Raw genomic sequence first — 71,009 nt, forward strand, 5'->3', positions numbered from 1 at the left:
GTTTTGCGCCTTTTATATTGTTGAAAGTGGCTCAAAAAACAAACAAAACATGTCCAACGTTCAAAGCAAAACTCTGATGCATCCTCAAAAAGCGTGCAGAACAATTGCTCAAGAAAGTAAAGCAAAGCATTTTTTTTTAAATGAGGGGCTTTTGCACAGTACTGTAAGTGCATTAAAGTAGTGTGAAGTTATTCTGACGCTGTGGTTTTCAGGCTAAATGATCTGCGATGATAAAAATCTCATATTGAATGTGCTAATCCGCAGCCCGTTTATCATACTTGACATATAAACTCGTGCTTGGTACACAGCTTGATGAGAATGGCATTAATTTTGCAGATATATTTCAACTAAAATTGTGGTATGCTGGTGGTACAAAATTTCACAGCAATCAATCAGGTATTGCTCAAATTTCAAGTTTATGTCGGTCAAAGCACCAACCAATATGCAGACCATTTAGTTTCTTTTTCTCTGATTGCCCCCTTATTCAAAAACGGCTTAATTTGACTTACCTGAAGTCAAATAAAGAATCATATTTAAGCAAAGCGAACAAAGACAGCTCATGTGGAAATGTTAACGCAACAAAATGTGCTCCATTCATTGTAATTTTGGGGATTATAAACTCACCTGGGGAGCCGTACTCGTGGCGCGGTAGGCGGCAGATCTTGGGCATGACTTCTATCAGGGTTTTTACATACTGCAGTATGGTGCCCTGTAACTGTAAAGTGACAGAGAAGATGGATAGTTCACAGCAGGAGAGGGGAAGAGAGGGCACAAAAAGGAAGGAGAATAATAACTGTGAGGATCCAGCACACTGAGGGGGAGGACAGCATGCTTTTCAGGATGGAAAATGAAGATAAATACCAGGCTCTTGACAATCTTAAGCAGCTCCTCCATCACCACAGCGATGCCTTGGTAACCAAGGAGGTGGCAGATGGTCTTGAAGTGAGGCGGGCCAACAAAGTTTCTGTAGGAGCTGTATATGTGGGAGTATGCAATGTTGAGAGGCTGAGAGGGAAAGAAGAAACAGACACAATGTTATTCTGAAGCAAGAGGAAGTTTGCTTTACACAAAAAATTACAAGTCTTTACTATAATATCACAGATGGTACCGCACCTTAGACCCATACAGGTAGTAAGGCTGTACGTTGGCTGGCTTGTCTCTTTGAGGCTCCTGGGTGAAGGGAATAGCCGTCCGTACAAAGCTGAACAGAGGGAGGCGAAAAAAAGGTAAAGAAAAAACACAAAAGGTAAAAGCAAATAAAATATATTCCTGCAAAACAACAGCGTGAAACTGACCGGTTCGTGGACCCGTTGTAGCAGTAGTTGGGGAGGAAATCAAAGTTGAGTTCCCAGAAGACGTGGAGAGTGATTCGTCCATAGGGGGCGGAGACATTGTGGTTAGCCTCGCGGAACATGGCGTCAAAGCTGTCCAGCGTCATGTGCTTGGACAGGAGGCGGTGGGTTAGCCTGTTAACCTCCAGCAGCCATTCCAACTCCTGTCCAGACATGCAGTGTGAGAAGGATGATGCGCACAGGACACAAAAATAGATTGACGATTTTCACTAGTTTCCCTGATGTTTGAGCTCACCACTATAGAGGTAAGATCCTCGCTCTCAAAGCGGCTGATGGCGTGGTCCAGGGACTTGTACATTGCTGCAGAGATCCTCTGGGTAATCAGACGGTTCAGGTCAATCGAGCGACCCAACAGCTGCGTGAGACAACAGGGATTGATGAAAAATACAGTGTGAAAGTCAGACTGGTGGTTAAATAAATACAGATACAGCAGATGTGTTTTCATGTTTCTGCTACCTGCACGTGTCTCTGTTTGAGCAGCGTCTCGTAGCGGTTTGATGGAGGATACGGGATGATTACGCCGTAATTTTTACACTCAGCTCTGAAGCGCTTGTCTAGGAGGACACTGAAGAACACATGGCATATGAGTTTGTAAAGTCTGCAAAGAGCGCTTCAATATCTGCCAATAACTCTAAAATACTTTTTTTTTTTAAAGTCACATTTTCTTTTTTTACCTTCCAGCCATTGCTTTGTAGTAGGCAAATATCTGATCTGCTAGCTTGTAGACAAACTGATCAAAGCAGAGGTTTACCTGAGAACAAAGCAAAGAAAATGGTTATTAGATTCAATTCAAAGTATTTATTGTCATGTGTCACGAGAGAAAAAGGCATTTCTCTGTGCAATGAACACCCACAGATGCTGATAAATATATACGATAGAAATAGAACATATAAATACAAATAATACAAATAAATGAAGACAGAAAAGGAGACAGAATATGGAGATTTGAAACAGAGATGTGTGCAAAAGAGCTATAGCTTAATATGCTGGCTTAATATGCAAGATGGCCTGATGTGCAAAAAAATATATATATTATTACTGTTCAAAAATGGGTCAGCAGTTCAAGAGTCTGATGGCAGTGGGGAAGGAGTTGTTGAGTCTGGATGTTCTGGATTTCACATTTCTGAACCTCCGCCCAGAGGGCAGAAGTGTGAACAGTCCGTGTTGGGGGTGTGTGGGGTCTTTGAGGATTATTAGATTAGATTTATCCCTTTAAATTTCCATGGGAATACTCCTAATGGTGGCTATTAGAACTTACCTCAGCCTCGATTTCATCATAAAGGAACTGTTTCTTGAACTTGGTGAGAGCGTAGTAGCCACTGTCATTATACAAATCTAGAGGGTACAGCACATACCTGAGAAGAGATAGTGGGAGTTAAAATACTGCTCTTTTTTAAAGTCATAATCAATGAGTGTTTAACTGATCTACTTCTTACTCCATCATGGAAGGCTCCTTGGTCTCCAGGATGTGGTCAGTGAGGATCCACGGCATGGACATCTCAATGGGGAACTGGATTCTGCGGCCCATGGTGAGCTCCAGGAAGAATTCTCTGAACCAGAGCTGGGACAAGTCACAGCACTGCTGCAGGGCCTCTGTGTGACAGGACAGTGGCAGGAAGAAGGAAAGAAATGGCAGAAAAGATTGGCAAGCATTAGCAATGTTTGCTCTCATTGCTCTTCCGCTGCCTCACAAAGGAAGCAAGAGTAAAAGCTGTTAATAATGTTAGCTGATGCTGTGGAGTATTCATTCACTTCTCTTCTGGTTTTTCCTTTGACAACTTGGTCTGTTTGAACTTTCAGAATTCCAGCTTACCACTAAAGTTGAGCAAATGTGTGAAGAAGAAGGACTGCTTGTGGAAGTCTTCTATGGCTGTGACTATGGGTCCATCAAGGCTGCTCCGCAGAGTCTTCTTGGATCCACTCTTGTCTGCTATTAGGGATTCCAGCATGGTGCGTACCATGTACAGCTGTGGAGGAGAGAGACAAAGGTTAAAATATAAAAAAGTGGAAACCTCCTTTTTACCAAGCAGCAACCTGGGTGAAAAATGAAGCCAGTATAGAAGTGTAAAAAGGAGCCACTTCCACAGGCACTAATGTACAAACAGATGAAACAGAGATGCAGGCTTTAGAGCCGAGCGCTGATAACAAGCCAGATGGTGTCTCTCCTCTTTAGTCTGGAGGACGCGGTGTGCGTGTTTTCCAAAAAGAATTAAAAACTTCGATTAATCTGACCACAAAACCTTTATTCGGTGATTATGAATGACTTTTGGCCTAGAGAACATGTTTCTGGATCGTGCTCTTTTTTGCATGATTGCACTCTAACCTGCAGATAGCAGGTTGCAGATAGTAACTGTGCTCACAGACAGTCATTTCTGGAAGTGTTCCTGGGCCCATACGGTGATTTCCATGACAGAATCATTCCTGTTTTTAATGCAGTGCCACTCAGGGGCCCAAAGATCATGGGCACCCAAGAGCAGATGGTCTGCCATTTTTGAGACTGGTGATGGCATCACATTCAAAATATGCTAAATTTTTTTATGAAATAATAAAATGTTTCCATTTAAACAACTGATATGCTTAAACAGTAGTGTATATAACTTTTACACTCATTGCATCAGACGAATATGAGTGGACAAAAGCTCATGTGACAGACCATTATTACTCATTTGAAACCTTTATGAAACACGACTGTCAGCTGCAAGAGAATTCAATATTAATGAATCAATGGTACGGAAGTAGAGGAAGCAAGAAGAATGAGTTGAGTAAAGTTTGACTTATCTGACTGTCTTGTTTCACTTAATGCGCCTTATAATCCAAAAAATACAGTTACTTCTACCTTCCTTTAGCATGTCCAGAAGTATAACGTTTTGTGCGATGGTTAGCATCTTCCACTGCCTTTGACGTTGCAAAATGGTTTGTCAACATTTTTGCGTTTGTTGGGGATAAACTTACAAACATACAGTGCAGCACTTCAGAGTCACACTGCTAGCGATCAAAGATTTATGTAAATTTGACAAGCTGAACGCATTCTGTACTGTACAGGAGAGACGGCACGGAGGAGACTGATTGACAGTAGTCTAGAGCCAATCGGGAAACAGAACACAATGCACTGTTAAAAAAAAAAAAGCATGCAAAATTGCACAAAGAAATTCCCGAAACAGCAAGGCCGCGAAAGGTGAACCTCGTTATAGCGAGGGACCACTGTAACTTGAGAGAAAGCTTCATTTCTAATTTAAAGATAACACCTTTACTCAAACCCACACCCCAAATCTATGTATTTTAAAAAGTCATAACCTTCATGAAAATGTATCAGACTCCAAACAGTGTCAGTTTCTTTTAAATGGGAACACCGTGCAGCATAACTCACGCAACTCTCACACCACATGTACATTTTCAGGTTTTGCAACTGCTAATAGGAAGTTAAGCTACTTTAAAAATCTCAGTAGTTTCAAAGATAATACATGCAGATCTAAATGCTTTCACTACAGACTGAACACCATTCTTTAAGCACCCTGGTCCGTTTCACGTCTCACCTGTGTGCTGGAGGGTCCGACGGCTCTACGAGGCACCTTGATATCAAAACCGCCTTTCGGGTCCTTCTCACCCCTCAGACAGGGGTCATTTGGAGGTTCCCTGGCTCCTTCCCAGTCACAGACAGTTTTTCGAATGGCCTGGAGAACGCTGCAGAAAAATGTAAAAATACTTCGTCTGTTGTTTAGTCTGAAACAAAAGAAACGGATGCATTTGTGATTGCATCATTTTTGTACCTGATGAGAACGTTCTTCTTTTTGCGTACAGCCTGGCGCAGAGGTTCTCTAAGGGTCATTTGGGCAAAATCCTGCAGAGCTGCGTAGATGGTGTTCCTAATGGCCTGGTTAAACACAGACTCCATTCGGCCCATCAGAACCTTTGGGACACATAACATCGTTTATTGCATCACCTAATTTTAATGCCGCTTTAATGTCAATTGTGCAAGTTGCATTTTTGGAAATAAACTAGTGAAAACTATGCTTGTGTCAAACCATGCACTCAGCTGAAGTGCAAAAAAATATCCAGATAGTGAACATCAGTGAGAGTGCTACTCATATTTCAATAATCTTTTACCTGCAGCCCTTTGATCATGGCAATGACCTCCACCAGGGCAAACTTCTCTTCACTGGTGTAGTTGTAACGTGTGGCTCGCTCATACTCCTCCGCCGTGCCTGGACAGTCCTTATTACAGAATTTATCCGTGGGATGTACCAGTTTCCATGAGTACTGAAACAAAGGAGAGCTATAATTAGATCAAAGCCAGAACAATAAATAGCAAAAAAACAACCCACATCATACGTCCAAAACCCACTCATATTCACACTGACGGCCCCACAAAGCATTTTCCCTACCCACACAGGGATGCAATCAATCCCACGCTTTACTCACAACTTCCATGACATGCGTGCTCCACTTAGACAGCAGCTGCAGACCCCTCAGAGCCAGGTCGAACAGCTCCCTGTACTCCTCGTCTGACTTCTGGCTGTCCAGGCCCGAGCCGGTCACCACTTCGCTGTTGCTGTAGCGCGCTAGCTCGGAGATGAAACGGATGTGGTCATCCCTGATCTGCACCATCTGCTCGCACAGGTTGTACTGCGGAGAGATGCTGCTCTGAGTGCACGTCCACCTGGGCACAGATGGGAAAAGAGGGTTGGGAGGGAGTGTGTGGGAGTTTGGTCATCAAGGAATTTTACTTCGGCCTGTAGTTGTAGTGGTGGAAAAAAAAAGAAGAGTAACATCCAGATTTCTGTAAATTACACCGGTGGATGGGTTTGCTCACTTGGACTTGTTTTCTTCATAGTGTGCGCTCGTCTCAATGTAGCGTGACAACTCGATCTGCATGTCTCCAAACAGCGGCACCACTTGCAGCTGAGAAACAAGAGTGAATGCCTCACTTCGTGGGATAAACACAACAAAGCGTGTAATGGGAAAAAGAAAACGCTTAAAAGCCCTTACTTTGAAGAACTTGTCGATCTTGCTCAGGTTGATCCTCTTTTTGGCATCTAGTTTATAGATATTACTCACATTCCCATCCATCAGGTACAGACCAAAGCCCATAACCTGTCAAAAAGAAACGGAAGGGGAAAAGACAAATTGGCAAAAAGACGCCAGAAAGAGATAGTTTCGAAATGTTGCGAGCTGGCGTCAGATAACGATGTCAAACGCGCGCTTACCTTAAGCAGCATGTGTTTCTCGCTAGGCGTCAAATACATTTTGTTCTCATAATAGTCTACACAGATGTTGACAATGTCTGCCAAAAGCTCCTCGTAGCCGGGAATCACCTCCAACTGTTGATGCAGGCACTGCACGGAAAAAGCGCGACACAACAAGTCACCTTTAGATAAACAGTAATGCACTGACAACACAAGAAAGGAGGACTCACTGTACCCTGTGCGTACGTGGGATTAAGCATCAACAACAACACAAATAAAATAAGATCGAACACAATTCAAGAGGACCAAAAACCAGCAATACACTGAGCCGTAACTCCGGCAGCTGTTAAATCTTAATAAGCAGACTTTCAATGAGAAACTTCCTGTCGGGTCAGCGTTCAGCAAGTTAAAGGCTGATTTAGGTGAGAACAGCCACACTAATTACATAACAGCTCCTCTGCTCTGACTAACATTCAGGCAGCAGCTCTGTGACACCTTGAGTACAGCTGTGAGTCATTCATTCGCTCAAGTCATTATCCTGGAGCAATCCAAGTCACCTGCTGTACTATCACCAGGATATTTAATTGTATTTGCAATAAACCCCCAATTAAAATGTCTATTTTCACAAAGATGCACTAAAAAAAACAAAAGAAAGATGGAACCTAAGTCATAGTCTTTTATTAGCCACGCATAATCCCCGCACTGACCTGAGTGATCCTGTTGTGGTTCGCTAAAAACATGGAGAGATTCTGAGACTCCTGGATGGACTGGGGATCAGCCATCTTCCTCAAGAACTGAGCTGCCCTAGAGGTAGGAGAGGAGAGGAAAGTTAGTTTGGCTCTGCAGCGTGAGAAAAAAACAAAACAAAAAACGTACATTTGAATCTCTTTACTTAGGGTTCACTACCGTTTGTAGGCAGAGTGATCGTTTTTGACGCTACACTTCATATTCTTCAGTTCGTCCAGCACTGCGAACATGTTGATGAATTTGCCCAGAGTGAGCAGATAGGCCTCAGACACGAAGTCTTTCCTCCTCTCGGCGTGGCACAGACGCTTCACTTCGCTGCAGAAGCGTTCTATGGCTTTCCTCTGATAAAAAACAAACACAAAACCAACTGATTATCAACAGCTCTATTAATAATGAATACATATGCATAAAAAATGTTTAAAAACCCTCCTTTGTCTCTATAGACATAAACATACGTTGGTCTGTTTAGTGCTTTATCATAGAGTTTCATTGATCTAGTTTATGTAATCTTAAAGTAGGATCTTACCTGGAAGTACATGAACTTCATGAGCTTGGTCACTTCGGGCTCTAGCACTTCCACCGTTTTCTCGTAGATCTCCACTCGGTTGGGCTGCTCGTTGCATTTCACCTAGCAGACACAAGATGGTGCCATCACACAGCCTGATCTCACAGCAACAATGCACCACATATACTTTCCCCCAGGTAACATATTAGCTGCTCCGATCCCCCACGACCCCACCCCACTCCCATCTTTTTGCTCCGTTTTCCCAAAAATCGCGATTACTAAACATTTTCGTTTAAAACTGTAAACGTCAGTTTTGGGGAACTTTGTTACATGTAACAATAAAATCATTAAGGTCACACTGCAGACCTGCGGGGTGTACTAGGAAACAAGATTAGTGAGGTATGCTCAGTTTAAAGTTAGAGTTCTTTCTCTCTCTCTTTTTAACCCGTCTACATCGCCATGGCAACTAACACTGAACGCTGAGCAGGTCCAGCTTGCGTGGTCCTAATTTGCTGCTCAGTCCAGCAGCTGACAGGACAAAGATGAGTGAATCGATCGGCCAATTTGTAGACTTTTAATGCTTAAGAATATCCAATGTGTGAAATTGATTTCACTCTCATCTGGCCACAATTTCCACATCTTCAGAATACAGGACAGAGTAAGTCCCGACTGTAGCGAGAGCGACTTAGCCATAAACAGCATCAATGAGGGCACACTGAGTAGGACAATATGAACATACAAGTTCGCTACATTTGAATGATTTTTTACAGCATCCTCCCACCTTGATTTATTTGCAGTGTTTGAAGTTTGACTTTCTTTTAATAGTCTTTATATTTCCTTTTCTCACATGTTCCTCTGGGAGTTAAGTGGGCAGCACTTGAGGGTCAGTTTATGTGAGCGTGCACAGAGAAAGTCTGAACAAACAGAAAAAGCCGACAACCACCCGCTGCAATGCCTCTGACTGGGGTTTAAGGTTTCGTTGAGCCAGCTAATGTAAAAAAGCCTGACTGACTTTGTTAAGGCAAATGCTTTGCAGTCCAATTCGGTTTGAATTTTTTACGTAACAGGGTGGTTTCTGATCCCCCCCCCCTTTTTATTTATAGCTAAAAATACAGCTGTCAGTGAACCAGAAGCTCAGCTGCAGGCGGTGTTGTTTCTGCTCTGTAGAATCACCACCGCCTGCAGCTGAGCTTCTGGTTCAGTGGCTAAAAGGTGCAAAGTTAGGCAACCCAACTACCAACCCACAACTCAAGCCTGGCAACATCTGCATTTCATACGGCCTTTTTTGGGTAATTGTTCCTTACAGTGAAAAGACAGTGTGACAGCTTGAATAAAACTCTGTTATGATGGTTTAGCATTAGATCTAAAGGTTAAGATGTGAGGACATGAAGGAAGTGATCATTAACCTGGGGAATGGCTCTGGAACAGCTTCTCCATGTGTAAAGCATCACAGCATATTCATGTCCTTCCTCCAGCATCTCATTCTGTAGAAATAAACAGAACAAAGACATTTAATTCCTCATGCACAGCTGAAGTCACGCCAGAACTAGATACCTCAACAAGCTCAAGATTATATCTACATTGCTGTGAAAAAGTATTTCCCATCTTCTTTTTTGCACATGCCACATTTTTTTTGTTTCAGATGATCAAACTAATTATTTTATTAGACAAAAACCTGAGTAAATGCAAAATACATTTTTTTTAAATGATGATTTTATTCATTAAAACAGTAAAAATAAAAATGACCCAACCGTACCCGGCCCTCTGTGAAAACCTCCCCTCCCCCATTAACTGTTAACTCATTAATTAACTGTGAATTCAATTTCACATGCCACACCCAGGCCTGATTACTGCCAGCTCTTTCGAATCAACAAAACACTTAACTATAACCTCTCTAACAAACTGAAGCAGGCTACAAAAATCTCATCTAGCAACTCATCAAGCTTTGATCTCTAATAAAATGAAGAACAGATGTAAAACACTGAAGTCTGGACGGGTTACCACGTCATCTGTAAAGGTTTGGGACTCCAGTGAATCACAGTGAGAGCCATTATCCACAAATGGAGACAAAACTTTAAACCAGGCAACCAAAATTACTCCAAAAAAGCGCATCGATCACTCATCTAGGAGGTCACCAAAGAACCCAGAACAACACCTGAAGAACTGCAGGCCTCACTTGTCTTGGTTAAGGTCGGTGATCATGATTTAAAATTCAACAAGAGGAGACTGGGCAAGAATGTCACCTGTGAGAGAGTTCCAAGGTGAAAAGCACTGCTGACCACAAAGAACACAAAGGCTCGTCTTACATTTGCCAAAAAAAAGCCTGGAGCACTGTACCCAAAATCATTTCCCCTAGGGATCAATAATGTATTCTGATTCTGATTGATGATCTCCGAGACTTTCGAGGCGAAAATCTTTTGTGGGCTGGCAAGAAGAGAGCTGAACTTTGTGGAATCTTTGAGTGCCGTTACATCTGGTGTAAAATCAAAGAGAGAATTTCATATAAAGAACATCACACCACCAGTCAAACGCAGTGGTGGAGGTAGTGTGATGGACTGAGGCTGCTTTCTTCTTCAGGATCTGGATGACTTCAACCCATGAATTCTTCTCTCTACCAGAAAATCCTGGAGGAGAATGTCCAGCCATCAATCTGTGCACATTTGGGATACACAGCAGGACAATGATCCAAAACACGCCGTAAGAGCACCTCTGGGTGGCTCAAAAAAACCAAAAACCAAATAAAGGTGTTGGAGTGGCCTAATCACTTAAACCCAATTGAAATGCTCTGGCATGGCCTTAAACAGGCCGTTCATGCTTGAAAACCCTCTGATGTGCCTGATTTAAAACAGCTCTCTAAAATTCCTCCACATTGAGGTGAAAGATTCACTGCCAGTTATTGCATACACTTGATTGCAGTTCTTGCTGTGGCACAGTTAGGGGAAGTTTAGGAGAACTGCTTCTAACACAGGGTCAGGTAGGTTTAGATAGCTTCTTCTTCCCTAAAAAACTGCAGTTGGTATTGACTCAGGTTATCTTTGTCTAACATTAACATCTGTTTGAAGTGTGACAAATAAGCAAAAAAATAAAATAAAAGATATCTAAAAAGATATCTGGAAGGGGGTGAATACCTTTACACGGTACTATATCTTAGTAACAGACATTCTGCAAAGCTACTAAACACATCACACATCTCAGATTAAACCCACATTGCAGGACTTGATAAATATTTTAGCAGGGAAACATTTCATCCTCTCAGAAATAGGAAAGACAGATTCCTCCATCCCTGCGGCTAAAGGACGAGTGCCCCCAAATAGCCTGGCCTCAACCTGAATGTGACTTCCTCGTTGAACCGGTTAAATAAAGCTCTCACTTCCCCTCTTCGACAGTCACATCACATTCTCTGTTCATTCACAATCAGGGAAGGGATGTTTAGTGCTCGGCTGCCTCTCTGATTCACCAGCGTGTGAGTGGAATTTGTGTCTGCAAGAGTGTGCGTGCGTTATTTTTATGTGTGTCCCGCCACAGGCCGAGCCAAATGATAATCAATTCACATGAAACGAGGCTCTCTTTAAGGGCACGAGGCTGCTTCCCACAGTCTGCTTTGATTTTACTGAAAGAGGAACAAAAACTACTGAGTTGAGACCACAAAAGACTGAATTTCACTAGTTAGCTATTAAAGGAAAAAAAAAAAAAACAGTGGAATGGAGAGCAATCCCGTGATGTTTATTTTAGTAACCAGCGCCGCAGGTCTCACCATGCTGGAGTGGACTGTGGCTTGCTCGATGTAACGGGCGATGCCAGTCACAAAAGCATTCCTGTCTTCAAAGTTGGTGTCAAAATTTGCCTGCCGAAGGAGAGACAAAAAGGGGTCAAAAGACTGTACACTGAAAAGGACCAATCAGCTGGGGACGATGGTAGGTGGCAGCGGTGGCGGCACTGTGAACCAGTGCGTACCTGGTACATAATAGAGGAGGGAGGGGGTTCAATGCACGGCTGCTGGTCCGGGAGCGGCAGCTCCTCCAGCAGGTCCACGTTGGACAGAGCATCCTCCAGGGTCACGTGGGTCGTCATGGTAACGAGGTGTCACTCAAACAACGCCCCAGGCTGACATAGAAAGAGAAAACAGAAGGAAAGATAGGAGTTAAAGAGGCACTGCAAAAAGGAGGAAAAGTGCTTTTGTGATTCCCAAAACAGAAGGTCTCACACGAGTACTTCCTACTGCAGTTTTACACATATATGTCGGCAAACGGGTCAAAAAGTTACAGGTGAAAATGACTTGGTCAGTCACGACACAATACTTTTTGCAATCCGGTCGTTAAGTCTGACGTCACTAGCCGTGTCTGGGCCTAAACTCCGCTGCAGGTCCATATATCAAACGATCACTATGGCATTACTGAGAGTTGAAAAACTGTCTAAAGTCTTTCATCTTTAATAAAATGATCAGCGTTCTGCTCTACCAGGTGTAACAATTGAGTTTAACATCCAGGCATCCATGAAAACGGAATTTATGACATTTAACGGAGTTAGAAGTTAGCAGGAAGTTAGCTCGCTAGCTTCCATCTAAATACAATATAGCATGTCCTGACTGCGGGGTTTTGGAAACAAATTAAAACGTACAGCTCTGTTATCACTTCCAGCATAAATGAAGACAGAAAACTAAACAGCAGTGACGTTTGTAGGGTTACTGAAGTTTGGCTAGCTGGTATATAATGATGTGCTACGTGACAGCTAGTGACACAGCTATGTTAGCATAATATAAACAAGCTAACTTTTTTTCCACTCGATAAAAGTTAACGTGAGTGTTCTCGGTGGTCAGGAACAAATGTAATCGCATGGCAGGATGCTGTAAAAGGACCAAACTTCAGCCAGGAGAACAACTGAGATAATCCATCCACAATACGAGGTTAGTCATTCATATACTGCTGCATGGGCTGGGCTGTAGTTACATCCTAAGGTTTTAAAAACTGAGCTTAAATAAATGATTAGTGGTAATAAAAGCCGAGGGAGGTCAACAGTGATTACTGACTGTTTTAGGAGCTTTTTGAGATTAAATAGAAGAAAATACATAACATTAAACATGTTAACAACACAAAAGCCATATTAAACGCAGACTACTTTAGACCCGGAAGTAGGATTCGTCACGTCATCACTTAACAATCGGATAGGCTCTGTATTGCACTGACATGTACTGCAATTTGGGGTGGCTGTAGCTCTCATCTACTGATGGGAAGGTTGGTGGTTCGATCTCCGATCTTTGCTCCGCCAGTCTGCATGCCAAATATCCTTGGGCACGATACTAACCCCAAGTTGCTCTCTGGCGCATCAAAGCACTTACATAGAAAGAGCTTAGAAAAAAGTGCTTGTATAAATGGGTGAATGAGGCATGTTGTATAAAACACTTTAAGCTCTCAGTCCATTTATTACCTTTTTCAATTGTAAATTACATCCTTAAAGTTATATTTTGTGAGTAACCGTTTTTTAAACTGTGAGTAAAACCTGCCATAACACAGAATCAAGTCTGCTATCAGTCTACGGTTGCATGGGGTCAATTATACACTCTGTCAAGCTAAATGTGTCTTTTCTGTTTGGCCTGATTTATTGTAATTTTGCTAAGGTAATATTATATCAGGAGGTGAGCCCTCTTGTTAGTAGAGTAGTATCTCCAGAGTATTTTCATGTATGTGTTTCTTTTCAAATAATAATAATAAAATATCAATATTTGGTGTCCTCGATACAAAAAACCCAAACTGACACGTGATACTGTGCAGCAAAATGAACCTGGGGTGCTTGTCTCAATCGGACAGAAAAGTCAGGGGACAACTGATCAAGAAATTACTGAATAAACAGATAAAAATGAATAAGCAGGTTACACTCTAGCAATTCAAATGCATTCTATAGTCAGATACTGCAGGGTTAAAGGACACATACACCAGACACTGTCTTAGTATGTCTAGACAACTTCATTTCCTCCCATGAAACCCTGTTTTGGTGCAGAAAGTGTGTGCATTCACCCTGCACCTGTATCACTTGGGGGGAAGAAAGGGGAAGAGGCCCCTTGCAGTTTCCTTTTTGGCTTTTTGCTTGACTAGAAGAATATCTGAAGAGCATAATTCATGAAATGCCAAGACCTGGAAAATGCCATTGATCTGGCAAAAAGCAGAAAACGCTTCGAAAAACAGTGAAAGTTCGACAGCAAACACAAAAACGTGTTATCTTGTAAATGCGGCATTGGCAAAATCTGCTTTCCTGTTAAACTCTCAAATTGCTGGCAGCTTTGTACTTTTTTATCAATTCAAATAAATATCAGGTGGTATATATGAATGCATGATTACGATTTCACACTGCAGGATAACGTTAAAAACTACACAGTCACAGCCAGCACAAGCAGAGAGGAAAGTGTGAACACCAAAATACAAGAGAGGGGAAATTGAAAAATAAAATCCTCCAACAGTGGGAAATGGGAAGACGGGACAACTTTAAAGTAAATGCAGAATCTGCAAAACCGTCATTTTGTGACGAGAAGCCTACATAATGAGTTCGCCGGCTCTTGGTCATCGGTAATGGTCGCATATGCAGGCTTAACCAATTGGGTGGGGTTTCCTGTCATATCAGACTGTGACATTTTTTTCACATGGTAGGCCACCAGTCAAACAGCACCGAGTTCTCAGACCTCACCCAGCTTCCAAAATATATGCACACACAGTAAAGATACTTTATATGGGTGCTGCAGCTCTGTATACAGTTTACACTGCAACACAAAATAAAGAAGAAGAAGAAGAAAAAAAAAGAAAAGAATGTGGCACAAGTGGGTAAACGGCCACTTGGCCTCTTTAGTTAGCGCTTGTGGATCAGACCACACGGGCTTTCAAAACTCAACCTTTATTTTGATCTGAACTAAAGACCCATAAAGTTTCGTGAGTGTATGTTGTGGTGTTACAACACCACAAAAGGAAAAAAAAACAAAAAACAACAACTACCAACCTTCTGTCACTATTGCAGTACTTCCAGCTACAGCGGGTCTCATCAATATCAGATTTTACCATGATCAACACACGTAAACACGTACACAGATAAGTATAATGATTACTGGATGCTAAATGTAGGTTGTTCCACTTCCCGTTTCTGCTATTGTGTGAATAACCGCTTCTTTAGTTGATTATCGGTGACATCATTTTCCATTATGGTATAGAGTACCACTCATTTGCTGAGCGCTATCGCCCTTTAACTGCTCTTTTTGTTTCTGTTCCATAATTTTAAGTATGACGTTTAATGTGGACACGGTGGTTGTGAAACAGATAAAAGCCGGCAGTGTATCAAGGATGTTGTGTACCAACTTATACTCTACACGTGTGTGTGTGTGTGTGTGTGTGTGTGTGTGTGTGTGTGTGTGTGTGTGTGTGTGTGAGAGAAACCCCTTTTTTTAAACGTCTGAGGATTTTGTCATCTTGAACAGAGTGTTTCCTGTATTCTTTACACTGCTGTGCTGCTTTACAACCTGGATGCGCACACTGCCTGATTCTTTTAAGACCTGGCTGGTTATTTATAACCATTCGGCATACAGAAAATGAAACACGCAGCTCGCTACAGGGGCTTTGTCGGGCAGACAAACGCGCTCAGTGCTGCTAAACTCCCATCTGTGCATGCAAATACAGACGCGCTCTAAAGCCTGGGTTGGCTGAACAAACTTTCCCACCCTATACAGGGCTCTGTTAAACAGTAGGTTTATCTGTCAGTCTCTGTGTGTATGTGCATCTTCGCCCAGCAAAAAGGGCCCCTTCATTCCCTTCTGGGCACTTGGAAACCTAGTAGAACAACCAAAGAGGGACAAATGAGGCAACGAGACAACAACTCGCTTCACAAAACTCACACAGTAATATTCCCTCCCCCCCGCCGAGTTCACGTTATAACTGCAGCCTCTATACATGAAGAGCTCTGGTCTGATGTCTTCGTGACAGCACTAAACAATGAGGTGGTGAGAAGATCCCAGAATATCATGAATAAAGCCGAGGAAAGGAATGAGATGCAGTCAGAACATGGAGCATGATGTAACAGGCAGAAAAAAAAAATAAAAAAAAATATGACCACTCTGCGCTGCTAGGCCTTTGTGTAATACATCTTGCCCGAGAGGAAGACAAAGTGAGAGAAAGTGTGTCAACTCCAGCCTCGCACCACTCCATGGGATCTCCCACCCAAGGCTAGCTTTGTAATACACGCAATAAGACCATATGTGATCAGCATTGAAGGCAGGCACAATACGGATCTCGAGCATTTAGTCACGCATGCGATCATTTAGAAAACGTTCAGCGACACCAACTAACTCTGCGGCTAAATGTGCGTCCCAGCAGCGTCTGTGCAGAGCATCCTGTGCAGGGGACGGTGTGTGGCTGAGGTATTTCACAGGCTGGTTGTCATTTCTGAAAGCAGCACAAGAAGAAGAAGAAGAAAAAAAAAACTGCTTTCATCTTATGATTTCTGTGATGTCATGCTTGCAGAGATGAATATAGACTAGGGAAAGAACAAGAGCATGCCTCGCATAACCATCAGCAAGCTTGGAAAGTACAGACAGCAAACGAAAAGTAAACCAGGTGTATCTAGTTGTATTTATGTTGGCAACTTTATGAAAATACATTTGTAAGTGGTGATAATAATAACTTCATCTGACTGCTACAGTTCCACAACAGCTTGCGCTGCTTCCTTTTTCTTTGTCTAGTTCGTTATTTATATCTAGACTCATTGTCTCGCGGTGTTTCTCAAATCAGTCAACTGCAAAATAGTTGTACTTGTACCCTGAATCACTGAGCTGTTTCGGGCAAGTAACAGTTGTGAGGTGGGACCTGCACATATTGTTTTTTCCTCTTTGGATACATCCCACAGGATTTAGATCTCGGAAATCTGAAGGCCTAATCAACAAATCGGACTCTTGCAGAGCAAATTGTTCTGCTAAAGGAGAAAATGTGCTGAATGCTGTTGTCTGCCACAATGTTTAGGTAGGTGATAAGTGGAAAAATGAAACTCACATGAGTGATAATGACCCCGAGGTTTCCTAGCAGAATGCTTTCCTGATGATCACGCTGACTTATTCCAATATTCTAGCTTATGGACCTATATAGCTTTCCCAGGTAAACACTGCACACATATAGCCGACCACATGATGATTAATCAGAGCAGCCCACCATTGGCCACTTTAATGCTCACATGCTTCCTGTGAGCACAAACAGGGGTCAGCATCATGGCCAGAATTAAGTTTCCAGCAATTTGTGTTTCAGCTCTTCACACAAGTAAGCCTTTCCTTCCAAAAAAAAGCATTAACGAGCCTTGTTACCTGACAAAGAAACTGCCGTTTCACCAAGTTTTTGGTTGGCACTAACTACTGCACACCAGGAATACCCCACAAAGCCCTCTGTTTAGGAGGTGCCCTTAATTAGTCTTCTAGCTATCACAATTTGGCATTTGCAAGTTCTTACTGTTGACCAGTTTCCTGCTTCCAACACATCTTTCACAACGGACTACTCAGTTGCTCCTTAATATACTGTTTTCTGAAGAACTCTGGAGATATAAGGATGTTTAAATATTAATTTTAACCAATTTAATAGAATGGAACTGGTATGAAAGCAGCACATTGGTATTGTGGTTTCCACTATTGCCTCACTGACAGAATGTCTGGTTTGAACTCCAATCTGGGGCTTTTCTGATTGGTTCTCTCCAGTTACTCCAGCTACCTAACCCTAACCCAAAGGCATGCTTGGGTTTAGGTTAATTGGTGATTCTAAAATGACTGTAGGTGTCTCATGTCAAGAATCAGCCTTAACCTGTTTCTTGCCCTATGACAGCTGGGATAGGCTCCAGCCCCCCTCACTACCCAAAAGCAAAATAGATAATAAGCTAAAGGATATAATTCAATCTTCCCTTTTACGTTAAAGGGAACTGCCTGGTTGCACTCACAGCATAGCTCTTAAAAGGAGAAACGGGGATGAGATGAGTTTATGAGTCAATTTTAACCACTCATGATTTATTCTCAGCAGATGGTTCAAACAGGGATGTTTTAGACAGCTCCATTTCTAGCTGTATACTGGTTTAGACCACATTAGCCTGGCATACAGCTGGTAACTAGCCTTAGCAGTTCAGACATCTCTCTGTGACAATAATAGCGGGATGCTGTGGTGGTGTTTAGATGTGTTTTTTCTTCTAATTTTAAAGCATGACAAACATGACCATGACCGACTTCACAGTAAATGATTTGATGGTTTTTCACTTCAGGTGGCAGTAAGCCAACTTTCGTAGAAACCAACCTTGAATTCACTTCAGTAATGTTAGCACTTGAGTTGCAACTAATTATTATCTTATATAATGATCGTAGCATATGTACGTATTAACCCTCTTAGACACAATTGAATCTGTAACTTACTATGTAAACTGTCTATGTTACCAGGATTATTAACATCTATGTAGCTTTTGGGAACTTTTTTTAATACCAGTCAAATCTTTACAAATTATAAATGTAGGTGAAGTACCTGACCTGAAAAATGAACAACATTATATGTATGTTGTTGACATTTCGTGTATGTTACGTGTATGTGGCTGACATTACGTGTACTTGTTAGTTGTTGACATTAGATGTACACTACATGTACGTTGTTGACATATGTGTATGTTACATGCATGTTGTAGTTTTTGTAAACACATTTTGCTTAACAGATTTTAGTGCCGTGGTACTCTGGGTTCATTGGAATGTATATCTGTAAATAAATGTCAATCAAGCAGTGATGCTACTAATGCCAGTAATTGATTACTTTATCTTATGCAATGAATATGGATTTTGCAAAGAAGACAAACAATAAACCTATGTATTTATCTATTTATATTTTAGTGTATATGAACAATACTTTTTGCCATTTGACTGAATACAGTGCAATCATGAAAATAAAATAAAAAAACATCATAAATTAACATATGTGTGTGTGTGTTTTAACACGTGAGCGAGGTTAGCAAGCTAATATTAACAATAATACCTGAATTGCAACAAATTATTCTTATTAATACTACTACTTCTACTACTACTGACAACAATAATAATTATTATTATCAATCTTAGCAAATTACACTTTCAGAGAAACAAGAAACACTCGTTTTAGTCAGTCAAAAATGTGAAGTTTTCCCGTAAAACTATCACAAACCTAAAGAAGACTCTTTAAAAAAAAAAAAAAAAAAAAATATCCTAATTTTACCTGACTATTAATGGCACCGGGTTTCATTTTCATTGTGGTTTTAATTTTGCAATCCTTAGTGTTAGCAGAAGAAAGCATCAAGATTCAAGCATTACATCACTGCTTGTGGGTGAGGGTCTGGCATACAGATTTACAGCTCAGAGAGTCTGCAGCAATGGCAGGCTTACATTTCTACCCAAACTGGCAGGTTCGTCTGTAGGAGAGAAATGGAAAGGAAAAACATCTGGGTTTAGACTAAGCCTGTCTGAGACGGAAGTGGGTGAACCTGTCATTTGAGCACAAGTAACGGCCCTGCCTGCCTGCTGGTGTGATAGCTGTGAAACAATCCTGTGCATCTGGCCGTGCTGTGGCCTGTTAGTCGATTGGAAAGAGGGGAGAGGACCTTTAAGGGGGAAAAAAATTAAAAAGCCAGAGCATCGTCGTGAAATCGAGCAATCTGAAACACCAAAACGTTATTTTTCGACATCTTTCTGTGTCTGTGCAGCGAAACGGTTGTTATCAGCTCAGAAAACCGTGGAGCCTTACGTGCTCCATCATTCATCAGTGCACTTGCCACACAGGCACCCTCTCCTCACCCCACCCATCTCAGCGTGAGCTACGATGCCGATGTAAGCTAACGGGGATCCCATTCATGTGCCACAATTATCCACGATAAAGCGGGGCGCTCGATCCCAATCAAGTCCCTCCTATTTACAAGGATCCCCCTATTGTTACATTTGCGCACGGACAGATAAGTAAAGGGAAAGGATGTGAAATGCGAAAAGGAGGCAAAATAAAAAGAAGGGGGGGAAAAACAGCACTCCAGTCTCCAGCCATCATCACTACCCAAAGCACATCACCAGCCTCGTTCATCTTCTTCGCTGCGTCTGCATCCATCGCTACTTTTTGCCACATACCTGAAAATTGCATGTCCGTCCGGCGACAAACTAAATCGGGCGGACCGTGTCGCGGTCTGCGACGGCGAGCCAATGTTTCCTAGGTTTTTCTTTTCTTTTTTTCCACGTCTTCTATGTCGACTGATGCTCTAGTTTCGCCCAGTACCAACCCGGTGCTAATCCACCCCACACAAAGAGCAGAAAATGGCTGCAAGTGCATTTTCTTAAAGAGACAGTCACAGTGGAGCACAGGCGATGATGAGAGGAGCCCCGACATGTTGATTCGCTTCATTTGAGCTAGTTTTCTGCTTAAAAATACTTTGGGTACGGATAAATACACAATGCGTTTCAGGCTTTTAAATTGACAACATCAAAAGCTGTGGGTATATGTTGTATGTATAGGGAAACTGAGGGTAACCTCATTTAAAGGAGGCGGTGGTAAATTCTTAGTTCTCTGTATGAATTCTAATTACATGATAAATAGGATATAGAAAAAAGTAAAGGGCCCTACTTCACCCACTTTGTACCACTATTTATAATTATCAGAGGTGGGACCAAGTCATTGTTTTGCAAGTCTCAAGTAAGTCTCAAGTCTTTATCCTCAAGTCTCAAGTCAAGTCTCAAGTAATGTCAGGCAAGTCAGAGTCGAGTCTCAAGTCACTGGTGTAAAAGTCCGAGTCAAGTCACAAGTCTGAAACTTTGAATTTCAAGTCCTTTCGAGTCTTTAAAAAAAAAAAGAAGAAAAAATAATGTTGCAGTTATGCTAAATGTAAATATTAGACCATGTAATTTTAAAATCTGTGTTTTTCTCAACACATGACAAAATAGTGAACTTAGAAAATATACACAAATTGTGAAATTGCACCTCTTTAAAATGCAGCTCAATTAAACCTAGCTCCAAGAATAATTTTCACCGACAGTTCTGAGATAAGCTGCATGTTATTCTTGGATGCGGTTGTAGGACCAGCTTTAAAATCGCATGACAAAAATATCATACACATTAAAAAAAACTGCATCACCAACGTAGCCTGGACAACATTTGCTAGTTAGATGAAGTCAGCTATCTCATCGTAGCATATTTATATGCATATTTATAATTACACGGTTCTTGGAGTGAGTGTATACACTCATGAAGTTTAGTAACTTCAGGTCACTGCAACAAGCCCAGGTACAGTTTACCGACGGATGGGTACAGGACCTTGAAATGCACCGTGTAGAAAGTAAAGACCATCGTACGTATCATAAGTTTACCAGTCTCACAAATTGTCTCATAAATACACATTCCTTAACCGTTTATTAATAGGACCTTTGAGCTCAACGGTAATTAATTAGTAGTGGAAATAATTTCTGGTACCCATCACAGAAATGTAGCAGTGACAACAATATTGTATGCTGTAATCGCACTGGACAATTAGTGATACAAAAAACCTGTTTTATCCTGTGAATAAAAGTATATGTTTTTGTCAATGTACCATAATAACAGAGGCGAAACGCAATATTGTGTCAGGACAATTCACTATTTATGCACAATAAACAAAGGAGCATAGCGCGACTATTTCTGTTCAGCGCCAGACTTGCTTGTAACCTATATCACTAATTATGTTATGAAAATGACGTATTAACTACTAAAAAACACTGACCTTTGTGTAAATGCTTGGAGCAGACTAACCTGTGAGCTGGAGGGTTCTGGGACGTTATATTTGATCTTTGAATGGCTGCAATCCAGGCCACCCTAGCCTCTTTGTTACTTCGGAAACATGGCTCGAACAATTTCTCTTCAACGATGTAATCCGATAACAACCGATCTCTTTACCCGTCGGCTTCCCGTGGCTGTCATGCGACTGGCTATTGCAGTTAATAATACAACGGCTTCTTGACATTTTTGTGTTTCTTTTTATCGCTGTATAACTGATTTCAATTGAAAGCCTGCGTGCGCTAGTACCGCTTGCCACGAGTTCCCAGAATCCTTTGCGGTTCTACCCGTGAATGACGTCACATTTTCAATCTCTATATAATATGCATGTTAAATTTTATATTTGGGGTAAAATATCAAGTCTTTTCAAGTAAACCGATTCAAGTCCAATTCAAGTCCCAAGTCATTGGTGTAAAAGTCCAAGTCAAGTCACAAGTCTTAGAACATTTTTTCAAGTCAAGTCTAAAGTCATAAAATTAATGACTCGAGTCTGACTCGAGTCCAAGTCATGTGACTCGAGTCCACACCTCTGATAATTATGAATTCAAGTTGCATGTAGTAGCATGTAGTTAAATATTATTGTTTATTATTTCAAACGTATGTGTTGAATACAGTACTTTATAATGACAACATGCTATAACCTTGATTCCAGAAAACTTGGAATGTTGTGTGAACTGCTTAAAGACCACAGAAATCCCATTTTCACTTGCAGATCTTATAAACCTATTTTTTATTCACACAACAACATAGAAAACATATAACATGCTTAATTTGAGAAAATTGCTCATTTTAAGCAAAGAAATCACAAAAAATGAACGATACAGGATTGTAGTTGCTCGACATTCCTGGGTTTGATTTGTAGTATTTTCCATTTCATTTGACGCCAGATGTTTTCATATGGAGAAACGTGCCTGACCCTTCAGCTGATCCATCTACTTTGGTGTCAAGAAGACATCCTTAGGGAAGGGAAATGGAAAGAAAAGGCTGAGGTATGCCAAATTACACTGGATTTCCATTCTCTGCACCTTTTTTCCATTTTCCTATAATGGATATTAAAAAATGAGCGGTGGCTCAAGACTTTTGCACATTGCTCTATGTCCCAGCAGGAAACTGCAATTCCACGTCTTGCCACTATCGTCAGAAGAGAATGTGTTGGCTGACATGGCACCAAGAGAAGATCGCATATCACTCCAGTCTTGGCCTCCCTTCACTGGTTGCCTGTAAATTTTAGGTTTCATTTTAAAATTTTAGTTCTAACCTTTAGGGCCCTACATGGTCAGGCTCCTCAATATTTATCTGACCTGCTGAAACCACATACATCTTCTCGGGCTTTAAGGTCATTAGATCAGAGACTGCTGGTGGCACCGCGCACTCGTTTTAAAACTCGTGGTGATCGGGCCTTTCAGACTGTGGCACCACGGTTGTGGAATTCTCTCCCACTATCTCTTCGCTGCACGGACTCCATTGATTCTTTTAAGAAACAGCTGAAGACATTTTTATTTAGAAAAGCATTTGATTAATTTCTTCTTATGCTGTTTTTATAGTTTTATTGTTTTACATTGTTTTATTTACTGTTATATTGTTTTTATATTCCCATTTTCTGTGTTGTAAAGCACTTTGTGATTTTTATCTGTGAAAAGCACTATATAAATAAATTTTACTTACTTACTTACTTACATGATACAAGAGAATTATTGATCATTTGATATGGGAAAAAAGTTACTGTGCCTGTACCAGAAACTGCAGTTCTTTGACTGGCCACTGGAGTCTGGCTCCAAAAGTGAGTCATTCCAATAACGTATGGCTTATTTGACTGAAAAATTGATGTGGGTATAGACCAGCGGTCCTCAACCTTTTTTACGCCACAACCCGGTTTAATGTCAGACAATATTTTAACTGACCAGCCTTTAAGGTGTTGCGGATAAATACAACAACAACAACAACAAAAAAAGATACGACCAAGACAAAAACTGTGGTATTTTGTAAATATAATAATAAACGTGAATTCACTGTGTAATTGTGTAAGTTAATTAGCAGCGTCCTCCTGACATGCACCAACAACATTGAGAGTAACATCCTCCTCTCTGCCTCTTAATGCTCTCTGGTCGCTATGGTAATGTGTAAATATTTCTTTCAAAAAAAGACACGCAACTACAACACGGGAAAAGACCCAGGGAAACCGAGTTAACGATACAAACCCTGAAAACCATAAATTTCACACCCGAGGCTCAACTCTCGTGGCCCGGTACCAAATGACCGGTCCGTGGCCCGGGGGTGGGGGGCTGCTGGTATAGACAGCTGTAGAAGTTAGAGTCACACAGTTGAAATCGACCAACCTTGTTCATGGTGTGGGTGCGATATGGAGCATTTTTTTGTTAAATATAATTTCACAAAAACATGACTTCATCTCTGGATAATTGTAGTAATAGTCTAATCAAGAAGACTGTGCTCCACCTTTAGCACAGTTTCAATGACTCATATTACTTACCACATATTACGATGTATCCGAGCAATGAGTAATAAATCTATCTTGACCAAATGTGGTCACCTGTGACTCCAAAATTAATTCATAAAAAAAAAAACAAAACATGACTCATGACTTTGTTGTAGCTATGTCCATCTTTTATATACAGTATATGGATGATCATCAAAAATATGACTGTTGTGGCTAATGTCAGTGAGCTCCATAAAACAGGAAAGCCTTTCTAATTTCTAAATATATATAACATCTGGCAACTTCAATAATTTCTTCATATAGAAACAAAAATATTTCTTATGCCAAGATTTCATTATTGTAGTGGAGGAAACTAAGACAGTGAGAAGTGACAAGATGTAAAACATTCAGTTTAATGACAGTCAGCTGACTGAAAAGCAAACATCTCACTTTTATATGGCTTATAGAATTACTCAGACCTTTACATGATTCTGCAGGAAGCACCAGTAGCTGTGTGAATGGACTGTGTGAGCCCTCTCAGGGGATACTTACAAAGCTACGAAAGAGATAAAGTGCAAAATCCAGGATATAAAATTGCTTTGGAATAATCTAACTTTACAAATGACAAGCAACTGGTTACAGTAAATAAATAAAATAAATATTATATATAAAAAAAAATCACAAATCACATGTTGGTTCAGGCGTCTGAAAGGGAGGCCAGCTCGTGAAAGAGGAGCCCAAATGTTGGGCGATCGTCTGGTTTCTGGGAACAGAACAGAAAACAAACGACAGTTAATCGTTTGCTCATTTTATGATCAGCAGAGAAGTTCTGCTTGAAAAAAGGGTAATGTCCTCACCTCCTTCCAACACCACTCCATGAGTAGGTGGACAGAGTCCGGGGCCAAGCGTGGCTTCAGGAGCCTCAGGCCTGCGTTCAGGGAGTCCACCACTTCTGCATTAGTGCGGTTCTCATAGGGGAGTCGGCCTTCGTTGTACACCTCCCACATGAGCACACCTGAAGAGGGACACGGAGACAGCACTTGTTAAACAATATGGAAGCATTTTAGTCCATATTGTATCGTTCGTTTAACAGTGAGCTACTCTAGTCCAGTGCAGTGTGTTTTTATTTATTTATTTTTTTTATATAACTGAAACATATTTATTTTTAGCCTCATTTGAGAGTAATTTACTACAGATCAGAATTGGCCAAAATTGTTGCTACCCAATAAAAAAAATACACACACCTACACATGAGACACACACACACCTAAAATTTGCTCTGCTGTAAGTTCTTACTTTAAAAGTAATTCATCTCGCTTTCATTCAATACAACAAATATAGTCGTCTGCCTAAAGTATTTGATCCTTAATTGTAATATTGTGCAGCTGAGCAGTTTTTGTGATTCTTCACAAGAGGACGCCCACCTCCCTTTCACCCACTTACCTACCCCCACACACACCTACACACACACTCACACATCTCTGTAGGTTGTTTGACTCTTCATGTTCAAACCGCTGCGGTTCATTCAGGTTTGATGAACACGTTTTCCCCCCACTGTGAGTTTCAGCTTTTTCCACACTCGGCTCAAATGATTTTGTTTCAGTCCATCTTGTTGGAAGTATGTTTCAGATCTTTATACTGTTGGAAGAAGCAGCGTTGGCCTGTGACTGGCACAGAGCTCTGGCACAGGTACATAAATGTATTTCACTCCAGATTATCTTGATGAAATCCGTCATCCCCAGCGTTCTTTTCTTCAAAAGCTTCTTTTTTTCGGCAAACTTGGAAACTAGTTTTAAATCCCAAACTTCATCCAACAAGAACCACTTTGACTTGTCTATTTGTATTTTATCAAACACAAGTTTAAGGGTTTTTTTTTATAATCCTCTTTCAAAAGCGGGGTCTCTTTTTTCAACCTTCATTCAGAAACCAACGTATGGTGTCGACAGACGCTTTTGCACTTTGATCCTTTAAATCAGCTCTGTTTAGTCTGGAGTTAATGTTCCTCTGGTAGCCTCATCCACTGAAGCCGGCATGAAAGAATCCAATGAAAGAGTTTCCTAATATTCTTAGCAGCTGCAGTCTCAAGAACTTCACACAGCCTGTAGATGGTCCGACTGTCTCTTTTAGTTTTAAACCGTTATTTAACCAGGAAGTAAAAATCTTGACATAAAGAATCTTTTGAAAGACGCCTCAGACAAACTTTTCCCCTCTTTCTCCTGCCCATCATCAGTGTAACAATGATACTATACAGCTGAATTATTACTCTTTTACCATTTCAATGCATAGAATCATGATTGAAAACACTTGTGTTACCAATGAAAAGCAATAGCCTGCTTAAACTGTCACTGCAGTTCATTTGTTTTTCACGATTTCTAAGGGACGTCAGTAATTGGATCCAGACCTTTTTAGAATAGGTCATAATTCAAATCTGTTTAGAAATAGAAATAATAACCCCTATTGTAGAAGTTATAATATGTTTTATTTTTACTTAGTTTTAGCACATCCGTTTTACACAAGAAAATCATAGATTCATAATACAGAATCTTTTTTTTCCCCCAAAGATGACGTCAAGCTAAAAGCTTTCTGTCTGTTTAATCTCCTTTCAAACCTCGGCAATTGTCTGAGCTTATTGTGCATCCACTAATTGTCACTGAATCATGAAAATGGCTAGCTTTTAGACTATTTTATATAAAAATGTACCAAAAAAAATGGCTTTGTCACGGATAACTGCAGTAATAGTCTGCCCAAGAAAACTGTGCTCCAGTTTGAGCACAGTTTTTTTTTTCACAGGATAAAAAGAATTGTTTAATATATAACGTCTAAACCACTGCAGTGTTATTTAACTACAGTTGAGCACATGTGCCATCAGGAAAACAAATATGATTTAATCTGCTCTCACCCAACCTGCAAAACTTGCCAGACGAGTGAATCAGAAATGCAAACCAAACAGCTGAATGGCAGACAAGCGCCCAAACTCACCGAATGACCAGACGTCAGACTTGGTGCTGAATTTGCAGTATCTGATGACCTCTGGGGCTGACCACTTGACAGGGAACTTGGAGCACTGTGAGCTCGTGTACTGATCATCAAGAACAAATCTAGGGTATGGAGAGTGGACACAGACCATAAGCTGTGACTCACTGTGACATTAATGTTATGTAATAATTTAAAAAACTGATCTTCACGAACATACCTGGTCATTCCAAAGTCCGATACCTTCACCTCGTTGTTCTTTGAGACGAGACAGTTCCTGGCAGCCTTTGGAAGGAAGAAAGGAAGGATAAAGTCCTCTAACAAAGCAGGGATATGAAAGTGTATCGTGAAAGAGCACTTTATTTATTTACCAGATCTCTGTGGATGAAGTTGGACATCTCTAGATAAGCCATCCCTTCGCTGACATCCAGACACATCCCCAACAATATATCCTGAGACAACGAGCCTTTCCTTTCTCGCAGGTAGTCCGTCAGGCAGCCGTTTTCCATGTACTCAAACACGAGGCAGATAGGAGAATGTTGTGTGCACACGCCATACAGCTGTACCAGCTTAGAGTGAGAGAGTCTCCTGTTAAAACACACATGCACAGATAAACTGAGTGGTTTCAAACTCGTTTTACAGATCTCCACCGTGAACTGTACTTACATCATAATCCGTGCCTCTTCTTTAAATTCGTCGTCTGACATGCACTCTTCTCTTACCATCTTCACCGCTACCTTGAGATCCCTCCAGCTGCCTTCCAGCACCAGTCCAAACTGGCCGCTGCCTATCTCCTGACCCAGTATCAGCTCCTCAGGGTCCACTTCCCACTGATCTGTTAACCAGCAAACCAGCAGTGAACCAAAGCATCCACACTATAGCTCAGTTATATAACCATAGAGTTAAACTTCTTCATGCAAGTTTCACAAATAAAAAAGGACTTTTTTTTTCTCATTTTCACTTGCTTTTTTTCAGCAAAGATTAATTTGTATTACATTGGTTTATATTAAAAGACAAAAGGGTGGAGTTACTTAACAGCCCTGAAGTGTAATTCTGTGCAACCCACCAGAGGTCAGCAAAAACAAGATTCACAGCAATAAATTAGGACTGCTTGGAGCTTTAGTTCAACAAACTTCGGGCATCACAAAAAGACTTAAACCTTTTGTGATATCAGTAGAATCCTGGGAACAGCATTGACCTTGAGAGACGGGGTGTCTCAGCCGTGTTATTAGCCCTGCACAAAGAGAAAGAGACAACGGGAAATTTAAAAAGCAGGACCAAGAATTTAGCCGTTTCATAAGATGAACTTCATTTATCCTTTGAACTTTTTGAAATAATGCTGTTGCATGAGAAAAGCTGGCACACTTACCTGCAGCATTGTGCTGGTGGTAATATATGAGCTCAGGAATGGTGCTAAACAGGTACTTCTCTGCCAGGTAAAAAGAAGCTGGGCTCGTTTCGGTTTGTCTGATTTGGTAATGCTTCACTCTCGGATTCTTCTCCCCATTAGACCTGATGAGAATATATGCTTAACTTAACAAACATTTTTAAAGCAAATGTTTGCCTGAGCAGATGATTACACATAAACATTGGAAGATCAGAAAAATATCACAAGATTACACTAATCTTATACTTAATTCTCATTGGTAACATCTTTAACGGTCACTTAAAATGATTGAAATCCTATGAGCCATCAATTTTTTTTCATGATATAAGTAACCATATATGACTGTTTTAATTATAGAGTTGTTTGATAGATATTTTTTAAGTAAATTCATAAGAACACTATAAATAACATTTACCCTGGTGCTTTGGTGAAAACAGACACTGTGTACACTCCCGCCTGTCTTGAGTCCCGCACAATGAATGCACCTTCCTTACCCTAAAGACAGAATAACGAGATCACATAAGATTTCCCACGTTCGGCGGTGCATTCTGTAACACGTCTGGCGGCCGTTTTAATTCAAAGACGACGATGGATAACCATTTTCCCTTCCTGCTTGCAAAACTTAGCAAAGCAGGAAATTCAACATTGGAGGAAACTTTGTGGTTGTGAGAAATTTTTTTTTCATGTTCTATGTCAAGTCGAATTGTCGTTGTGCAGGTGCATATGCAGCGATTTTGCAAATGCAACATTGCTGTTGGCGGCACAGTCGCATCAAAATGCACTGTGTCATACAGGGGCTAAATCTTGCCTGTCATCATCATATCAAAATCATTATTTGAAATTTTATTGCCAAACAGAACTGAGTTTTTGTTTTTACCTCTTTCATTAGCAATTCTTCTGCTTGCGCTCTGCTAATGTTTTTGTTGTACCATCTGTTGAGAACACATTAAACATTTAACACAACAATTAAATCAGTTTTGGAGGGAAAACATGGTAATTCATTAGCAGCAATAAACACTGCAAATTAAAAGCTCGAGTAAAAGAAATGAATTCAAACTCACTCAAATCTTTCAAAGTTGTTGATGGATTTTTCAGCTACGTATGTACTGGGCACAAAACCCGAGTTCCTAATGGGTGACAGGAAAAGGGATTTAGCTAATGGTTCTTCTTTTGAAATGTACTGCTATTTTTTAATGTAAACAGTTCAAATGAATTTGGCATTGGCTGTAATGCACTTTACCCTCTCTCATCCTGTACAAGCCACCAGGTGGAATGGGAATTCTTAACCAGGAGATACTCCTGATCTTTCTGAAGAGGTAAGTCATTGTCTCCCTGTGGCGTGTAGTTTTGCAAAGCGATGACCTTCTGTTGCCCCGAATCTTCCAGCTCCATCTGGAAAGGGAGGAAAAAATCTGATTTAAAAACCATTTGTACAGGTATGTACAAAATTTTGGGTTATTACCTCTAAATTTCGACATACTATCATAAACTTCCGAGATGAGATGAGAAAATAACTCGAGATTTAGAATCATGAAGCTGAAGTTTTGCAATAAGAACCCCAAATTTTGAATTTAGCTCTGCCAATCAGGAAAATGTTTTTTAAGTGGTGGAAATAACCTGGTACAAATTATTGAGAGGTCTGAGTGAACTCTTCCCAAAAAGTTCATACACAAATACGAAATCCAGAGGTTTCAAATAAAATTACATTTTCATAGTGCCAAAGGAAAAAGTATCAACAAGGATTTTCATTTGACAAACTTTAATGTACTTCTATTTCTTCTACTATCTATCTATTTAAGTAAACACTCAAACACATGTGCGCTGAAACAACTACAGAGCTGCTGCCTGAACACACAAAATCAAACCACAGAAACAGTGGTTAAAAACCAATGCATGACCTAATTATTAAATATGTAGAGAGAAACTGTGTTTAAAAGTATTGCAGACAAACATGACAGGCATTAAAACTGAAAAAGTGATTTGGTCTCCCTCGCTTCATTGGAATATCAGTAATAACCACAATAACATTTCAAAAGCTTGTGTCGTTTGTGTTTTAGATGGTGGTACCTCTGGCTCCGGGAGGCTGGGAAGCGGCTTTTTAGAGGCTGTAGGGGAAACAGAAATGTTAAATTGGAGAGCTATTTGGCCCATCTAAACTCACAAAGCAACAACGGTATGAACTGGATTAGGCAAAACGAAAGCATTTAGTTCAAGTTTACTCTAACCATATGTGCGAAAGCCATACAAATATCTTAATTCAAATGGAATCGCTACCACAAATCATTGGATTCACGAAGTAGAAGAGAAGGAAAAAGAAATGCTACAAACCATAGCCCACTGGGTCGTACACGTTGCACCCAGTCGCCAGTTTCTCTGTTTGCTGGCAGCATCTCCATTTTCCATCCATCCAGAAGTTTGGGTGGTATTTTGGAACTAAGTTGTTATTCTTTGTCTCTACATCAGACAGAACAAGGGAAATATTGTTTGAAATATCCATCCGTATGTGTTTGCAGTTCATACAATCAGCGGTTTATCATCGACTTGTCATAGTACTATTATTATTATTTGACTGGTGATATATGGTAATGGCTTACCCTCTTTAAGAGCTCTGACCCATTTCTGACGGCAGTCATTGTCTGGTGCAAATATGTAGAGGTAATAACTTTCATGAAAAACCTGCAGAAGAATTGAGATTTTAAAGAAAGGTTATATGCGTTGTCATTTTCAGTCATACTTCACCATACACTGTATATAGGGTGTATGTCGCAGTGTTTAGCAGATTTTAATGCGGTGACAATTGAGTTGGTCTCTAGGAAATGATGAATCTTACCTGAAAAGGGTACTTAAAGCTGCATGGTATGGGCACATCAGTACACACAATCTCCACGCACTTAATTCTGGACAGCTCGATGCAACCTTTCAGCAAAGGCTTTTTCTGCAACAAAACAGCTTAGATTACAGCAAACAGCCAAGAGTCTGCATTCCTGAAACAGCTCTACAGATTAACCGCACATACTGTACTTACCCCGGGACGACGTTCAGAATACTTCAGGTCTTGGGTATCCAACACAAAAAATCGCTCTTTATAGTTACAGGGTGACACTCGCTTCTTCTGTTGAGATTTTTTGATCAGAGTTCCCTTCAAAATCACCCTGGGGAACATTTTACCAGCTATGAGAAGCGCAATGAGAAATACTGCCTTGTTTTGTCATACCAAGAGAGGCGGCATTGCCTACAGCATGCAGAGACAGAGTAGCAGTGAGTGTACAAGAAAAAAAAATTGAGGATGATAAGTTGATAGATGTCGTAGAGTTTCCGGCATAGGGTTGTTGCACAGTAAACCACATCCTACGGCAACAAATGCGTTGTGCAAGCGAAATACACGCGTGCGCGCACATACACACCGTTCAGGGTGCTCGCAGGCACTTTCACTCACTTAGTGCACGTTGCAGTCAGCCACTATGAGTAGTGCGATCCCCAGAAAAAGGATGACTCGTTAACCTTTACATTTTTCAACGCTTTCCATCAACATTCACTTCAAAGGTCACGGATGTGTCCCACTACTACAGTGAGGTTGGGTTATAATGTCAGCATTGGGCAAAGGGGGGTTCAATCTAAGAGGGCAAAAAATGGCATAAATGATTTTAACTTGAAACAAGAAAGTAATAGGGGAAAAAACAAAAGTTTTTACTGAGATTGTGAGATTGCAAGAAACACACACACAAAAGAATCTGTTTTTTTCCCCTGCCATAATTAATACATTTAGAGTTTGGTGTTACGTGTTCATGATGTCTTTTAGGATTTGCCCTGTTTTTTCTCCATCACTGCTTTTTTCTCCCTTATATTTTACTTGGTTTTTGGGGGGTTTGTGCAGGAAAAGAAGGTTAATAATAATAATACAGGTTATAATATAGTAACAATAATATTGTAACAGTAATGATATGGTAATAAGAATATGGTTGGGCTCCATTAATGATTTTAAAGTGACCGAAAAATTTCAAACTGCTGAGGTAGTGCTGTCAACTTACAATGGAAGAAAATGTAGTTAAAGTTAAAATCTGAAAATATTTTTACAGTCACACCGAATGAAAGATTTAAAGGATACTACAGCACCACCACCAGGAAAGAGTTCCAACAGATTGGTGTGGATTGAATGAGTTGGGATTGCCATTTAATTTAATTTAATTTAATTTAATTTAATTTAATTTAATTTAATTTAATTTAATTTAATTATTGTCAAAAAACAACAACAACAAAACAGATCCAAAAAGCCAAAATTACAAAATCGGCTTTGACTGTATATTTTTATACAGTTTGAACTGTGTAAATGTCAAAATTCAAGGCTCTTTCTTCTTTTGTCAATTAAAAACATTTCCAGAAAATACCTGAATTTAACATTTTTAGGAGTTAACGTGCTGTTGAATGGGAAATGTTCAGCAATTTTGTTCCATATGAGTATTTAATAAAAGAGAACATTTGTCATGCTGTATGTAAATAAGTGCAAATAAGTATAAAATAAGTGTAAAAGTAGATGTGAAGGACCGTGTGACACTAAATAATTTATTTTCTAAATCTAAAGCTCCAAACTAAAAATGTGGAAAGTTTTCATTTGTTTTAAAGATGTGACAGAATCAGAAGGGTGAACTTAAGATGCTCAATACACTATAGTGTTTAAAAGCATTCAACTGTATTTTATTCTTCTTGTTGTTTTAAGCCATATATAAGTGATAAATTGGGGGAAAAGAAAAAAAACAAAGGAAAGTTTAGAAAATTGTCTTATACTGACACAACGTTAAGGATAGATCCTTGAATTTTTAAGCTTTTGTCTCTTGTATTCGTAATAGTTTATATCTATTGTAATTTTCTTCCACATTTTATTTACCTCTTACCTGCTGCTGACCTTCTACCGCTCGTCCATTGAGAGCCTGCTAACCTACTGCATCACGGTATGGTATGGCAGCTGCACCAAGGTGGATAGAGTGAGGCTCCAGAGTGTGGTCAAGACAGCACAAAAGATCATTGGCTGCCCTCTCCCCTCCCTGATGGACATTTATTCCTCCCGCTGCCTCAGCAGAGCAGCAAACATTATCAAGGACAGCTCCCATCCTGGTTTCAACATGTTCAGCCTGCTTCCCTCAGGGAAGCGCTACAGGTGCATCAGCACAAAAACCCACAGACTCAAATACAGTTTCTTCCCCAAAGCCATAACCACCCTGAACTCACACATGCACCGATAACACAGCCCCCCCCCCCCCCCCCCAATTTTTTACATATTACTTTTTTTTTTAAAAACGTACATGTTTGTACAAAATGTGTATATATATATATATATATATATATATATATATATATATATATATATATATATATTTTTTTTTATTTTTATTTTTTCCCTATGTTAATACTGTCTATATGTATATAGCGCTGCAGAACTGTACCCCCCCGAGCATGTTTACACTGAGTACGAGGTGCTCTGTATCTCATTGTACAACTGTATAGTGACAATAAAGGCATTCTATTCTATTCTTTTCTATTCTATTCTAAAAGTATTGGTGGCGTTGTAAACTGCTGGTTTGCTTTGACTAGAAAAATATTTGACATTACCAAATGATAACAGGTGCTGGAGATGGTCACTATTGTAAAAAGACATCAGTCCTGTACAAAATAAGCTTCAAATTAAGCACTTTCGTATCAAAAACTACAAGATCAAGCGTGGTATCCTCACACCCAATCGGTGTTTAGTTTGTTCCATTGCTATCGTCCAATCCGCGGGACAAAAACCAATGACGTCGAGCCTTAGGGACTGAAACGAAAATCTTGTTAGTGTGGAATGGAAGGGGCTAAACTAGCTACAAGCTAATGGTCGGAACTAACGGACGTCTATATCTAGCGTCTTATATCTTCAGCGACTAAAGAGTTATTTGAAAGGTGTGTATAAATATCATAAGTCTTCCCCCTTTTAACGGTATTGTGGGTTAGCATTATATTTGGTGTAGCGATTTAACTCGTTAGCGGAGGTTAGCAGTTAGTCAGTCAGCAGGTAAGCTAACGACTGCAGTTAGTTGGAGAGTAAAGGGCTAACATGTTGATAAAACAAACAAAGGTTTGCGACAGTAAATGGTAGTCTTCACTCAACTCTATTCCCATGCAGACAGCGTTTAACATAAGTTATATGCAGATATTTACCGTACAGACAACTGGCTGGGCAGTTTGTGTTAGCATAGGCCTCTTAGCACATCTTTCGAAGCGATGGTCTCAAACAAACACTGGATTTGTTTGGAGTTAGTGCAAGCAAACTATTTAGACACGGCTAACGTCTCTGCAATTAAAAAGCTATGCCGTCTTTTTGCGGCAAACATCCTGCTTCTTGTCTACCTGTGCCCCCAATAGTGAAGTGAGAGAGACACCTTTTCACTTCTGTTATATTTAGGCACATAGCCTAAATTAATGTGTTTATGTTCAACTACTGTGAACTGTAAACACTTTTTTTTTTTTAAATTAAGATACTAAATTGCAAAACCTAATGTATGTTGCTTTCCTTTTTATATATATTGACACGGATTCTTGTGCTTTCAGGTCGGTATCATGGGTGAACCACAGCAGGTCAGCGCCCTGCCTCCTCCACCGATGCAGTACATCAAAGAGTACACAGATGAAAACATCCGCAAGGGTCTGGCCCCTAAGCCACCTCCACCCATCAGAGATAATTACATGATGTTTGGCAACCATTTCCAGTGTGATGACCTCATCATCCGGCCTCTCGAAGGCCAAGGCATTGAGAGGCTTCACCCTATGCAGTTTGACCACAAACGGGAGCTCAAGAAACTGAACATGTCCATTCTTGTGAACTTTTTGGACCTTCTGGACATCCTTATCAAGAGCCCTGGTAGTATAAAGCGTGAAGAAAAGCTGGAAGACATAAAGCTTCTGTTTGTCCATATGCACCATCTGATAAATGAGTACAGACCGCATCAAGCCAGGGAGACGCTAAGGGTGATGATGGAGGTCCAGAAAAGACAGAGGCTAGAGACAGCAGAGAGGTTCCAGAAACATCTGGAGAGGGTGGTGGAGATGATCCAGGGGTGCCTTGCCTCCCTGCCTGATGACTTGCCTCAAGTGGAAGGTCAGGATGGTGCTTGTGATGGGACAAAGAGTGCGCCTCCTGCAGCTAGTGTTGGCTGTTCATCTGGGCAGGCCACCAGGCTGAAAACAGAACCTATGGATATAGAGGAAGCAGCTGCCAGCTGCATGGCAACGAGTCAGCAGGAGAAGAGCATCCCTACTTCAAGAAGTGACAAATGGGACAAGGATGCTGCCATGTGCAGCATTATTGATGAACTAGCATAGTTTAATATTATGTTCTTTCTTTTTTGTCGTTTCTTTGCTGAACTCTGTGTAAATATGGCACTTTCGTACATGGTATACACAGAATATTTTTGTTCTTTTTATTTTATAACTGGTTATGTCACTGGTCTTTGCTCCACAAGTCTTTAACATGACTGCATTCTGCTATTGAGTTATACGTATATGGTTGTAATACATCTCTGTTCTCATGGTTTCATGCACGAGAGTGATTTAGAGAGTGAACATGTTATACCTGTGGTTTTTGCCATACACATAAAAAATGTGTGCCTGGGGCCTCAAGAATTATCAGCATTAAATCAAGTGTAACCACACTGTACAACAGTGATGCTCGGTAACCTCTCTTCTGACTTGGGAACTTTCAAAACACATCATCGACGAATGTTTCTTACTGCTAGCGTGAAACAGCTGGTGAGATAAAATGTTGGGTGCAACATTTTATCTCATTTCATCTTTGCTGTTTATGGCTTTCTCAACTGCATCGGTTCTCAAAGTTTTTCTAGTACGTTTAATTTAAATCCCCAAACTCCACAGTTTTTATCCAACCACTAAGAAAAAAAGTTTTACTTAAAGGTCACATTAAGAAAAAATCCACTCAAGTTTCACTTCACCTTGTTGATTATACTGCACCAGTGTTTCCCGCCATGCAGGTAGTGTGAGAACTACTGCTCTAATAAGATGAGCACTCCAGCAAGAGAAATGCACAGTCATGCTTTTGTCCATGTGTGTCAGTTAATGTGACTTTATCATTCACGTTTGTGTTGTTTTACTAGGTACCACACAGTAAGGCTGATGCCTAAACCTTTATTTAGAAGTGACCAGTGTACTCGTTCACCCACGAAACTTGAAACTATGACAATAAATGCTGTCACATTAACGGGAAGCTGTGAATGTCAGAAATGGACATTTGAGGGTGCTAGCTGTGTTTTCAAGGGCCCCATTGAATGTTGTTTTTATTTAAAATGTAGAAATTCTGACTAATTCCGGAAAACATATTCCCAGAATAGAAATTTTTAACATAGATCAGGTGGGGGTGCTAAGTTTGCATATTTGTAATAAACCCAATAAACAAATTTGCAGTCAGAGTGCAGTCATCTCACAGAAACATAGAGGGCTTTATTAGACCCGTCAGAGCAGAGTCGCATGAAAACTCATGTAAATGCTGGACTGCCTTTATGTTTGCAATGCATGATTCTTGTCACTGATTTGCAGATTGTGTAATCCATGGAGAGTCGTCACAAAAAAGTCGTCATGTATATTATGTAAAATGTCAAATAATTCTGACCCCCTTCCCTCTTTTATAGGTTTTCATAAGCATACCTAACAGTATAACCAATTTTGTGTTGCCTTGCAGCAGATTGCTCTTACACAACTGTTCAGGGAAAGAAATGTGAGCCTTTCAACTGGTTGCTTGTAAAGCAATTCAAGTGCACATGTTTGGTTGTTGAAACTGAAAATACACCTCAGGTTGGTGATTGCAGCGCAGATTTCACTACTTGCGTTTCTGTGATGTTAGCTGAGGTGTCTGTGTAACTTGCATAAGTTCAATAAATCAGTGCGTGATACACAAGATGTGTTTTGGCCCAATTTTTCTTTTATTTGAAAAGACAACCCAAGGTTGTTTCTCTGAGAATTCATCAAGGATTTCTGTTCTAATGTCTGTGCAAAAAGTGTGCTGTTTTTGAAGCAGGCAGGAGTCATGATGTGTGTCGCTCTGAGACATAAAGAGTATGTGTATTTGGCCAGTTGCAAATTCCAGCTTTATTTCATTGACCTAGAGTAAATGCTCTGCAGCACACTGCATTTTATGTAATGATGTAATGGCACAAACTGTATGCACATTTTTAGCTGTGCATAGACGTTAAGCTGTGTTTGTGTTGACCTTTTGTTTTAAACGACAAACAGGATGGACAGAACCAGGTAATATGCACTGATCCTTTCACCGCACCCCCTCGGAAGTTATTACCCTTAGCTGGAATTCCCTGCTTTGAGGCAAGGTAGTTTCCATAATTTTCTCCACCCTTGGATTTATCATATCCACCATTTTTCCCCTACTCACGCTATACCATCAACTCGTGCCCTGGGGTAGTTTAAATGTACAGATGAAAATAATAGGAAGCGTAGTCGAAGGAATTATGTTATGAAACTCGGCATCGTTGGGTTTCACAACAGGGTGGAAAGCCATTCACTTCACCCAATCGGGTTGCTTGCTGCTGCGTCACGTGATCTTTATTTATGTAATGCAATGGTGTTACACAGTCACCCAGCTTCGTGGCCGCGGAGAAGTAGGCTACAGGGGTTAATAGCGGACTCGGATTACTAAAGAGAAATAACATTAATGTGCGGATTTACCGACCTCGATCGTGCGGCGTGTTTGGATTTTTGGAGCGTCGAGGAAACCGGCGCATTGGACTGGGAGCCGAGAGTCTTTTTTGAAAAGGGAACATGGCATTTGTCCCAATACAAAGACTAAGTTAGGGCTGAAAACGAACAATGTCACTGAATGTTTTGAACACGAAAAGAAAATTTGCCAGGTGAGCGTATGAGGACTCAGTTTTGCAGCCAGACGGAAAGCGGTCTGGTTTAGGCTGATGTGTGACACTATTATTAGTGCATCGCCAGCTGCCAGCATGTAATTTAAAGGGTCCTTGCAGTAACAATACCGCCAAACCGTCTATCTGCAGTGCTTTGACGAACAAAGCGACAGTTCTTCCCGTGGGACACTGTACTAGTGACATAACCAGTAAAAAAAAAAAAAAAAAAAAAATACAATGGAAATGCTGGAGTGCCCCCTTTGCCTCTGTCTGATGTGCGAGCCGGTGACCGTGTCGTGCGGCCACACGTTCTGCCGGAGGTGCGTCGGGGGCTACCTGCCTTCCAAATGTCCGCTGTGCAAAGAGAGGCTAAAACAAAAGGAGGTGAAAAACACGAGGAACAACGTCTTGCTCATCGGCGTCGTGGAAAAGTGCTGGCCCGAAGAGAAGGGGATGAAGTGCCAAATTCAGGAGAAACTCAAAGCCACCGAGTTCGCGGAAGCGTTACGCTTAGCGAACGAGGGGCTGAACTTAGGTAAGTGACACACGTGAGAGGTCTTGACAAGTGCAGGCACACATAAGTGTGCGTGTGTGTTTTCTTTCTTTCTTTTTAAGTGTTTGTTTGATTTATAAATACTATTATTATTTTCCGTGGAATCAAATTACTTTTTTCCTCCTTTTCTTCCACTTTTACGCACTGCACATACTCTTTGCTGGTGTCCAGTGATGGTGCAGCCCCCCTAAAAGCCAAGTACCCGGGTTATTAAGAAGGTTAATAGAGAATGCAAAATGATCAAACATATTAAACCATTTGATTGAAACAACAAAGTAATTTGTGATTTGTGCTGAATAAGCAAGATGCAGTGGAAGAAACATCTGTCTCATTCAGCTGTATTACGCAGTTAAGCATTATGACATAAGGTGAGATGTCGATTGGATAAACGTATCTGGCACAGACTCGGTCGGTGTGTGTGCTTCTTTTATGCACCTCTGCAGGAGGAGGGGAATTTAAAGATGTTTTGTAATATTTTAAAAACTAAACAACTGCAGCCTTGCAAGCTGTTATCTGTGCAACTGCTTACCTTCGGCGTCTTTTGCATGTGCGGTTGATTTTTTTTTCTTTTTATTTTCTTTTTTGGTTCATGCAGCCACAAGGAAGTAAAAGGGTCTGCTCCTGCCTTAGATGTGTCGATCAAGTCAGCAGGCGCCCAGGGGATCATGAGAGTGTTTGTGCTATGGGGAATCAGTTGAATTAACCTTCATGTTCGCCTCCTCTGCCAATCCAGTTAAATACTTCTACCTACCTTGCTCCAGCATTGCGGGCTCTTGTGTAACGAGCTCCCTGCAGATTTGTGAACTAGTTTTTTCCCCTTCTTCTTCTTTGTCTTTTCTTTTGATGATTTCTCATGGCACCTGTTCACTTTCACTTGTTGTTTCAGAGGATCATTACCAAGAACTGACTTTGTGTTTGCAAATGCTTATGTGCATAACCTTGCAGGTTCTTTTGTAATGACTAGTCAAGCAGCTTTAGGTAACAATGTCACCAGGAACCTAGAATGCACACTAGTGTGTCAGCTGAAGCTAGAAAGTCTTGAATGGACTGGAATAGGAGATGACTGTGCACATATGTGAAGCAGAAGGTGCAGATGCTGTCGGCGCCAGGGGGGTGGAGGGGCTCGATCAAATATTAATTATCTTTATATAGCGTGCCCATGTGTGTGTTATGTCAGTGATTGAGGAGTGGCATTTAATTGCATTTTTTTGTTTTATATGGTCAGTAGTGGTGCCAAAAGCAATTATTTCCTTAAGACGGCGCATCATAAGTTCTTGGATCGATTTCCTCCATGCTCCAGAAAGCAGAATTACTTGTTATGTGGGCCTGTTACTACCTGATGCGTGTTTCCTCATTTGAATGTTTGGATTGTTTTAATTTTGGCCACTTCTCCTCAAAAGCTCCACACACCATCATCCCTCACCTATCTCACCTTTTCTCACTTCCTCTAGTCCCAGACGACCAGAGTTTGAAGGTGTTCAGGGCCGAAGCGAACTTGGGCCTGAGGCGTTTCTCCGACGCTCTGACGGACCTCGACTACCTCTGCTGCCTTCGCCCCAGCTGGACGGAGGTGAGAACGGAGCGGAGCCAGCCAGACGCAGTGTGCCTTTGCTGTCTGTGTGGTTCTTTTGTCCGGACAACAAAAGCTGATCTGTTGTAGGGAACATTAACAGTGCCACATTTATAGCATTTCACTGCACTCTGGTGTGGGAAAGCCGAATCTGAACCTGCACACCCTCCCACTGTCGGCTTGGTTTTGTAACATGCATGCTACGGCACAACCGTAACTGCAGGAAGAAGGTGTTACCTCATTTCATAATTTGCCTTACCATGTCGACCTGATACATTTGAAGCAATTCCCCTGCTTTTATTGATGTTATGTCATTCACAATGTTATGCAAACAGCTACTTATGTCATAATGTCATTTAATCACTCCATGCCAGTGGGTGACTCACTGCTAATGCAGAAAAACATACTGTACAGAGTCCATTATTGCATTGTTTCTGTTTTTATATCTAAATTTAGACAAAGCGGAGGTTATTGTACTCGGCCCTAGAAATCCTAGGAACATGGTTTCTAACAAGATGCTTACTCTGGGTGGCATCACCTTTGGCCTTTAGTAGCACCATGAGGAACCTTGGAATTGTTTATGACCAGGATATGTCCTTCAGCACACATACTAAACAAGGACTGTCTTCATTCATTTGCACGATATCTCTAAAATTAGAAACATCCTATCTCACCTCTGCTGAAAAACTAGTTCATGCATTTATTACTTCTAGGCTGCACTATTCATTATTAGTATCAGGTTGTTCTAAAAATTCCCTGAAAAGTTTTCAGTTGATTCAAAATTCTGAGTACTGACGGGGACTAGAAAGAGAGCATATTTCTCCCATATTAGGTTCTTTTCATTGCATCAATGTTAATTCATAATTAAATATAATTAATTAAATCCTTCTCCTCACTTACAAAACGTTGAATAATTAGGTCCCATCTTATCTTAACGACCTCCTAGTACCATATCAACCCATTAGAGCTCTTTGCTCTCAGACTGCTGGCTTTCTTGTACTTCCTAGGATTACTGGGAGGTAGAGCCTTCAGCTTTTAGACCCATCTTCTGTAGAACCAGCTCCCAGTTTGGATTTGAGAGACATACATGGTCTCTGCTTTTCACATTAGGCATAGAACTTTCCTTTTTGATAAAGCATATAGTTAGGGCTGGATCAGCTGACCCTGAACGCTCCCTTAGTTAAACTGTAATAGGCCTAAGCTGGTGCTTGTCTTATTGCTGGCGTTTCTTTCTAATATTAGGGTCGTTACCTTACAATAGAAAGCACCTTGTCATTGTGATAGTTATATTTATATAGTTAAAACTGAATTGAACTGAATATCCAGAGATGTTATTTTACAGGAAATGTTCCGTAACACCATCATTTTACAGTTTGACTGACTCTGCCTCTAGTGCAGAAAAAAAAATCTGTAATTCTGCAACATACTTCATGTAGAGTTTTTGTTTAAATGCTCTGGAGGTCTTTGCTTAAACAGACACCAATGTGCTGATTGCATCATTCTGTTTGTGCAGGGCTCCTTTCATAAAGGGAATGTACTGTTGGAAATGGGTCAGCAGAAAGAAGCCCTCATCCACTTCCACCGTTGCCTAAAACTTCAAGCTGATTTTGTTCCCGCAAAGAGCCAGATTAAGAAGGTCTGTTAAACCTCCCAAGAACTCATCAGTGAGAAATGTAATGTAATTCAAGTTGAAGAGCACATGCGATTCCTTATGTATAACAGGATGTAGCACAGACATAGACACTGCTAAATGAAAGGCTGGAGTCATAGAAGGTTAAAGCAGCACCTGCAATAGCATTCTGCGCAGAGTTGCGCAAATCATTTAAAGAACAGGTGATCTTAAGAGATGTTTTAGGATCTGACCTGAATTTTTGATATGTGTGAATGTATGATTTTTTTTTTTAATTATAGGTCACACCATGGGTCATATGTTCAGAAGGCAAACATACCTCTAATAACAGATGCAATCAGTTATTAGAGAGCTAATTTTAAAGTTTGAACTTCCAAATCAGTTTAGATTTAGTTTGTTTCTCTCTCTGTGTGTGTGTGTGTGTGTGTGTGTGTGTGTGTGTGTGTGTGTGTGTTTTTAAATCAAACAACTGAATGAATGAATGAATAGATAAATAAATAAATAAATAAATATAAATATACATGATATCACTGTATAATATAACCCATGATTACAGGCATAATTCCCTTGTAATTAAATGGAACTTTAATATTTTTTATTTGAAATTACAATATGGTTGTATTTACCTACAAATACTTAAAGTTATGCACGATAGAATAAATTTGTAGTCATTTTTTTACAAGAAAAAAAGAAATAATTATATTGTAAATACATGTTAAGCTGGGCATCATTTCATAGAAACTTTGTGAAATGTAAGGAATATGGCACTTGTACGGGCTGTATTATGGTGCAGGTGAAGTACTTAAATTTACTTAAAGAGTTATTATTTCTTTGAAAAAAAGCCTTTTTACCCCTTTATTCTAGTGTACCTACCATAAAATATTAAAATTAATACTTAAAATTAATGTTCACACCCCCATTTTAGCTTTATTTGCATTACTTCACTTAGGTTTTAGTGCAAGAAGACTGAACTAACTTCACTGTGATGACAGTGAGGTATCATGGCACATTTTCTTTTTATATTGATTTTATTCTTACAATGGCAGATCCTGGAGGCAGAGGGAGTGGAAGTGCCAGAGGAGATGCCCTGCATTTTGCAGGCAGTGTCCGAGTACCTGAAAGAGCCCTGTCCCATCACAACCCTCGGCAGCTCGCAGGGGCCGGTTCATGCTGAAGGCTTCAAACATCCTCATGGAGATAAGGGAGAAGGAAAAGGGAGGAGAGATACACATCAGGTAAACATTTCATATGTAGTTAGAAAATGAGTTTTAAAGATTAAGAAAAACAGGAAAAAAAAAAAACATGAGGCGTGTCAGAATTTGCAAATAGATGGCCGTAGTCCTGGAATTTCCTCTGTTTTAAGGTCCTCCCATGAGGTGAGTGTGGGGAAGCTTATGCACTTAAAAATAAATCTTAACAGATAAAACCTAATATCTGCTTTCTCCAAGGTGAAGCATGACACGGGTACTGAATGCTGCCTCAGCCTCTGCCAAGCGGTTTCCTTCCTCCCCGCTGCTGATGAGGATGAAGAGATGATGACGAGGAAAGAAGACTTGCACGGCAAGTGTAAGTCAATATATCGGTGCTCGCATTCATTATGATTTGACTCTCATCTTTAACATCGGCGTACCCAGTAGGAGTCATTTTTGTCTTTTGCAACTGCAAACAGCTTTCTCCACCCCCGCCACCCAGCAGATGGTTTGAAACTACACGATGATCGGGACTTGTTTTCCGAAAGGTCAAACTCACTGCAAACGTTTCAAGGGAATCTGTTTTTGTGTCTTTTCTCTTTCAGTCTTAGGTGAAAGTTATCACGAGAGAGAGAACGGCATGGTTATTCTCACCGTGTCAGACTTTGAGTGCCCTCTCTGCATTAGGTGAGTGTGTTGGACTGCTCGCTGCAATCAATAATGCACCGCTGTTTGTAACGGGGTCATATATCTGGCTGGTCTCGCTTTCCTTGCTTTGTCTGGTTAGTGTTTAGCACACATGCCAGCACTCACCAGATTTAACAGCTAAATCATACATAGCATAAACAGCCTAATGTGTTATGTCTGTCCTCTAAAGGTTATTTTTTGAGCCAGTCACAACTCCTTGTGGGCACACATTCTGCAAAAACTGCATCGAGAGGAGCCTAGACCACAACCTCCGCTGTCCACTCTGCAAACAGCCGCTGCAAGAGGTAACTAGACTGAGTGCATTTAAACCCAATGGGAAGAAGGCCAAACAGCTCCACTTTAAATAAAAAAGTACTTTTTTTTATTATATAAGCTTTGTTAATGCTACCACATTGCGGTCTTCAGGCGCCAGATTTAGCTCAGGCACTCTGACATGAATCTTTTCAATGCTCTACTTTTGTGACAATGTGTGCAAAGATACTGGGCCTCATTTTCTAATAGAAATGTTACTAAGCACACTCAAAATCAATGTTGGATTTATGTTGGCCAATTTAATTCTTAATACTGTCTGTGTGTCAGTCAATCTGAATCATTTTAAACCAGTGGGCTCTGGCTTGCTACCTGCAATCTGCAACATACAACATGCTATCACACTCTTTTATCCCCATTTCACTGTTTATAAGGAAACACATTTAAATCTGTACCATTCAAACAAAGGAAAGAGAAGGTCTGGCTGAAGACACTGAAACAATAGTATCTGAAGAGGAAGGAAGAAAAGGCACACTTTCCAAAGTTTTTCCACAGGGGTGATCATGCTTTAAAAGTGGGCTGAAATAAATAGCAGCTTTGCTGAATATATTTTAACCTAATAAAGCTAACTGTGGCTGAAGAAAAAAAGGAACGTTTTAGCATAAAAAATACTAACAGACCATAAGAATAAGACACTTAGAGGATATGGTGCAGCTGGTCTGTTAGCCCAAGATGAAAAACTTCAGGGAATTTTTGAACAACACTCATATCAGTCGCTATATGCGGGACTACAGAGGAATAACACTGAAACTGAAGACATCCAGCACGGATTCAAGTTGATTTTAGTAAATGGGATGATGGGATGATACCTATAGGACATGTAAAATAGCCAAAATGAAGTAATCACACAGTTATATCAGCACAGTTATATTTTTCGACAGTAGCTGTATATACAGCTGAGACAAGACTTTAAAAATGTACTATATTTAAAAAAAAAATCAATATTTTAAGGGTGGCTTCAGTAGAAATTACTTGTGCTGCTAATTTGCGTATTTGCATATTATATGCATACTTGCACCACTGCATTTCATGCTTCCATTGCTGGACTACTGCCACTGGAGTATCCGTAATCAAACACAGACAAATCAGTCACAGACAAATGTATATCTATGAGCACCCTGACACTCACATTAATGATGGAGCACAACAGTGCAAAGTATAATTTTGTTTAATGGTTGCAGGGTTTTTTTTTTTGTTTATTTTTTGCAGTACTGTAGTATCTTTTCTTTCTTCTCATTTCCAGTACTTCAGAAACAGGAAGTACAACCCCACAGTTCTGCTCCAGGACATCATGACCCGACTTTTTGCCCCCCAGTTGGCTGAGAGGAAACAGGTCCACGATGCTGAGATGGCTGAACTGTCAAAGTAGGCGCTTCACCGACACAGTCTACACCTAATTATTGTCGCGACTTTAATAGATTGTTTTGTCACAAAATAGCCCGTTGTCCTTACAGTTGTGGTCTTTTCTCTTTCTTCTAGTCTCACTAAGGACATCCCTATATTTATCTGCACCGTGGCCTACCCTGGAGTGCCCTGTCCACTGCATGTGTTTGAGCCTCGCTATCGGCTGATGATGCGCCGCTGCATGGAAACCGGCACCAAGAAGTTTGGCATGTGCAGCTACGAGCATGGCAGAGGGTATGCAACAGAATCTTCTACCTATTTCCACACGTAGCATACTGTACATCAAATTATGATGATGATGTTGGGTTGAGAACAGTGGCCTATATGATTGCATGTGTATAGAAATTTAAAATAACTTTCTCTAGGCTGTCTGTGTGTGTAGAGAGATTTTGGGTTTGACATTTTCCCGACTGTGAAGCTCACAACAGGCTAGGTGGAACCTGATGGGAATGTCAGCAGGGCACCGCAAGTAGACAGCGCAGGGGCAAAGTTTAAATCACTGATCTGTGACCCTGAGGGGATGGGAAAATAACAACATGGTCACAGGTTTGCCATGAGATCTGCTGTGCATTTTCATCTGCTTCTGAATAGCGTGCCTTTAAAGATCACACTACAACCTCCAGGGCTGAAAAATAAAGCCAGCACAGACTGGAAAAAAAAATCTGTAGTTCCTTGAGTGGCCACTGGACTCTTGGCCCCAAAAAGCAAGTCAGTATCCAGAGACCATAGACACTAATGTTGAGGCTCTAAAATGTGGTCCAGAAACTAATCTAATCTAACTAATCTCATCCATCTGATATGTGTATATATACAGTCTGTGCTGGGTATACCATGTTCTTGTAGGGAGACAGCAGTCATGGTGGGACTTTGATGACCTTAATCATTTTTAAGTTATCCTCATCTTTGTGTCACAGGTTGACATGGTTTCCAGTTACGTTCTTGTGTTCCTTCAAGCTAATAATGCCTTGAAAACGCACAGAACAAAACTAGTTTATATTCATTACTATCGCAAAATAAGCTTTACTCCAACCCCCTCATATTCTTCCTGCATAATTTTCTAATTATTGCATTAAGATGTATTTTAATATGTTGAACCTAAAGACTGCTTTTTATCTCTTGTGCGTCAGATTCGCAGACTATGGCTGTATGCTGGAGATTCTCGATCTGGAGCTCTTGCCTGATGGACGTTCTTATGTGGAAACAATTGGTGGGAGCAGATTCAAGGTACTGAAAAGAGGCCAAAGGGATGGTTACCACACCGCTGATATAGAGTACCTAGAGGACATCAAGGTGAGGGTTTCTGAGATTACAAACAGCAGCATTTCTCTCTCTGTCTCTCTCTTTGTGATTGTTAATATCGTTGCGTCCTCTTAGGTTGATGGCAGTGAGTTGGAGCTTCTGCAGCGTCTGCACGACAGCGTGTACCAGCAGGCCCAGGACTGGTACCAGCGACTCGGCAGCCGCATCCGCGAACAGATCAACAGACAGTATGGTGCTATGCCGGATAAGGAGGACAACATTCAGGTTTGTGCTTTAAGTGTGACGTTTGCTCTGATAACCTTTGTAAAACTCATTTCCCTCACTCTGCTCAGTAGCCACTGCTTTTACCCTTTTAAATGTCAAATAGTGACCAGTGTTATCATGAGTGCAAAAAAAATCTAAAAGATTAATTTTTTTTCTTAAGTATTCTGATCGATGTTTTCATGCGTCGTATTAGTATGTAATAGTAATGTTTAAGTTATAATAGCAATAGCAAAAACACTGAGGTTTTGCCTCAGCACGTCATTGACCAGTGAGATTATGTAATTGCAGCTACGTCCAAATTTTATATTCAGATGTTGGTTTTGAGTAGTGTTTCTTTAAAGAATGGCTTTTCTTTTATCTTTCAGTCTCTTTAAATGATTTTGTGGTAGTGGAACAGAGAATTATCCAGAGTATTATTCAGTTACACTTAGGTTTGGGCGATTGGACGAATATATCGATCGTTTTTACAAGGGCGATTTATTCATTTATTTGCCAGTGGGTACGTTTGCTAATAATGATGCAGCTAATAGAAAAGTCAACAGAAAAAAAAAGTAATAGCGTTGTTTTAACAGCACCTTGTTTCATCTGCGAGCAAATGCACCCTCCTCAGAGTGCGCCCAAATGCTTGTTGATGGAGCTGCAGAAGCTGGTGATAGCCTAGCCTAGCATACTCAGCCGGATGGCGGACACGTACAAGTCGTGTTTGAGTACTTTGCTCGTACTATACGTCTGCACAAGTCACACACCGCTTTGGTTACATCCTTAGGTTTACCCTTTTTCGTCCCAAATGGGCTGTCAGCGTTAACGCGCCGTCATCACGACTAACATGATTAACAATTAACCCATCTGGAGCACAGACTGACTCAAAATCCCTGAAATGTCTGGATTTCGGGCAGTTTGTCCAAAGTTTGTTCATTCTGCGCTCCAAATGAGTTAATTGTGATGACCGCATTAACGCCGACAGCCCTAATTTTTTGGGGAAATTAGTTCGTTCATGTTTGGACTTCTGAGTTGTAGACGCGCAAATCCGTCTGTGCCTGATTACATTGCTGCGCCTGTCAAAAAGTCTGCACAGGCGTGAATGTATCGCCCATCCTCAATTATTGGATTGACGATTGTCGGTTGGTTGAGAGAATTTAAGTTTTCATTACCATCACAGGGTTATTGGACTGGTTTGGCACTTAATGTATTTTCATGATTACAGAGGCTAAACTTTCTCTTTTAGGCTTCGCCTAATGGTCCAGGATGGTGCTGGTGGCTGCTGTCTGTCCTCCAGCTGGACCCCGCCTATCAGACCACCGTCCTGTCCCTGAACTCTCTCAAAGATCGCCTGGGACACCTCCGCCTTGTCCTTGAGTACTTCTCTCAGAGCTAAACCCTCCAGCACAGTGGTACTGAGACCACGGCTAACTGACACCAATATTATGCACAGCACATTTAAAAAAGAAGTGAAATCAAACAAATGCACACACAACACATTTTGAGTTTCAGGGTTGGGTTTGTAACTATCCTGTATCGTTTCTATGGACTGTGCTCGAGTCACAACTGAAAGCCAGATCACCTGGCTGCTAGCTAAAAGCTTGTGATTTTTATCACACAATCCAGTTGGTCAGAGTCAGGTTTTTGCTCTTTTGAGTGCTTTATATATTTCTTACACCAGAATATTCTTCTGCGCACACACACTGTACATGCTGTACCAGTGAGAACTACAGGGTTGACCAAAGATTGATCATGAATTGTGGGGAAATCGATAACATTGCAGAAAACTAACACTGGGTGTCACTGTTTTACTCCAGTTGTTACATTTAGAAAATCATGCAATAGCATCAGCCCAACTGTTAAACGTGCATATATGATCTACTTCAGCTGCACTTGTTGCATTCAGAAGGAAGAGAGCTGAAATAAGCATAAACAGCAATCGGCACTTAATTTGTAGAGATATTTTTGCAAGACTATGAACCTCCAGAGGGTGAAAGTTCATGTGCCAAAATATTTTTTGGGGAAAATTCACAGTGATTGTCTTGTGCTGCACAACACTATTTGTAATGCCTGCATGTTAACTGCATCTACGCTATTGACTATGACTAAGTTTGTACTATTAAAGAATATTCTAAGATCCCTATTTAGCACTGGCAAATAATCCAGTAATTTATACTATCACATGGCAGCAACTTGAGTATCACTTTTTAAAGAGTAAAAGCTGCTGTTTTTTTTCTTTTTCAGTGAAATGATGGCATTGAGATAGCAGCAGGTTTGCATTATGCTACAAACCTGCGATTATGCATGCTGATGGTCAAGTAGCAGCACAGCACTGCATGTACGTGTGTCAGGTGTAAAATAACAAGTCACTCTTGACACAAGCCATTTTTTTTCCACTTCTTTCTTTTTTCTTTTCTTTTTTTTTTTTTTTTTCAAAAGTAGATATGGTGTGTTGTCTGCACTGATAACAGTTACTGTAAAGTTTGAGTCTGTGTAGGTGGTGACACCTAACTCTGGCCCATCTACCACCAAAGTCGTGGTGCCTTTGAGTGCCTGGGCTGACCCACCAGGAGACCTGCAAGTCTTAGTTTTTACATGGCGTTGATGATGAACTGGGTGATCTTTTGTGGATATAGTGCTACATTCCGTGGAATGTTGAAGCTGTAAAGTAACATAGAACTAATTTACTAAACACTATAGGCTTAACTGGGTGATTTTAAAAAAGAAAAATTGATACATGTGCCATTGATATTTCTATATTAATTGCTTTATATAAATAGCTGGCCAACTTGTCACTGTGTTTATGTCTGTCTATATCATGGATGCTGAAGCTAGCCTTGATTCCTTTTATGCCTTTTGTATGGTGGGCAGCAAACTTTTTTTTTTTTTTTTAACATTTCTTGGCCAACATATCACTTTAAATAATAAGAATTAGACCAGCAACACACTTAACAGATACAGTTTGTATGACAGCGAGTCAACACCCCGCTACAGAGACCGCTTAGATATAGCTTACGCTCAAAAGAAAAATTTCACATGCACGGTTGAGAGATTTGAGGTAATCTGAAGATGAGGGTAGAATCAGAGATGACAATGAATGTGCTACAAAAATAAAACACGAAAGTCAGTTTCCTGCTTCCAGACAATAAAGCTAACTCAAATCAGAAAAGGGATTTAATTCCATGTCCACAGAGGCGATTTTTTTCACCTCTCTGACTCAATTTCTAAGACAAATACTTTTGCACAGTAAAATCATTTTGGTGGGGCTTTGTTTTCTGATGCTCACCTACAGTCCCTCACACCTCTTGCATGTTTCCGTTTGTCAGTGTTATTGTTTGAAGAGATTTCCATGAATAGAATAATGATCTGTGTCGATCATAGTCAGCTATGTCACGTTAGTTTACCCTGCGCCGCTGTGAGATTACAATTCACAATGCTTTTGTTTTTTTTACAGAACAACTCATCCCAGTCTAACTCTTTGTCATCTTAGTGTTTAGCTGGTGTCCATTCATTGTGTAGGTTCAAACGTCTGCTAATGCATGCCCCCCCCCTTTACACCCTGGCAGCTGTTCATTGACATCGGTGCTACCGGACTGTCAAAAAAATGCCCACGAGCACAGTTAAACCAGTTTTCACTGAATCCACACCGTCTCCGATGCTGAACACGAGGCATAATCAGCGACCTGTTCTTGGCAGCGATTGCCCATGAGAATGAGCCGCACAGTTGTCTGCTCAGGAAAAAATAAAAAGGCTGTGAAAAGCACCATGGCGACTTGTTCCTGCTATGTGCTGCAGATCTTACAGGAAACGTTGGCCGCTGTGGTTGGACGGTCAGTGGTCTGTGGGCTGCGTGTGAACTGAAGACATGCCTGTTTTAGTACCACTCTGTCAGCAATGGGTGCATGCAAATCTGCCGAAAGCGAGAACAATGTGCGCCAGATGACGGATTTGCTTTTAAATCCCCCCACCCTTCAAGCCAAGAGCAGCGAATGATCTTGATCTGAATATTTCTTACCTGCTTGCCCACCCCACCCCCTCCCTCCCAGATTGAACTTTTTAAATGTTGTTATAAATAAAAAAAATTCTCACATTCTGCGTAATCTTCCTTTAATTTTGTGTCTGAGTGATTTGAATGTCACGCTGCCAGTTTTTCTGGCTACATTTCACGCCAAATGGGAGAGCCAGGGTCTATTACAATTCACAGCATGACAGAAACCGACACATAGGAAGAATTGATGGGAGCGAAACATGCCTCACATACTGATAATAACACACTTTGGCAGGGAAACTGTTATAATTACTGAGAGAACTGTGAAGTGCTGCAGCTGCGGCAGTGAGAAAGGATGGACTCCTTTCTCACTGCCTCTTGTGGATAGAAATTTAAATTAGAAGAGGTTGAATGGGTATTCCCTGTGAATATCCAATTGGAAGCTATTTCTAGATTAACTACACCAGCTCTAAAGAAATTGCAGGGGTTATGATGACTCACAACCTTCAGGCATTTCTTTTATTAATGGTGCATAATTCAAAGTTGGTTATTTTTAATCCAACCCAGACCTTATGTGTTAAATTGGAGGAAGTGACTGCAGCAGCACAATCAAAAATATGTTAATACATGTTTTTGTTGTTGTTGTTTTACATAAACTCTAAACCTGCAATAGCCTACATATACGTAATGAATCAAGGTTCCACCAGGGGGCAGTCTATACCCGCTAAAGACTAAGGCATGGCACTTCATAAACGAGGAAGGCTTCACAAGACTGTTATTATATTTTATTTTTCTCATTATAATCTCAGTCCCAAACTGATCACGTCCACGAAAATAGGGTCAGCGTGAGATTCTCCAATACAGAGGCATTAATACAAGAAGATGAATGTAGATGTCTTTGAACAATAATAAGGGGGAAAAAAGCATCTGTGCAGCAGAAGTGAGGTATATTTCCTGCCGACGTCCTCTGCATAGGAAACAGACAGATAAAAAGAGGTTTCACTGGCTTCAGTGAGGTTCTGTAATGCAGCTCAGCGTCGACATCAAAGCCCATTACATTTGAAGAATGCCACAGCTTTTCTCTACTAAATTGATCCATCGGCTTGCGCTGACTCCCCGCTTGTGTATGACTGAGTAAGGATGACAGGCGTTTTGTAGGAGTTATCGCAAAGGGGAGAACTCGCTGTGACTCTGTGCGTGCTAGTATTTCTGCTGTTAAGAGAACCAACATTTCTTGACGGGGAAAAGAGAATCCCCTGGATATTTTGGTTAAATTATAATATATAAAAGTTGGAATTTTCTGTTAGGTAAGGGTCTCGGTGCAAGGCGACAGATAGAGGTAAAGTTAAGGCCCCGAGAAACAATATTGATACAAACAAGTTTGTATGCGCACGACTACTTAATAATTATCCCCCATGATTGTGGAACAACCCGCAGGGGCTTCTACTAAAATAGACATAGCCAGACAATATGGAACAAGAGCAGAAAAAGAGCATCAGAGAACGCATGCATGCTTTTGTTGTCCTGGGAACAAAACCCAGCCTGGAAAACCAACATGTCAAGAGCAGGATTATCAATTAGGAAGTAAAGAAACTTTCTCTTTGAAGAGAAAAGCATTTTTGTGTACCTTACACAGCATGAAAGACAACACGCAGGGAGCTAATTCCTTCAGATATAAGTGCAGTGAATTGAAGCAGCTTGAAGGGGAGTGGGAGATAGAGGAAAAAGAGCTCAAATTTGTGTGTGTTTGTGTTTTCTTGCTGTAAGGTTAGTTTTTTAGTGTGTGTGTGTGTGTACTCATGCTCTCTTGTCGGGCTGAAGCTGATAAACCTAGCTTGTTTCTGTCTTTGTATAATCCTCTTGAGTGTCTACACGATGACAAACCCATGAGTACGCTGTTGTGTGTCAGTGGCTGCGAGAGCCAAGGTAAACATATTGGCTACCACCCTCCCCCGAGGCACATATTAAATACTTTGGTGGAGAGAAACACAAGATTTAAAAATTAAAAGAACAAGCGAGAGACAGCCTGGAAAGGAGCATCACGTCATAAGGTTAACCAGCCACACTCTGCTTTCTACGACACCTTATGAGTCAAGGCCTAAACTTGTGATTTGTGATAAGAACGAGAGAATTTGACTTTGGATGTTGTATGTGTGGATGCTAACATGTCAAAAAAATAAAGATGGATTAGGTACCCCTCGGTGCCACTACATCTCTAAGGAAACACTGGCTCAGATTGAGCTGGTTTTATTGTTACGTGTTCTTTACATACTGCACAGGGAAAAAAAATACAATCCAAATGAAGCAGATTGGGATCACCTGCTGGCAGATGAAGGACAGGAGAAACAGGAAATGGTTGGGGCACCACAGGAGATGTGATGTCATGGAACTGGCTCACTGATTTGTAGAGTCACACACCTGGCTGTGGGGCTGCTTTTGTATGGTCTGCATGCACGGCGCGTTGCTGGTGTACGAGAACAAAGAAAAGGGAGAGCTGAATATAATAACAAGAGGTTGTTCTAGGAATTAGTAGGAATATGAATGTGTCCGTGGTTGAGTTTCCACCGGCATTATGTGAATAGATGTTCAGAATTGTATTTGAGGGTCAAAGGCCAGCTGCTTGCTCCAAGATAAGGTTAATGACTGTTTTTGTGGAAGCTACTGGGAAGCTGGGCTACACTGTGTTTTTACTATACCAGCATGAGCATGTCAGAGGAAGTTCAGCCCAGCTTGACTACTCTGCTGTGTGGATGTTTAAAATTCCTGGACTCTTTAAAGAATGCATTTGATGAACTGGCCACTAACATTTAAATATTAATTTTGACACCCAAGTATATATCAATAAACCTCTTTTTTGATGACCATTAGAATAGTTTAAAGAGGCACAGACCACCCTCGCTAACTGATGCACATCCAGTCATTTTATTTAATAAGCAGGCCTGAAATATGACAAAAACCGCAGAGAAAAGAGCTGCAGTGGTGACTCTTGGTCAGCTTTCAAGGGGTAAAGAGTTGAACCTTGCCTGTACAAACTTTCGATGTATAGCCAGACACTGTTCAAACCCTCATTACTTTATATTATAGATTAGATTAAAGAATAATATAGGAACAGATTCGAGATTCATGTGTCACAAGAGAAAAAGGCATTTCTCTGTGCAATGAAATTCTTTCTTTGCTGTCCACCCACAGATGGCGATTAATATATACAATAGAATGACGATTGGATTTAAAAATGATTCATAAGAAACATAATATTCCTATTTGATTGAAGGTTGTTGCTATAAACTCCATGCTTAAATTTTCTTCCATTATCTGGTTAACCTAAAATACACAAAACAGCCATGTGCATTATATCAAAATTGTTTATTGTGAGGACTTTGAAGGAATGTAATAGATGGACATCCAAGTGTCACTAAATAAGTGTGTGCTGAACATGCAAAGTTTCAGCCACTTCAACGATGTCAGTCTGGCATGCACTCAAGGCTGTGTTCAGTTCAAACAGATTGAAGTTGGATATATCCCTACCTTGATTATAGTACAGTAAAGACATTTGTGTTTGGTCGATTATTTCTTTGTTGCAACAATGCTTCTTGGCAATAAATCTTACACAGTTGGAAATCCCTTTTATGTCCCCTTAAATGGTGTCAGATCTATAAGGAAAATACATTTGTGGGTTGAACAGCAGAGTTTAGTGTGTGAGTTGTACCCATGAAAAACTTGCCAGATCTTCTCTGCCAGTGCCAAACAGCTTAGTCTGTTCTTGAATCTTATTGTGAGCTTCTGGTACACCAGGTGCTGATAATCAGGTGCCCAATTGGATTTTGATTAGCTGCACCTGTGAGCATGGACCCTGCTGCAGCGGTCAGTCGGTGTCTGCTCCAAGCATGACACGTTTGATTGATCTGGATAGTGCCCATGCCATAGAGCAACTTCACTACTTATTTGGGGTGAGGCCTAGTACAGTCTCCAAGTTGGAGTGCCAAGTTCCATATAACGGTGCAAATCAGAAACAGGCTACGAAGTGGGGATCTCAAGAAGATGACACCAGCAAAAGACTGTTTCCTTACCCTACCAGCACATGTAAAGCGTAGGTAGTCTTCTACAGATTTCTAAGTCAAGGTTTGCGGCATGATATGGCCGACGGCTCTCTACACAGACAATCCAGATTGACTGCACACAGCGAATCTCTGGTTTCATATGACTGCCAAGAGGCCTGCCATGACTTCCTTTATCATCAGAACTGATTGTGCTTCATGCACACTGGAATCTGAATGTGTGGGGTAACTTTATGTTCATAAAGTAGTCCTGATTTTGCCTACAGCAATATGAGTGTAGGGTCAAAGTGTGGAGAAGACACGGAGAACACTATGCTGATTGCTGTACTGATAGGGTAATAGCCTTTGTTGGAGGCAGTATGATGGTGTGGGATGGCATAGCTCTCACTGGAAAAACAAGACTTGTCATCACTGGAGGCAATCTCAGTGCTGGCAGATATTGAGCTGAGATTCTGCAACCAATCCCATATCTCCACAGTGAGGGGAAAAAACTCAGACACTACTTCCAGAATTTGGGACTTGAGAGGATAGAATGGCCTACCTGTAGTCCTGAACTAAACCCCACTGAACACTTGTGAGATCAGCTTGGTCGTGCTGTTCATTCCAGAGTGACCAACATAACCACACTGGCTGTCTTGCGACAAACGCTGGTTCAAGAATGGGATGCCATCGCCCGGCAGTGTGTGACCAAGGTGGTGACCAGCATGAGGAGGAGATGCCTGGCTGTTGTGAATGTGTATGATTCTTCCACATGTTACTGAGACCCCAGTTTGTTACATTAATAAACTGTTAAATTACCAGTATATCTGTATATTGTTTCTTCAGACTTCAATGATTCAATCCAATACATGACAACAAACAAGAGTCAATAGCAAAACAAGCTGTTTGGCATTGGGAGAGAAGATTTGGAAGTTTTTCATGGGTACAACTCGCATACTAAACTCTGCTGCCCAACTGATAAATGTATTTCCCTTTAAATGTGACATCATTTAAAGAAAGAATCAACCAAACACAAATTTCTTTAATTTCTGTTCCAAATTTATTTGTGAAATTTATTTCATTCTGTTTATATTTTATTCTATTTAACATTTGTGTGAGGTTTTTAATCATAATTCTGATATGTGCTCAGGTGACAGCTAAATATTAGTACTGGGTTTTAAGCTATTGGAAACTTAAGCTAAATTATCCAGTTTTCCAGCTTAGTTAAAGCAGTCCAGTCTGCTACACCGCTGCCTTTTATTCATATATCGGCTCTCATATTACATTACATTATAATTAACATTCAGCTTTCAGCTGTCCTTCTTTGCTGCTAACCTAGTGCTAACAACTGAGCTAAAAGCTTTACGTAGCATCTCACATTCTGGTAAATGAGGGAGTTATTATTCATCTTTGATGGATTCAGCTTTATGTGGAGCGTTCACCGTTTGAATCCATATCCTCCATCTCATTTGTTTGGATTTTGACTTCAGAGAAGTGAAATATGACACCTACTATGAGGATATCTGCTGACAGACTTGCATGTTCCAGACAGCAATATTTTCTCCTGTCCTGAAAGCTCGACAGTGTTCTGGTTGTTCTGGTTGCTAATGTAGGATTAGGAGAAGCTTAGGTTCATTGCTCTCCAGTCTCTGTTCCCGGAACCACGACCCATTGCCTGTTTATCTGTTCTTAGATGCAAGCACCGGATTCCAATCACGGCTTTCTCGTTATATTTAGTATCACTGAGTATTGAGTTCTGTGTAATAAAGTTTTCATGTCCAAGCCACGTTAACTCTGCATTTTGGGTCTACCCTCTCCCTCCGGCGTCTCCGCCATAACAGCCCATGCATTAACAGCACTTAAACCGTATTTAAAAAACAATCCTCTGAGAAACAAGTTCCAAAGGCACTATGAAGCAGAACAAAAGTCAGACTGGGATCACAAGGCTTAGCTTTCAGTGAAGGCAAAAGACAGATATTTCTGCTTAAAGAAGTGTCAGGATGGTAGGAGACTTATGGGAGAGATAACGTTTGACTAACGACCATCTGAATAATGAAAAACAGTGTGACAGATCATATCTACAACAAGGTCCAAGACAATGGAGGGGATAATGATCACCATAAAGATGAGGAAAGGAAGAAAGAAGTTGCTATACTTCTGACTTAGAAAAGACAGCCGTGGGGGGAAAAAGTGATTTGGCAACCACTTTGATATAACAGACATTGGTTTATATTATCAAAAAATACACGCATGATCGATTTGATTATTCTATTTGATCCCATCACCTCGTGGTCATAATTTAACCAGCTACAAGACGCCATGACGTGATCACAGGAAAGCATTCCCAACCCCCGCAGAATTTGGAAGTTAAGCTTGTTGCAAAGGAGAGATGTCTCTGGGAGATAAAGGAACGTCTAAACAGGAATGGCAAAAGGCAAAGCCCTCAGTCGATGTGAACGTATTTACTGTTGAGCCTTCAGGTCTTATCTTATCAGTAAGTCCCGTAACAAGTCTTGTGACAATATGCAACAGCACAACGAGGTGAAACGTCAGATGTGATGAAATGGAAATGAAGGGGAAAAACAGTAGTGTTTTAGTAAAGAGTTGGCACCTACAGGTTACCATGAAACAATGGCTAACTGCTCAGACAGTTAGGCAGGGAGTTTCTGAGAATTTTATGTTTAGTTGCCATGGAAGTAAAGCTGTTAACCATGGTTTGTGTTACACTGATAATATTCTCAGTGAGTATTTCTTAATTAGAAATCACTGCTGGAAGCAAACATCCTGTGTATTCAGGCACAATATTTAAAGTGTGTTCATACAAATATATTAGTGTCTCTAACTCTGCATCCTTCTATTAGTCTGTTTATTCAGCTGCTTATATCATCTCTGAGGCTTCTGGCAAATCATAGTGTAAGAACACAGAAGCAGTTTCTTTAATAGAATATGAAAGAAAAAGGTCCAATGTGACACCAAGACTGCTTTAAAAACCAAAGTGTCATCAGTCTAAGTAGTAATGCCTTAAAGATGAGACATGATCCATCTTAATGCTGAGGGACAGTAGCCTGGACCACTACGATCTACGGCTGCGTCTGTCTTGGTTTTAACAGTGTGGGCCACACTGTTGAAACCAAGACAGATTAAAAAAAACTGGCAACACGTTAAAGCTCTATTTCATTTGCTCACAAGATCATACAATTTAAAGAGAAAACTGCAGTGCAGTGTGAAAGATCATTCAAGGCTCATCATTGGTGCATCCTGCACCCTTTGTTTTTGATATTAAGACTTTTACCATGTTGGGGATGCTTGTGTTTCCACAATATACTCTTTGCAAGATCTGAGGGATGTTTGTCTTTTTTTTCTTAGTCTCCCACAAAGGGATGTAAAGTGCTGCAGAGCTACTTCTCACCAAGATGGGAAAGAACAAAGGAGCTCCTTCTTCATATGTGTTTGTGACGCTTGCATGTGCACATTTGTGCCTGGATTCATATTCCACAGTGCGTTTTGCATCTAATATGCATAATGCATCATTACAGAGACACAAGGCAACATTCACAAAGAGCACAAAGATGAAAAATGATTCTAAAGTTACTGAAATTCTCAAGAGGAGACACCCAAGCACACGTGTAGCCATATTTATCAGTACCAAGTGGGAGCCCACTAATATCTACATGTGCACATGCACCCTCATCAAAACACGTAGACGCGCATACACACGAAAGCATGTGCTGAAGTTTTGCGAGTGTGGATGTCTACGGTGAGGGATTTGCAGAAGATAGCAGTGAACATAGCGCAGGATTTCTGTCATCATTGAACACATGAGGAGAGGAGTCTGCCTAGACAGCAGCATTGACAGATTGCATGAATAATTTAGGAGCAAAGTGAGAGGCCTCATAGACCTCTGAATCACTACCAATGACAGGTGCCTGCTCTGACTTTAGCTCCTCTCTCATCTTTTTTAATGCATATTATTTCCATAAATTCTTCCCCTTACATCTCTAAGCTGTGTCCAGATGCAAAGGACATAATGCCGAATCTGACATGCAAGCAGGGGCTATGGCCTGAGGGACAAGTCAGCAAAGTACTTGGAATTCGAAGGAAGCAGTGGCCTTAAGATTTCTTGAAGCACTTAAACTCCATAGCGGTTTACCTTTTGCCAAAATGTATCAGGAAGATGTGGGAGGGAGGTGGACTGGAAATAAATATCATAGCAGTGTTCATGTAGATGAAAGTGGAACATTACAGAAGAATCGGACTTAGATCACTAATACTCTGTTGAGAGTGGCAGACAGTCTCTTTCTGTTTTCCACTCAGATATAGCTAGTGGTGATCAGAATGTTTCAGAGGGAAGGTTTAGCGGAAAGGGTTGGAGGGGAGAAGGAAGGAAACAGAAACAAAAAGGTGGTGCATTGCAGAGGTCCAGGATGAGTCAGATAGGAGCAGCTGTGCATATAACCTTTAATAGAGAAGATATTATCCCAGCTACTGTGGCGTCTTCCTTTTCACAGTCATTGAGAAAAAAATATCTTTTTTTCTGTTCTCATGCTGGATCATTATTTCCATTTGCTTAATCATCACTAGTGGGAAACAATGCCCATTCTTTTCTTCATCCTGTCATCATTAAGCCAGCAGCAGTCCTTTACTAGGAGATGCTAAGCTAAGCAAAAGTTTTTCTATCCTTTCATGTGCCTCATTTTTTCCAGGGTTTACATTGTTGCAGTTACAACAGTGCACAGTAAAGATAAAATGAGACCACTTCTCAATATAGTGCCAAGAATTGGCCTTTGTTTGCCAGGTAATGCCTCCCTCCATGACGGCAATAAAGCCAAATATCTGAAGTTCCTGAAAGCTTTGCACAGTTTATAGAGTCACACAAATGAAATATGGCTTACTTTTGTTTATCTGAATGTGTTTGCTATATTGCCAGTTAAAAGCCTTTAGTTTTACTGAAAACTGTAAAAGTACATTTAGATCGGTTAGAGATTCTTATTGTCAGTAAATCTGATTTATTATCCAGTCCTACACACACATATTTTTATATATATACTTAAATACTGAAGCTGTTAAGCAGCTGACAAAACTGGCCCACTTCACTGCATCATGTCTGAATTAAAGCCAAGCTGCAGAGGTTGATATATTCACTTGAGCTGATGATTAAAGAGGGTTTAAAACCCTGTCTGGAGTGTGTGTTTGTGCACGTGTGTTTGTCACAGAGAGAGAAAAAGAGAGAGAGAGAGTGAAAGGGGGGATATGGTAGTCAAAATGGATTGTGGGCTGCAGCATCAATGCCTGGAAGTGTTTGGCTTGATTTTAACTTTGGACAACTCCAAGAGAACAGTGACTTGAAAAGTGTGCACCAAGTCACTTCTCTAAGGCAATCAAAAACAATCGAGGTACACGCCAGCCAAATCCCACTTGGCACTCCATAATCCTTATAGTCTTTATTAAAGAGTGACCTTTCTCATTGTGGATATAAAAAAAAAAAATCACCAAATCCAATGATTTTTTTTAAAATAGCCTTTTTTGCACAAGAAGTGATTGGAAGCAGGATTCCTGTTCCACGTGTCACGTACAGAGGCGCTGGCAGACAGACCTACTGTAATCTGCACCCCCCACCACCCCACCCTTCCCTCTTTCAAAGAGGAAGTTGAAGGTTTATTAGAGTTGGTGGCCTGTGATTGTGTTTTAATGAGAGAATGACTGTGGAGGGCAGATAAGGCACCCAGTTCTGGCTGAGAGGTCCTCGGTGGGATTAGAATAATCATTAAAAAACCGCCATGTCTTTAAAAAACGCACAATAGAATGGGGCTGCTCCTGTCATCCTCCACTCCTCCGCCCATTCATCCAGCCGTCCCCCCACCACCGCTACCACCTCTTCCCTCCACCTCCAACACCACTTGGCCAATTGACATTCCAGTGTGATGGTCCGCTGCTTTGCGCTGGAATGTGACATTTCCTCTCATCGCTCTCTGTACCGAGCCAAATGTGCGGTTTTACAGATTACAGAGGGACAGTGAGAAAATGTGACGATGGGGTTGGGGTGGGGGGGGCTGTGTGGAGAGACGATGTGATAGATGCCAGAGAGAGAGTGAGAGGGCACAGGGAAGAGATGGATGGAGAGAGGCAGAGGGAGCAATGGAGAGAGATAAAGAGGCATTCAAGTACTGAATTCATGCTAATGAATGATAATGAGGCATTCAGATACAAGCAACATCATTAGCTATCATGATTTCACAATCCCTTTCTTCCCGTGTACACTTTATTTGCATGCTCCCTATTTAACATCGACAATCAGCAACTGGCCTTGAGTTTCATTATAGAAAACAGCAGTGTGGGTGGGGTAAATATCATAAAACCTTTGATTTAGGTTTCCTAAAAATTGCTGTATGTTAATGCGACATTTAGGTTTGTACATCCACTTGCTGAACAATCGCATTAAGTGGTTTGTTTTTTCAGCCACTTGGGCTAGAAGTGGCTGGATCGATCCAAGTATCCAGTAACGATACTAACGCTGGTGTTAGTATTGGACCAATAGCCCGATAGAATCGATACTTTGTTTCTATTAACTTGAATATGTAGCCCACTGAATTGTGTTAAATATTGATAAAAATTTTTTGGAAATGAAAACATAGACCGCAGACATGCACTATAAATGTGTTGACTGTCATGTCTATTTTTTTTAAAGCACATTTAACAAAATAAATATGTCCTTTAAAGACAGGCACATTTACATTCCAGGTCGCCAACACCCCCCCCCAAACAGTTTCAAAATACATGAAAAGTTGAAAGGTGTGCTTTTATGTATTAACTAATTATTGCACAATGTAAAAAAAAAAATGACACTGATTTAGTGGTCATTAAAATTTGTTCAGAATTTCAAAATTGATGATGCTTCAACTCATAAAGCATGACACACTGCTGTCCTCTACATCAGTGGTCCCCAACCCCCGGGCCTCGGACCGGTACCGGTCCGTGAGTCGTTTGGTACTGGGCCATGAGAGTTGAGGCTCAGGTGTGAAATGTATGGTTTTCAGGGTTTTTATCGGTTTTCAGCGTTATTTTGTTATCGTTTTTATCATTGACTCGGTTTTCCTGGGTCTTTTCACGTGTTTTATGAATAAATCTTCTTTTTTTCGGTACCGGTACTAGTTTTATTTTGTTGTATTTATCCGCGACACCTTGAAGGCTGGCTCGTGAAAATATTGTCAGGCATAAACCAGACCGTGGCACAAAAAAGGTTGGGGACCGCTGCTCTACATAACCTGACTAAAAGTATCGGCATAGGATCGATACCAAAATTTACAGTATCGCACAGCACTAACTTGGGCCAGTGGAAAGGGAACTGGAAGCACATCATTATCCTATAGACTTCAAGTCAAGCACACTTAAGGAAATAGATGCTTATTTACACATCCAGCAGACAGAGTAGCATTATCATTCATTAGGCATTGTTTCTGGCCAGCTAATAAGCCTAAAGCCCTTTTCTTTTCGCTTAACTCGAGATCTTAATGAAAATCTGAGAAGCATTTCAAAGTATCAGCTACTGTATCAACAAGTGGTGATTTCACAGCAGAAAAGCCCCGCAAACAGAATGGGTCACATGAGCTGGAAACAGAAAAGAAGCCATGCGGGGCACTGTGTAACTTTAATTCTAATGATCAAACAGAGAGAACCTGAGTGTGATAAGGTGACAGAACTCTGCGGGGATGGGGATATGTGAACTCTGGTGAACTGGAACTCTCCCCTTATTTACTTCTCTTTAAATGCTGTTTAAATCACACCAGCTAATCTGAAAAGGCTTTACCAACCTTGGTGTGTGTGTGTGTGTGTGTTTGTGTGTGTGTGTGTGTGCGGTGTGTGACAGAAAGAGAGAGAGAGTAGGGAAGGGGATAGAAAGAGAGAGAGAGAGAGGTAGAGTTCGTTTGGGCCTCTCTCTACAGGGAGAGGGGATTATGTTTCTCTGCTGTCATGTGTTCTGACATTCAGAATGTTATTAAACTTCAATAGGCTGAGCTCAGGGTTCACTGATTACTCTTACCGTGGCTGAATCCATTATTCAGGCTTTACTTCACACCATGTGCTTACCAAAATTACAATCCCACCTGCTTCACACGCCAATGTGCGCTAACCTGCACACGCACTCACATATGTGGGCTATACGTGTATACACACATGCTCTCTGCAGCTGTTTCATATAAGCAGTTATTTAAATAAGTGCATGAGAAGAAATTTGCCATTACCACAGTAATGCTTTTTAGATAATGTGACTGTTATGGTAAAATTTCATTTGTGCTCCTGCTAAATATGCATTGGGCTTGGAAGACGGGGGTGGGGGGAGACTGTAATTTAGAGTTAGCAATGTTTATAAGAGTGTCTTTAGAGTGAACTTTAACATTGAGAATGAAAAGAGAAAGAGATTGCCCACTTGCAACTCGAAGCAAGCAGCTACACCATGCACTGACTGGGAGAATGAAAAATACCTGGTATTTCAGGAGAGCAGTTCTTTTGCAAATAATGGAAACAGCAATCGAAGTGTTGCTTTGCAGTGCAGGGACTTAAGCAGGGCATTTTGCACTATGGAGTGAAATATTACATTGAAATGGGAGGGTTATTTCCTGCTTCTCTTCTTTTTTGACCCTATCCACCAAAGCGATTGGCTCGGACTATACCTGGTTGTAAAGGGAGGCCACCTAACTTTGATCACTGTGGAAAGTAGCCATGCTCCATAATCCTATCATCTGTCATTCTGTCTGAGGCGATGTGGGCTACCATACATCTCTCCCTCACTCCCTCCCCTTTGCACTCCTGTTCCTTCCATCTCCAGTGCCTGTTTACTACGGCCATCCATCTTCCCCACAAGGCCAGCGTCTACTTTTGTCCGTTAAAAATGGACAGTTGGGAAAGGCAGTACAAGAAACAAGGTCCAGGGTGTCAGTTTCCTCCTAACTTCAGTGGGTCCGGCAGCAGAGTAACTTTCCTGTTCCGACAACAATGAGAGACGACTCGAACAGGAACAGTTAATCTTAAGAGCATCAGACTAACAGGCTCTGCTGTGATTGACTGTCCCTTGCAGCCAGTCCCTGAGTGACCCTCAACACCACAGAGATGTGAGAGGACCAATAAAACTCCAACTGGATAATAACTCATCATAACCTCATACGTTTTCATTTGCAGAGCAATATAACCACATTACCAGTAATAAATCAAAGGCTAATGGGATAAGTGGAGCTTCAGACTGTTAGCCTTGATGTGCGTACTGACCACTGAAGTGCTTAAGTAATATTTAACGGTATCCTCCCTCAGGCCAGCACATTTGTTTGCTCATATGTTGCCATAAAAAAAACCCACTCCCTTTGTTGTTGCTGTTTTCCTGGCTCTAAAGTTTTGGCCTTATTCTTTTACTTGGAGTCCTTTCTTTCTTTATTGTAGTTTTCTTATAAAGTAAGTGTGCACATCTTAAGTTAACACATCTTAAATATGTAAGACTCATATATACATCATTGCCTTAAATCAGGTCATTACAACCCCTCTACATTCTTTTAGGAGATAAGTGCTAAATTTGGTCTGAATGTTTTTCCAATAAAACTGATGTGGAAAACCTTAATAACCAATCATTTGATTACCGAGCAAAATGCTGGTAGGAAATTAGGGCATCCAATCATAGCTGCAGAACTTAAAGCAGCAGCTTGAGCTCAACAGAATGTAAAAAGTTTGGCACCTTTAAGAAAAACGGTTTGTCTGTTATTGGCAGATGGATTTGTTCATGCCTATGATTTTGGCCAAGATGTCAAATTCTTTGCTTTTGAAGAAAGGCAAAGATCCCCTGCTGTGTGGTTCATATCGTCCTATAATCCTCTTAAATGTTGATTTTAAATTATTGTTGAAGCTACTAGCCAAGAGTCCTGAAATCATCCTTCTATCTGTTATGTCCCTGGATCAAATGGGGTTTATTCATAGCAGGCACTTTTTTTTTTTTTTTTAAATCTCAGGCGAGTATTTAACATCATTTACAGCTCCCATCAACATTTCCTGAGGCTTTGATATCTTTAGACTCTGACGAAGCATTTGATAGAGTGGAAAATCTTTTCTTCACTCTAGAGAAATTTGGCTTTGGGGGAAAAATATTTCTTGGAATAAACGACTTTATTCCAAGAAATAATTAGCCTTTGTTAGGGCCAACAGCATACTTGTAGATCGTTTCCACTTTCATCATTCGGCTAGACAAGGATGTCCCGTGAGTCCAGGGTTATTTTATTCCGGCACAGTTGGTGTGGAGCACCTACATTTTCTTTGTATAACGACAATAACTATTCTATTTGCCACTCTGATGGAACACCCATCTTTTTCTTTTGACCTTTTTTTGCAGTCCTTTTGTATGTGACCCTTCTTATCTCCAGCTCATCTCTTTCACGGAGTCTGTTGAATATTTCTGCAAGATTTCTGGATATGACTTGAATCTTAATAAGAGTGAAATTATTGCTATCAGTAAGTCTGCCAAAGAATACCCACTGTATGATTTATCATCTTAAACTGCTGGTTCAGACTTTCTTCATCATATAGTAGTGTGTGTGAGAGTTTGTGTGTATAAGGTATGCTAGATAATTAAAAAAAGACTTCTCTCTCTATATAAAATTATATATATGTATGTATATATATATATATATATATATATATATATATATAGGCCTCTGCTAGAGGACCCGAGCTTGAAGGATAGACCACCTGCAGGGGTGAGAGGGAAATTTTTATACACATATACAGAGCTATCTATCTGTATCTATTTTTTCTTTTTTTCCTGCTTCCTTAAATTGAGATTGCTGAAACTGTATCTAATGAATGCAGCAAGAATCTTACTGCGGACCCAAATCAACTATTTCCTTACTTAATGTTCCATGCTTTTTGATTAATCTGTCTTCCTCCACAAAAGATATAAAAACATTCACCACTTTGGTGGCTGCAGAAATTGTAATGATCAATCAATCAATTACTGGCACAGTCTTTGATTTTGAGACATTATCTCAGGTAGGCATGCAGATAATGGTCTTCTAAATCTGTGCAGTAGCTGAAACCGTTTAAATTTTGCAGCTTCTTCTGATGCAAGTGAAAAGTAAAGTGTACCTAACCACTGAAGGATTTAATCAGAAAAAGGATCCAAAATGGCTAAAATATTGCATGTGTGATTGCAACGATAAAAAGAAAGCATGCACGTTTTTATGCGTTATACGTTCGTGTTAATCAAGGGAGAACTAAGTCTGCCCGAGGGCTGTTTCTTTGTATTGTCAACGTGTTATTAGATGTTTTCTTCAGATTTCCTTCAGATTCCGTCATGGTGTAAGTGTCAGTCACTCAAATGAAAGAAAGGGCCAGAGGGCTAGATGGATGAAAGACGAGAGGTGCTACATGCTATAACAGGGCTTCAGTCTTGCAGCATCTTTGTGGGTGTAGCGTGTGTGCATGTGCGCTTGCTCGGGTTTATATGCACCCGTGTCCGTGTCTGTGTGTCTTTGCTCATGGATAAAAGCAGAGAGAGAGAACTCCCACACAGAAATGTGTGCAGTCACTGCCCGCAGCTGCTTGTGGGTGTAGAAACAGCACACACGAAGAAACAATGGACAGGTCCAAGAGAAACAGGTGAATTACAAGTGACATGAAAGGTAAAGATAATGTGGAAGAGGCAACAGGCGTGAAGCTGTGTGTGACGGTGCCCTTTTATTAGAGACAGAGTCAAATTATTCAAGCTGCGCCAATGAGGAACAAGCGTTGCCTCCTCGATGGCTGCGAGACTTTACTCCGTCCCTCCAACATGGGCTGACAGCATCGTCTTCACCGCTATTGATTTCCTTTCTTTTTCTATTTGGAAAAACATGGCTCACACGGCAGGAGAAGACGCCCGAATAAAACCCGATTTAAACAAAACACACACAGTATCAACGTTACACACAAATGCAGCACATTCAACCAACATAAGTTATGATTGAATTAAAAATATTCTCATGAGCAGAAGAACAGGTAGCATCTACTAGGAGTATAGAGGGTGGTTATTGAAATGTTGATGCCTTTACGGTCATTGTAGCTGTACAGTCTATTATTTTTAGGCCATATACAAGACACAAGCCCACCTGTGTATTTTTAATCAAATCCCCCAAATGATTTTGACAAATAAAACAGAAAATATTTGATTGGCCCTTTGCTAAATCCATACCCCAAACAGTTATTATACAGCTATTTTGATGTGTCTATATCCTGGAAGAATGGAACGGCACAATTCCAAAAACCATAAATCTAAGAGCAAAAGTCAGTGGATTTGATATTTACTATCACAGGTATTGAACTCATGAACCCACCTATATTCCAATCTTCACTTTTAGTCTGAAGTCTGGATAATTAGCAAAAAAGTAAGGTCACAAATAGAAGCAGCTAAAAGGAGTTTTAGAGAGTTTTGGAGTTCTTAGACTAGACCTGCTGCTCTTTTATATCAAAAGGAGCCAATTGAGGTGTTTCAGGCATCTGGTTAGAATTCCTTCTGGGCACTTCTCTTTGGAGGTTTTCCAAGAACAAGTACTTGATAGTATTGATACCAACGCTGGTATTGGACTGATACTTTGCTTCTATCCTCCAAGTTTACTATGTAGACCATAGAACTGTGGTAAATACATTATTTATTTTAGAGATGAAAAATGTATGTCATGATTACGAGTGCTGGACTCAAACGCAGGAATCACACTGAATGAAGAGTCAAAAGGTGGTTTATTTACACAAGTGTCACAAGGTGACAAAGGAAGGTCCAAACTCCTCTTCACACAGTTTGTGACTCACGACAATCCGCACACTAATCCAGTCCAAACTCGCTCTCACACATGCTCATGCACTCGGGATTCACGGGGAAGGGAAATAGGCCAGGGTCCAGGGAAATCTATACACAAGAAGAGAGGCTGACATTAGTGAGGAGCAATGTTCCCTCTAATTTTTCGTGTGTCTGAGCAAACGCACAAACTCCCTGAGCGGTCCCTTGGACCTCTGTGAGCAATATTAGACATGTGCACTGCGGTCACGCCAGCATCGAATCCATCCAAGTTACATGGTTTATTAAAATAATCAAATTACAGCATTTATGTTAGACTACTTTTAATTAAGTGCTTTAGCCCACTTACAAGGGAAATTTAAACAAAGCTTGTAAAAGTAAAAATAACTTGAACTCCAATTTTGAAAACACAACTTCTTTTCTTTTCTTTTTTTTTTTATAAAGCTCTGACTTGTATTATGAGTATGAGTCTTTGGTCTGGGGGAGAGTCCTGTAACTCTCTGTCTGCAAAATATAGTATGTAATGACCAGTGTTGGGCAATTAATTATATAGTTACTTCTTCAAAAAAGTAACTGAGTTTTGCAAACAAAGTTTTTTGCAGCTGTTTACCTAAAAATGCAGCTTAGGCGTTTTTTAAAATAAATATTTCAAACTATTAACAGAACAATCAGCTGTTCTGCATCAAATTTGATGCCACACAAATTATTTGTGCCACTCCAAAAAAATAATTTCTGTCCACTATGAGATAAAGGAGAACAACAGCCTGATACCTGCAGGCCCGACAGCAGAAGATGTATCACTCCTGTACAGAGATGGGCAGTAACGCGTTACTGTAATCTGATTACTTTTTTCAAGTAACAAGTAAAGTAAGTGATTACTGTTGCAAAACGGTAATTAGATTACCGTTACTTTCCCGTAGGAACGCTGCGTTACTGCGTTACTAAAACCGTGATTTTGTTTTGCAAGCATGTCTCATGACAGTGACGTAAGCAAGTGCGATGTTCGTGGCAACAGCTGTGTGCAGATCAACAATGGATCACATATCGATTGTGGGAGAGAGTATGAGCGTGCAGCGTTTAAAGCGTGGAAGTACTGACCTTACTTTGAGTTTGATTCCATAAAAAGTGACAAAAACATTAGTGTCCGTTGTGCGTGGGAAGAAAACTTCTTTTTACAGCGAAAAAAACCCCCTAAACTTCCAAGCAAGCACCGAGAGCGCTACCACGTAATGGGAAATTCACAGAGAAACTCGCGGATTCTTCCACCAACACAACCACTGACCGCTGCGGCACACCTGCACCAGGGTAAACCTCCGCCTACCCCAGTCCTGCTTTACAGGTGAAAACAGAGCAACAGGACCGCTGAGTCTTTGATTTTATTTATTTTCTGCTGTGTTTTACTTGCATCTATTTGAAAGAGTGAGTGTAAACACACAAAAAAAATTATTTTATGTGCTGGAATGTGCAGAAAATAGGGATTACTTTTTGGGGGAAGTAATCAGTAATTAGTTACTGATTACTTTTTTCAAGTAACTTGACCAACACTGCTCCTGTAACACCTGTAACATTCAGTATTCGCCTCACTGTTCTGACACACACAACAAAACTATTGACTACATTACACACTAACAACACAAGGCAACGCACTAACTTTAGACTCCAAACACGCTAAATGTTGCAAATCTCTCACATCTCAAAACACCACCGTCACTGCTAAAACTTCCCCCCTTCCTAAACAACTAAATGCCATGTTGCCATATCATTTTTTGATTGGTCGACATGGTAGATTTTTCCACCAATAGGAAACAGTAGGGTTTTTTGGTTTTGGTTTTGCTCACAGGCGGAGAGTGCTTTCGAGCCCTTTCCTTATAAAACACTGTTTTTTACCGTTTCTTTCAGCAGTAAATATAAACAACGATAGTATTCAGAAAAAACAAACACTGCATATATTTTTTATCATACCTCTGGTTTTATGTGGCCGATCAACACAATTTAAAAACTGGTACAAAGTCCACACTTTTTCCGTCAATTGTTCCGTCTGTCCTCACATCTCCAGTGGTTGTACACGTTGTCATTAACGTGGCTTCACTCCACATCATAGCCTGTCAACGACGTTGATTAGCTGCGTATATACGAATGTGAATCGCATCATTGGCTGGAGCAGCCAGTCACTTACTGACTCACACTGCAAAACAGAATTGTTAACGTATTTATTTAAATTTCAATTCAGGTTAGATTTTTCTTTTTTGTGTGCAACACAGATTCTTTCTGCGCAGAGACCGTGCCAGCAGTGCGCGATTGCGCTCGCGCGCAGCTTAGAGGGAACATTGGTGAGGAGCACTAGGAGAACACAAGGAAATCGCTAGGTGATTTCCAGTGAGTAATCAGCCTCCACTGAGGTCTTAAGTAGCATGGGAGCAGTCACTGATGATGGATGGCGGGTAAGTAATAATTCGTGATAAGTGGCAGGTGAGTAGGGTGCACAGGTGAGGAGCGAAGGAGAAACAATGACAAACAATCCAGAGGAACCAGGAACCATGAGAATATACCTCAAACATGCACCATGTGTTGTGCTGACTATGAGGTCTATTTTATTTATAGCCAATAGCACAATTACACAACAGAAGCGCCTTAGACACACGTGCAATTACATTCCAGATCTCCAAAAACCTGGTCTCAAAATACAGAAGCTGAAATGTGTGCTTTGTTGTGTTCACTAATTATTGTGGAAATTAAAACCCACAGTGATTTAGTTGGTCATTAAAATGCATTTAGATTTTGCAAATTGATGATGATTCGTCTCATAAATCATGACACACTGAAGAAGAAAGAAAAACCTGCTGGAGAGATTACAGTATATATCTCATCTTGCCTGGCAGCATCTCAGGATTCCCCAAAAGGAACTAGAAAGTGTTGCTGGGAAGAAGGACATTTGGAGTACACTGCTTAGTCTGCTGCCACCAAGACTGGACTTCAGGGAAGTGTAAGGTAAAGGACTGAAGGATGCAGTCCTAAAGCAGGGATGTCAAACTCATTTTACAACATGGG

The 71,009-nt window shown here is 40.6% G+C and overlaps 4 protein-coding genes across 6 annotated transcripts in view; 2 read left to right on the top strand and 2 right to left on the bottom strand.

Annotated features, from left to right (window-relative positions):
- Positions 1-20,072, bottom strand: part of cyfip2 (cytoplasmic FMR1 interacting protein 2) — a 27,255-nt gene extending 7,183 nt beyond the window's left edge. For both annotated transcript variants that reach the window (XM_086307997.1, XM_086308005.1), the window contains exons 1-24: positions 19,909-20,072; positions 11,742-11,891; positions 11,542-11,631; positions 9,194-9,271; positions 7,809-7,910; positions 7,442-7,623; positions 7,243-7,339; positions 6,557-6,685; positions 6,339-6,443; positions 6,163-6,251; positions 5,772-6,009; positions 5,457-5,609; positions 5,120-5,259; positions 4,886-5,033; positions 3,166-3,319; positions 2,789-2,945; positions 2,611-2,707; positions 2,027-2,103; positions 1,809-1,917; positions 1,588-1,707; positions 1,296-1,495; positions 1,114-1,201; positions 862-1,005; positions 625-715 (exon numbers count right to left, since the gene is read on the bottom strand). In XM_086307997.1, coding sequence (XP_086164123.1) covers positions 625-715; positions 862-1,005; positions 1,114-1,201; positions 1,296-1,495; positions 1,588-1,707; positions 1,809-1,917; positions 2,027-2,103; positions 2,611-2,707; positions 2,789-2,945; positions 3,166-3,319; positions 4,886-5,033; positions 5,120-5,259; positions 5,457-5,609; positions 5,772-6,009; positions 6,163-6,251; positions 6,339-6,443; positions 6,557-6,685; positions 7,243-7,339; positions 7,442-7,623; positions 7,809-7,910; positions 9,194-9,271; positions 11,542-11,631; positions 11,742-11,858 — 2,905 coding nt within the window. In that variant the 5' untranslated portion in view covers positions 11,859-11,891; positions 19,909-20,072. The remainder of the gene's footprint in view (positions 1-624; positions 716-861; positions 1,006-1,113; positions 1,202-1,295; positions 1,496-1,587; positions 1,708-1,808; positions 1,918-2,026; positions 2,104-2,610; positions 2,708-2,788; positions 2,946-3,165; positions 3,320-4,885; positions 5,034-5,119; positions 5,260-5,456; positions 5,610-5,771; positions 6,010-6,162; positions 6,252-6,338; positions 6,444-6,556; positions 6,686-7,242; positions 7,340-7,441; positions 7,624-7,808; positions 7,911-9,193; positions 9,272-11,541; positions 11,632-11,741; positions 11,892-19,908) is intronic.
- Positions 20,073-24,406: 4,334 nt separating this feature from the next.
- Positions 24,407-34,767, bottom strand: itk (IL2 inducible T cell kinase). Of its 2 annotated transcripts, XM_086308027.1 has the most exons (18): positions 34,561-34,767; positions 31,400-31,486; positions 31,205-31,309; positions 30,969-31,050; positions 30,703-30,828; positions 30,442-30,479; positions 29,615-29,766; positions 29,436-29,501; positions 29,252-29,306; positions 28,790-28,869; positions 28,357-28,499; positions 28,147-28,221; positions 27,654-27,822; positions 27,359-27,575; positions 27,208-27,272; positions 26,994-27,112; positions 24,872-25,029; positions 24,407-24,777 (listed from the first exon to the last, which is right to left on the bottom strand). In XM_086308027.1, the coding sequence occupies exons 1-18, from the start codon at positions 34,594-34,596 to the stop codon at positions 24,712-24,714; spliced, it is 1,839 nt and encodes a 612-aa protein (XP_086164153.1). In that variant the 5' UTR covers positions 34,597-34,767; the 3' UTR covers positions 24,407-24,711. The 2 variants fall into 2 exon arrangements, with proteins under 2 accessions (XP_086164153.1, XP_086164144.1); XM_086308018.1 differs by lacking the exon at positions 34,561-34,767 and having other exon boundaries at positions 31,400-32,529.
- Positions 33,992-37,306, top strand: med7 (mediator complex subunit 7). Its single transcript, XM_086308040.1, has 2 exons — positions 33,992-34,302; positions 34,951-37,306. Exon 2 carries the CDS (start codon positions 34,960-34,962, stop codon positions 35,719-35,721), a length of 762 nt encoding a protein of 253 aa, XP_086164166.1. The 5' UTR covers positions 33,992-34,302; positions 34,951-34,959; the 3' UTR covers positions 35,722-37,306.
- Positions 37,307-37,963: 657 nt separating this feature from the next.
- On the top strand, positions 37,964-51,206 carry lonrf4 (LON peptidase N-terminal domain and ring finger 4). Its single transcript, XM_086308053.1, has 12 exons — positions 37,964-38,805; positions 40,275-40,393; positions 41,907-42,029; positions 43,070-43,258; positions 43,472-43,589; positions 43,819-43,900; positions 44,091-44,205; positions 45,474-45,595; positions 45,710-45,868; positions 46,762-46,924; positions 47,009-47,158; positions 48,384-51,206. The coding sequence occupies exons 1-12, from the start codon at positions 38,508-38,510 to the stop codon at positions 48,531-48,533; spliced, it is 1,788 nt and encodes a 595-aa protein (XP_086164179.1). The 5' UTR covers positions 37,964-38,507; the 3' UTR covers positions 48,534-51,206.
- The last annotated feature ends 19,803 nt before the right edge of the window (positions 51,207-71,009 follow it).

The sequence above is a fragment of the Aulonocara sp. 'chitande type north' Nkhata Bay genome, linkage group LG2 (assembly GCF_057382095.1).
Source record: "Aulonocara sp. 'chitande type north' Nkhata Bay isolate Kocher_YH1m ecotype deep benthic linkage group LG2, A_spYH_male_GT1.1, whole genome shotgun sequence".
Classification (NCBI taxonomy): domain Eukaryota; kingdom Metazoa; phylum Chordata; class Actinopteri; order Cichliformes; family Cichlidae; genus Aulonocara; species Aulonocara sp. 'chitande type north' Nkhata Bay.

Excerpts from the sequence above, each read along its gene's own strand:
- itk (XM_086308018.1), bottom strand. The coding sequence starts at position 31,537 with ATGTTCCCCAGGGTGATTTTGAAGGGAACTCTGATCAAAAAATCTCAA. Across the intron at positions 27,113-27,207 it reads TCGGACTTTGGAATGACCAG|ATTTGTTCTTGATGATCAGT; the intron begins GTATGTTCGTGA and ends TCCATACCCTAG. Across the intron at positions 24,778-24,871 it reads TGGAGTGGTGTTGGAAGGAG|AAACCAGACGATCGCCCAAC; the intron begins GTGAGGACATTA and ends TTCTGTTCCCAG.
- lonrf4 (XM_086308053.1), top strand. The coding sequence starts at position 38,508 with ATGGAAATGCTGGAGTGCCCCCTTTGCCTCTGTCTGATGTGCGAGCCG. Across the intron at positions 44,206-45,473 it reads GCAAACAGCCGCTGCAAGAG|TACTTCAGAAACAGGAAGTA; the intron begins GTAACTAGACTG and ends TCTCATTTCCAG. Across the intron at positions 45,869-46,761 it reads AGCTACGAGCATGGCAGAGG|ATTCGCAGACTATGGCTGTA; the intron begins GTATGCAACAGA and ends CTTGTGCGTCAG.
- med7 (XM_086308040.1), top strand. The coding sequence starts at position 34,960 with ATGGGTGAACCACAGCAGGTCAGCGCCCTGCCTCCTCCACCGATGCAG.